Source organism: Bos javanicus, chromosome 21, assembly GCF_032452875.1.
Source record: "Bos javanicus breed banteng chromosome 21, ARS-OSU_banteng_1.0, whole genome shotgun sequence".
Classification (NCBI taxonomy): domain Eukaryota; kingdom Metazoa; phylum Chordata; class Mammalia; order Artiodactyla; family Bovidae; genus Bos; species Bos javanicus.
This window is the reverse complement of record NC_083888.1, coordinates 33,905,553-33,975,301: the sequence shown is the minus strand read 5'-3', so window position 1 is coordinate 33,975,301 and position 69,749 is coordinate 33,905,553. Positions and strand designations below refer to the sequence as shown.

The 69,749-nt window shown below is 52.0% G+C and overlaps 2 protein-coding genes across 17 annotated transcripts; one reads left to right on the top strand and one right to left on the bottom strand.

Annotated features, from left to right (window-relative positions):
* The first annotated feature begins 26,501 nt into the window (after positions 1-26,501).
* On the top strand, positions 26,502-29,660 carry ISLR (immunoglobulin superfamily containing leucine rich repeat). 2 transcript variants are annotated; one of them, XM_061394864.1, is made up of 2 exons: positions 26,502-26,816; positions 27,640-29,660. In XM_061394864.1, the coding sequence occupies exon 2, from the start codon at positions 27,641-27,643 to the stop codon at positions 28,925-28,927; it is 1,287 nt and encodes a 428-aa protein (XP_061250848.1). In that variant the 5' UTR covers positions 26,502-26,816; position 27,640; the 3' UTR covers positions 28,928-29,660. The 2 variants fall into 2 exon arrangements, with proteins under 2 accessions (XP_061250848.1, XP_061250849.1); XM_061394865.1 differs by lacking the exon at positions 26,502-26,816 and adding an exon at positions 27,332-27,437.
* A 1,963-nt stretch (positions 29,661-31,623) lies between these two features.
* On the bottom strand, positions 31,624-61,308 carry STRA6 (signaling receptor and transporter of retinol STRA6). 15 transcript variants are annotated; one of them, XM_061394855.1, is made up of 19 exons: positions 61,109-61,308; positions 54,471-54,603; positions 49,334-49,400; positions 48,945-49,030; positions 47,607-47,746; positions 46,986-47,009; positions 46,636-46,802; positions 45,161-45,283; positions 42,725-42,792; positions 42,470-42,546; positions 42,137-42,198; positions 41,054-41,216; positions 37,199-37,274; positions 35,856-35,989; positions 34,510-34,627; positions 34,320-34,421; positions 33,501-33,664; positions 33,129-33,278; positions 31,624-32,466 (listed from the first exon to the last, which is right to left on the bottom strand). In XM_061394855.1, the coding sequence occupies exons 2-19, from the start codon at positions 54,584-54,586 to the stop codon at positions 32,297-32,299; spliced, it is 2,007 nt and encodes a 668-aa protein (XP_061250839.1). In that variant the 5' UTR covers positions 54,587-54,603; positions 61,109-61,308; the 3' UTR covers positions 31,624-32,296. The 15 variants fall into 15 exon arrangements, with proteins under 15 accessions (XP_061250839.1, XP_061250840.1, XP_061250837.1 ...); XM_061394856.1 differs by lacking the exon at positions 61,109-61,308 and adding an exon at positions 57,789-57,870; XM_061394853.1 differs by lacking the exon at positions 61,109-61,308 and adding an exon at positions 55,455-55,559.
* Between the last annotated feature and the right edge of the window lie 8,441 nt (positions 61,309-69,749).

Below are 69,749 nucleotides of genomic sequence, written 5' to 3'. Positions count from 1 at the left end.
TATTTTCCCTTAGTATTTGGAAATTATTGGTCTATTTTGCAATACTGAATATATTCCTGATAGGATTCACCATTGGCATTGACCAAGCTTCAGTGAGAACTGAACTCTTTCCTTATAATTTTGTACATCTGATGATGGGAGAAATTTCCTACAGACTAGCTTTTGGTTCCATGCATCTCAAACCTTGTTTTTTCTCTTCTGCCCACCTAGGTAATTGCCAGATGCCATAGAATATATTATGATTCAATATTTGGCCTTGCACCTTCCAGTCAGAGTGCCAGGTAAGTCAGTGCCAGGTAAGTCAGTGGGTGATGGAAGTATTCCCAAACATGATTTTTCTTTATTAATTTTTATTGGAGTACAATTGTTTACAATATTGTGTTAGTTTCTGCTATACAGCAAAGTGAATCAGCTATATGTATACATATACCCACCTCTTTTTTGGATTTCCTTCCCATTTAGGTCACCACAGAGCACTGAGTAAAGTTCTCTGTGCTATACAGTAGATAATCTATTTTATGCATAGTGTCAATCATATATACATGTCAATAGCAATCTCCCAGTTCTTCCCACCCCCAAACACCATTTTTACAATTAGATGTGAGTAATCACAACTGCTTAAGAAAGTGACTTAAAACCACATAAAAATACATAGGTCACTGTGAAAGGTTGCTGCTATGAGCTGTGTGTTGCCAGGATTCGGGACCTCCAGAGGAGAGGATTTCGATTTGGGATTAGAGACAAGGCTTGACTACTTGGAGATTTTTGTGTAGCAAGGTTTTATTAATGTATAATAGACATAGGGAAAGCTTCTGACATAGACATCGGAAGGGGACAGAAAGAGTGCCCCCTTGCTAGTTTTTAGCGAGGTGTTTTATGTCTGTTAGAAAGCTATTAATCAGATAAGAGAGACACCTCAAGACTGAGGGAATTGCACCAGGTCCCTCTCCCACAATATGTACTTTTGAGATAGGATGACAAAAGGTGTGTCATTTCCCAGCCATAAAACAATTGACAGAAATCCTGGTATGTTGAGCCATTATCAGCCCAAGGTTTGGGAAAAGAAAAAACATTAATTTTAGGCAGAACCATGTTGAAGAATGGAGAAGGTGATGGCACCCCACTCCAGTACTCTTGCCTGGAAAATCCCATGGACAGAGGAGCCTGGTGGGCTGCAGTCCATGGGGTCGCTAAGAGTCGGACACGACTGAGTGACTTCCCTTTCACTTTTCACTTTCATGCATTGGAGAAGGAAATGGCAACCCACTCCAGTGTTCTTGCCTGGAGAATCCCAGGGATGGGGGAGCCTGGTGGGCTGCCGTCTATGGGGTTGCACGGAGTCGGACACGACTGACGCGACTTAGCAGCAGTAGCAGCATGTGGAAGAAAGGCAGATTCCGAAGCAAATACATAGTTTCAATAACACAGTTTAAGAAAAACATTTCCATAAGAAAAACGCATTGGTTAGCTCAAGGCAGAACCAAGTGTCCTCAACACAGAATTAAAGAAGCCTCTCTTAATTTTGTGTAGAGAAGGAATAAAATGCCTGCCACTTGCAGCTTGTTTCCTCAGCCTGCTTGGGGATCTCTGGCCTTCCTGACTGTTACCCTGTCAACTGAACCCAAATTAAACGTACCCCCAGCTCAATACACTCTTAATCTGATCCCAGATATCCCTGCAGTCACTGCTAACACCGGCCAGCAGCATGTGCTGGACTTGTGACCACTCTGATGGATAGAATGTGGCAGAAGTAGCTGTGGTTTCTGAGACTGAGTCTTCAAAAGCCTTGAAGCTCCCTCTTTGGCCCCCTTGGAACCACCCAATCATCACGTTGTGACGAAGCCCCAGCCAACCTCCTGCGGGATGAGAGGCCACATGGAAGAGAGCCCAGGAGCCCCGCCGAAGCCATTACCAACGACCACGCACGGACTGCGGACATCCGGGTTTCTTCAGCTTCAGTCAAGCTGTCCAATGACGTCAGCCACATCAGTGATCCCAGGCCAAGACAAGCAGAACTGCCCAGATGGCCAACCCACAAGGTGGTGAGAAACATTTTTGTCTTTAACCACTATGCTTTGGAGCAGTTTGTCATGGAGCAGTAGATAACCTAATACATGTTAATCACACAATCACATGTAACTAGGTTTTTAAAAAACCCAGTTTGAATCCCTTTCTTTTCATTGATAATTGCTCACAATTTATTGTACTTAGTGATATGTTCATGTATGAATGTGTGCTAAGTCACTTCAGTTGTGTCCGACTCTTTGTGACCCTATGGACTGTAGACCACCAGGCACCTCTGTCCATGGGATTCTCCATGCAAAAATAATGCAGTGGATTGCCATACCCTCCTCCAGGGGAGCTTCCTGACCCAGGGGTCAAATCTGCATCTCTTACGTCTCCTGCTTTGGCAGGCGGGCTCTTTACCACTAGGGCCACCTGGGAAGCTGATACTTCATATCTACTCCTAGCACCTTATTTTGAGTTTTCTCTCTACCACGCATTTTTTTTTTTTTTTTTGGCTTTTCCCCACTTCCCATGTCTTGCCTTTTGTTAATGTGGTCACGTTTTATTTATTGTATTTTTCTTCTCATGACTTAAAAGTTACAAATTCTATTTCCATTCTTCTGGCTTTTCTATCCATGAGACAGAAGAATATATGTGAACCTGTTTCTTCATTTTTCTTTGGCTAGCGGGTGTGCTTTGGGGGTAATTAGGTTGACTTTTACCCATTGGAAGGGAAGCTACTGTTTGTGATCTAGAAAAATATAAAACATAGAGTAAAGCAATCAAAATCACAACAGGATAGGAGCCCTATGAGCCTCTCTGTGTGTGGGTGTGCGAGTGGATGGTTATTGGAAAATGGCAGGAGTGAAGCTCGTCAGCTCTGGTCTTGCACTTATCAGCCACCCACCTGACACTTACTGAAAGTGTCTGCAGATGGACCAAGCATCCACATTGGCCCCTTGCTTATCCTCTGCTTTTCCTTGACTACACTTTAGGCAGGCTTCTCTTTGCACTCCAGCTCCTGATCTCTGTTTTCCCCCAAGCCTGCGCAAGCACAGAAACATTGGGATGTGCCCCCCTCCCCCATCTGCCTCTCCTGGGAATTGCCAGACCACAAAGGAACACTTTTCCTGCCAAACCTCACTGGTATTTCCCCTTGTGTTTCAGCTTTCCCTCCAAAGATTCTGCTTATCACGGCTCTCCTCTACCCTATAAACGAAAATCCCTTTTCTGTTTGATTTTAAGATGTTTGCAGATTTCTGAGATGACTGTTCTCCCTATTGCAATAGTTTTTCTAATTAGAGTCTCTATCTAAGTCTGTTATCTAAGTCTTGACAAGACATAATTATTTGCTGAACTAAAGACCTGGATAACATCAGAAACCTGGAAGGTAAACTCTTTACAGGGAGTGGGACTAGCCCCTTATTTTTCTTTCCATGAACTTAAACTGCTCTTGAAACATTATTGGCATTGAATAGGCGTTTCCTAAATGGAGGAATGAACAAATGAACAGTTGCTGAACTCAGGAGATGGAGGAAGAGACTGGGACACCTTGTGCCTAGTCCCTCTTTGCCTAGAAGTTAAGTTCTCCCTGTTCAAATCTATAGCTACTAGAGATTCTGGAAATACCTCTTCTACCTTGGAAATGTGTGTAGTCAGAGTGAGAAATTTGAAGCTACTTTAAAAAGCTACACTGTTTCGAAGCAGACCTCCTTACTCCTGCAGGAGGCCATGGCTGGGCGACAGTGGCGGAGTCACATGGTTGATGATGACAGTCTCACCCGAAGCTAAAACAATAGCTGGAGCTGCAGACATTTCTGCCACTCACTGAGTTCCCTGTGCCGTTTGCCTTGCTTTCTCCACTTTTACCTTCTCTAACTTCTTGCAGCTGGATGCATATGTTAGCAGCAGCAGCTCAGCCCTCCCTAGTGACCGAGGCAGGAAGTTGGTCTGTTAGTCTCAGCAGCTCTTGACAAAACCCAGTCGGCTAAAATCTGTCAACCCTTCCCCCAAAGCTGTTGCTAAAGCGAGTCCCCACCCCCTGGCGGCTTTGTCAGGCCTTGTTTATCTTTTCATCACTCTTGACCGGCTCTGGACTATTTCTGGATCCCATATCTGGGATTTCCCAGACAAATCCCACATCTCTGCCAGCTCCCTGGTGTCTGAGATTCTGAGAGGTGTGGAAAAACATTGTCTAACTGAACCAGCATTCTACTGTGGCAAAAAAAGTAGATTTGTCCGAAGCAATTTGGGCGCACGTGAATGTCCCTAGTCACCAAACATCCCCAATCACTGGTTTTCCCCATGGTGAGCTTTTGCCAACACTTACTCATCTCTATGCATTTTTATGCCCTGATATTAATTTCAATGGATTTTTCTCTCCCCTTTACTTAAAAAATCATTTAAATCCATTTTTAGTTGATTATTCCTTCTCTGAGCTGTTTCTAGAACAGCTGGAAACAACATAATTATTAATGGCAAGAGATATTCCCCCTCACCTGGTGTGGGGTCCCTGTGATTGCAGGCTGGGGCTTACCTTTCTCCTCTCATTGGCCTCATTGCAGCTAACCTATAGTCTGGTGGCCTAGCCTCTTTCCAACCAACTGACTTCTACCTGGTCCACCCAATCTGACAGAGCAGTGGGAGGATGGGAGAGGAGCAACTGAATGGGGCAGAGAGAGGCCTGCCCACGAGTAACTGATGACAAAGGTGCACTGGGGACTTCCTTGGTGGTCCCGTGGTTAAAACTCTGCATTTCCACTGCAGGGGTCATTGGTTTGCTCCCTAGTTGGGGAACTCAGATCCCACATGCTACACCGAGCGGCCAAAACATAAGTAAAGAAATAAATCTTTTTTTAAAAGGTGCAACTGATCTATGCAGCCAACATGCTCTCTCTTCCACAAATGTGGGCTGCGTCCCTGTAGCTGCATCTGCTCACTCTCCCTGCTCACCTCCCCAGTGCAGAGCATTGAGGATACTATGTTAGTGAAATCCTCCCCTCGCTTACATTGTATTGGTAGAACACTTCCCCCACGGCTCTCAATCAGGTGTAAGGCCCAGAAGCAGTTACACCACTTAGAGCATCACCTCCTACCTTTCCGGCTACACAGTTGACTAGCTGTGCATCAGTCTAGAAAAGTCATCCTGAAACCTCACTCTAGTGTGGGGAGGTGACACATTCTTGCTTTGTTCTAAGAGATGTTCTTCTGAGGTCTCTGTAATGGAGCGGAGTACCTCGCTGGCCAAGCACAGCAGCCTGGCTGGGGAAGGAAGGATCTGTTCACAAGTCTGGGATGCGACAGTTACTTCTAAATCAGTCAAGAGTTTTCATCTCCCCAAAGATACCAATGCTCAATTGAACATGCTGCTGCTAAGTCACTTCAGTCGTGTCCGACTCTGTGTGACCCCATAGACGGCAGCCCACTAGGCTCCCCCGTCCCTGGGATTCTCCAGGCAAAAACACTGGAGTGGGTTGCCATTTCCTTCTCCAATGCATGAAAGTGAAAAGTGAAAGTGAAGTCGCTCATTCGTGCCCGACTCTTAGCAACCCCATGGACTGCAGCCCACCAGGCCCCTCCATCCATGGGATTTTCCAGGCAAAAGTACTGGAGTGGGGTGCCAGAACATAGCAGCCGCTGAATTAGACTGGGTGCATCATTTATTATGGTGCTGTTTTCTCGATTGTCTTGTGAAACTAAGTTACATTTCCTGATTCAGAGGTCGAGACGAAAATGTTCTTTGGGGAAACCAAAGGGGGAAGTTTTGTTTAACAGATGTGTTGTCCCTTTGCGGGGCAGAGTGGATTCTGTGAGCTGTTCCAACATGCACACATTCAGTAACGCATCTAGCAATGTGCTGAGCATGGTAACCCAAACAGGTTCTCCCGAGGTCTGTGGTATTTTGAGTTGAAAGATGGAGTTTTAAATTTTTTCCTGATTTCTTTGAAGGCTTAGTGAAATCACAGATTATATGAAACAAAAGATTGTTATCTTATCTAAATGCTAACTTTGCTCGTCTTTTGGCATATTGGCAAACAGTGCAAAAGCAAATGTTGAAAAATTCCATTTCGTCTATGAACTTCTCACCAAAGAGAAATTTTTAAATCTTACCAGGTAAATGTCCTGTACACCTTTTATATAACACTGCTAAAAAGAGGTTTGATTTGCTTACCTAGCATATTGAGATTTTCATGATGAAAGTTTAGGTCACTTTTCCATTTCCTGAAAGCATGAAGAAGCACTCAATGAGATTTTTAATCTATAGAAGCAGAAGAACATAGCCTCCTTCTGCTGCTGCTAAGTCGCTTCAGTCGTGTCCGACTCTGTGCGACCCCATGGACGGCAGCCCACTAGGCTCCTCTGTCCCTGGGATTCTCCAGGCAAGAACACTGGAGTGGGTTGCCATTGCCTTCTCCAATGCATGAAAGTGAAAAGTGAAAGTGAAGTCGCTCAGTCGTGCCCGACTCTTAGCAACCCCATGGACTGCAGCCCACCAGGGTCCTCCGTCCATGGGATTTTCCAGGCAAGAGTACTGGAGTGGGGTGCCATTGCCTTCTCCCATAGCCTCCTTAGGCATACGCTTACAAGACGTCTTATGGAATAGACATTAAAATATTGCCTACTATAAAATAACACTTTCCAAGTGTGGGATCAGAAGAATGTCCTTCTCTAACTTAGAAATACACTGACAGGGAATTCCTGGTGGCTTAGTGGTTAGGATTCTAGACTTTCACTGCCGTGGCCCAGGCTCAATCCCTGGTTGGGGAACTGAGATCCTGAAAGCTGGGCGGCATGCCCTTGACCACCACACCTCCTCAAATATACTGAGGATAAGAGTGGAGAAAGGGGTTACTGTGACATGGAAATCTATATCCATTTCTTCACAACTATCTGATGATCTTTGAAGAAGTTGCAGAAAAGGATTAACGGAGTGCACCTGACTAGCTCCATTCAGGTGCAGGTTGGACGGAAGCTCATCTAATGAAAAAATGACTCATTTCTTGGAAGTAAAATGACTTGACTCAATGAAATGACTCATTTCTTGGAGACTGCTTCGGAATTCAAAAAATTATCATCAGTAAAGGACAGCCAAGCTGAACAGGACTTTCTGAATTCTTTTGCCCTCACTCATTTGAAATCCAAATTCAGTTTCACAAGTTCAAATGGCCTCTGTGCTTTAGAAACACTTTTCCTGAGAAAAGAGGTTTAACTTGTGATGACATTTGATATGCTTCAAGATGTTTTAAAATGATGGACATTTAAGGCTTCCTTGGTGATCCAGTGGTTAAGAATCCACCTTCCAATGCAGGGGACGTGGGTTCAATCCCTGGTCGGGGAACTAAGATCCTACATGCTGCGTGGTAACTAGAGAAAAGCCCACGTGCCACAACCAAAAATCCCTCATGCTGCATCTAAGACCAGACCCAGATAAACAAATCAGATTAGTAAGTATTTAAATAAAGTGATGGATGTTTTAGACATGGAGAACATATGGGATGAATTTATAGACACAAAGGACTGACAAGCAGCTGGTCTCCCAAAATGAGCTTGGAGGTACAAAGAGGAAGGGCATTTTTGGAGAGGTGGAAATTAATTTCTACAAGTTCAAATTTCTGCTGATGCAAATAAGTAAAATCCTAAGTATTCCAGGCTCACACACTTTTCTTGAGAGGCTACCCGACAAGGTGTTGTCGCACTGAGCCAACACTAGGACCCTGTATAATGAGGCTTGAGAAGAGCAGAACTGCAGGACAAAGTGCCTAACGTTTTAAACTCTATTTGTCTCTATTCCATTTCACCACTACATAAAGGAAAAGAAGGCTGTCATAAAGGCTGCAGGCAATTCAGAGCGGTGTCATTGGTAAAAGAAGCTGAAAGAGTAAAAATATGCTACCATATCATGGGACAGAAGGAAAAGCATCTTTGTTACTTTTTATTAAGTACAGGTAATATCTGTTTTGTTTAACTGATACTATTATATTTATAGAGTATTCCTTTCAGAAGTCTTACATGTATGTATCTTAATATATGATTAACTTATAAAATTTAAATATCCAATAGAGTTTAAAAAGATAAACTGCTATGTCAGAGGATATAAAGAGTACAAAAATATTTTTACAGTTTTTCTCACACTTACTCCATGCCTAGTTTAATGACCACCGTTGCTACTATTGTTTAAATGATAGCTTTTGTGTAACAGAAAGTAAGCTATATAGAATAATACATACTTTCAAATAAAAACCTATTTTTATACTTGTATAGTAAAATTTTTAAAGTAATAGCTTGTATGTATATACTTATTTATTACATATGATATTATTATACATTTATTTTTTGGTCTGGTATGGCATAGCTGTCTTAGACTTTCTGAAAAGTTGATCATCCTGTTTGTCATTCAGCATAATGGTTCTGAGATTCATCCATGTCGTGTGTATCAGTTATTCAATGTTTTTTGTTGCTAGGGAGTATTCCATAATATGGACATATGCCTGTTGTTTCTTTTAATTCATTCACTACCTGATGTTGTTTCAGTATTGGGTGATTATGAATAGTACTATTTTAAACATATGCATGCAGGTTTTTGTATGCACATGTATTTTTATTTTTACTGAGTACCTCTCTAAGAGTAGAATGGATAGGTTGTACACTAAACATAAAGGTAAGCTCTTGTATTATTTCCCAAAGTGGCTGTGCCATTTTGCATTCCCCTAGCCATGTACGAGCTGCTCCACATCCCAGCAAGCACCTGATTATTTTAGAGTTTTTTTTTTTTAAATATTCCTTTTCAGCCATTCTAATAGGTGAATAGTGCTATTTCACTGCTTTAACATTTCACAGCAGTCATTCTGATGGACGTGCACAACTGCCTTGAATGGAACTGAGACAAAAAGAAAACAGAAAGAAAAGAAGCCCCCCAGTGAAATTGGAGAATGGGACAGGTGTGGGAAGGGCCCTGGGGAATGCATGTGACTTTGGGTAAAAAATCAGCTTGCAGTTGGGGAGGAACAGGAAGCGGGATCAGCCAGACTCTCCGCTCCCCTAGAAGCTCACACCCGAAACCCTAAGAGTTCTCAAGAGGAAAGAAGGAATGGGGGAGAGGGGAAGAACTCTTGCTCAGAGAGTTCACTCTCAGGGACTTTCATAAACTCTATGAAGGCAGCCTGCTGTCCACCTCATCCCCTGCCCTCTGTCCCCAGAAACTGCCTCATCACAGGAGCCCAGGGAATGCTGTGGAGTGAATGAATGAGGGTCTCTGAGCCACTGAAGCTGCTCCCTCTCACCATCCCTTTGTGAACCTTGCTCAGAAGCAGTGACTGCTCTCTCTGCCAGCCCAGGGAAAGCCCCTTTGCTCACCCTGTCAGCAGAAACACACTGACTGAAGCCACCCACCCTGGCCAAGCACCATAGTAACCATTTGTGTGAGTTATTTTAAGACAGGAGGTCCTGGTAAGGAACATGGAACTAACAAGCCACCACCAACCGGAAGAGTTTGGGAAAGGTCAAAGGGAGACACCACGCATCCTACCACCTCCCAGAATCCTCGCTTGAAGCCATCTCGGCTGAGCAATGTGTGTGCCACCAGGAAAAATCCTGAGTCAGGATGACTGGCCAAAGACAACCCAGAAACTAATCCTACCATCATAAAACCCAAGACTGTGAGCCATGAGGCAGAGCAGTTCTCTGGGGTTCCCCTACCCTTCTGTTCTCTGCCCAGGCGCCCCTTCCCAATAAAGTCTCTTGCTTTGTCAGCACATGTGTCTCTTCAGACAATTCATTTCCGAGTGTTAGACAAGAACCCACTCTCGGGCCTTGGAAGGGGTCCCCCTTTCTGCAACAATCCCAAGCACAGGCCCAGCTTGTTCCCATCTGGTTACTTCCTCACTTCCTCTCACCCCTGCCCACTCCACTGCTCCCCTCTTCCTACTGCTTTTCCTCTGGGTGGTTGACACAACCTCCTGACAATTCTCCCTGCACCCCAGCCCTCTTCTCTCCCACCTTGCTAATCTATCTCCTCTGCACCAGATGCCAAATTCAGAAATCCCAGCTCTTGTCCTGTAGTTGTCACATCCAAGCATCTTCACCGGCTCCTAGGTGCCCACATGAGAAAAGTCAATGGACTGTTGGGGCCTGGCTCCCTTCCTCACTGGCCCTCTGGCGGCTGGTATTTTGGTCAAATTCTTTCACGTCTCTTATCCTCCTCTTTCCTGATGAAGCCACAATTGATCCAGAATGTCAGGCCCCTTGAGAACTGGACAGAGTTTGCATTCTGGTCCTTTTCTTTCCTAAGCAAGCGGACACTGACGAATTTCTTAACCTGAGCCTCAGTGTTCCCTTCTCTGTGTTTAGTCACTCAGTTGTGTCCAACTCTTCATGACCCCATGGACTGTAGCTTACCAGTCTCTTCTATTCATGGGGATTCTCCAGGCAAGAATACTGGAGTGGGTTGCCATGCCCTCCTCCAGGAGACCTTCCTATCCCAGGGATCAAACCCAGGTCTCCTGCATTGCCGGTGGATTCTTTACCATCTGAGCCACCAGGAAAGCCTAAGAATACCAGAGTGGGTAGTCTATCCCTTCTCCAGGGTATCTTCCTGACCCAGGAATCAAACCACGGTCTCCTGCATTGGAGGTGGATTCTTTACCAGCTGAGCTACCAGGGAAGACCTCCCTTCTCTAGAATGGGTAATAAAAATGCCTATGTTTTGTGTGGTTTTTAGGAGATAGTTTGTATGAAAGGTCTGGCACATGGTATTTAAAGAATGGTAATGATAGGATACTGAAAGAGGAACTCCTCAGGTCGGTAGGTGCCCAATATGCTACTGGAGATCAGTGGAGAAATAACTCCAGAAAGAATGAAGGGATGGAGCCAAAGCAAGAACAATACCCAGTTGTGGATGTGACTGGTGATAGAAGCAAGGTCCAATGCTGTAAAGAGCTATATTGCATAGGAACCTGGAATGTCAAGTCCATGAATCAAGGCAAATTGGAAGTGGTCAAACAGGAGATGGCAAGGGTGAATGTTGTCATTCTAGGAATCAGGGAACTAAAATGGACTGGAATGGGTGAATTTAACTCAGATGACTATTATATCTACTACTGCGGGCAGGAATCCCTTAGAAGAAATGGAGTAGCCATCATGGTCAACAAAAGAGTCCGAAATGCAGTACTTGGATGCAATATCAAAAATGACAGAATGATCTCTGTTCGTTTCCAAGGCAAACCATTCAATATCACAGTAATCCAAGTCTATGCCCCAACCAGTAACACTGAAGAAGCTGAAGTTGAACGGTTCTATGAAGACCTACAAGACCTTTTAGCACTAACACCCAAAAAAGATGTCCTTTTCATTATAGGGGACTGGAATGCAAAAGTAGGAAGTCAAGAAATACCTGGAGTAACAGGCAAATTTGGCCTTGGAATACGGAATGAAGCAGGGCAAAGACTAATAGAGTTTTGCCAAGAAAATGCACTGGTCATAGCAAACATCCTCTTCCAACAACACAAGAGAAGACTCTACACATGGACATCACCAGATGGTCAACACCAAAATCAGACTGATTATATTCTTTGCAGCCAAAGATCGAGAAGCTCTATACAGTCAGCAAAAACAAGACCAGGAGCTGACTGTGGCTCAGATCATGAACTCCTTATTGCCAAACTCAGACTGAAATTGAAGAAAGTAGGGAAAACCACTAGACCATTCAGGTATGACCTAAATCAAATCCCTTATGATTATACAGTGGAAGTGAGAAATAGATTTAAGGGACTAGATCTGATAGAGTGCCTGATGAACTATGGATGGAGGTTCATGACATTGTACAGGAGACAGGGATCAAGACCATCCCCAAGAAAAAGAAATGCAAAAAAGCAAAATGGCTGTCTGGGGAGGCCTTACAAATAGCTGTGAAAAGAAGAGAAGCGAAAAGCAAAGGAGAAAAGGAAAGATATAAGCATCTGAATGCAGAGTTCCAAAGAATAGCAAGAAGACATAAGAAAGCCTTCCTCAGTGATCAATGCAAAGAAGTAGAGGAAAACAACAGAATGGGAAAGACTAGAGATCTCTTTAAGAAAGTTAGAGACACCAAGGGAACATTTCATGCAAAGATGGGCTCGATAAAGGACAGAAATTGTATGGACCTAACAGAAGCAGAAGATATTAAGAAGAGGTGGCAGGAATACACAGAAGAACTATACAAAAAAGATCTTCATGACCAAGATAATCACAATGGTATAATCACTGACCTAGAGCCAGACATCCTGGAATGTGAAGTCAAGTGGGCCTTAGAAAGCATCACTACGAACAAAGCTAGTGGAGGTGATGGAATTCCAGTTGAGCTATTCCAAATCCTGAAAGATGATGCTGTGAAAGTGCTGCATTCAATATGCCAGCAAATTTGGAAAACTCAGCAGTGGCCACAGGACTGGAAAAGGTCAGTTTTCATTCCAAGCCCAAAGAAAGGCAATGCCAAAGAATGCTCAAACTACCACACAATTGCACTCATCTCACATGCTAGTAAAGTAATGCTCAAAATTCTCCAAGCCAGGCTTCAGCAATACGTGAACTGTGAACTTCCTGATGTTCAAGCTGGTTTTAGAAAAGGCAGAGGAACCAGAGATCAAGTTGCCAACATCCGCTGGATCATGGAAAAAGCAAGAGAGTTCCAGAAAAACATCTATTTCTGCTTTATTGACTATGCCAAAGTCTTTGACTGTGTGCATCACAATAAACTCTGAAAGAGATGGGAATACCAGACCACCTGACCTGCCTCTTGAGAAATCTGTATGCAGGTCAGGAAGCAACAGTTAGAACTGGACATGGAACAAGAGACTGGTTCCAAATAGGAAAAGGAGTACATCAAGGCTGTATATTGTCACCCTGCTTATTTAACTTCTATGCAGAGTACATCATGAGAAACGCTGGGCTGGAAGAAGCACAAGCTGGAATCAAGATTGCCGGGAGAAATATCAATAACCTCAGATATGCAGATGACACCACCCTATGGCAGAAAGTGAAGAGGAACTCAAAAGCCTCTTGATAAAAGTGAAAGAGGAGAGTGAAAAAGTTGGCTTAAAACTCAACATTCAGAAAATGAAGATCATGGCATCTGGTCCCATCACTTCATGGGAAATAGATGGGAAAACAGTGGAAACAGTGTTAGACTTTATTTTTCTGGGCTCCAAAATCACTGCAGATGGTGACTGCAGCCATGAAATTAAAAGACGGTTGCTCCTTGGAAGGAAAGTTATGACCAACCTAGATAGCATATTCAAAAGCAGAGACATTACTTTGCCAACAAAGGTCCGTCTAGTCAAGGCTATGGTTTTTCCAGTAGTCACGTATGGATGTGAGAGTTGGACTGTGAAGAAAGCTGAGCGCTGAAGAATTGATGCTTTTGAACTGTGGTATTGGAGAAGACTCTTGAGAGTCCCTTGGACTGCAAGGAGATCTAACCAGTCCATTCTGAAGGAGATCAGACCTGGGATTTCTTTGGAAGGAATGATGCTAAAGCTGAAACTCCAGTACTTTGGCCACCTCATGCGAAGAGTTGACTCACTGGAAAAGAGTCTGATGCTGGGAGGGATTGGGGGCAGGAGGAGAAGGGGACGACAGAGGATGAGGTGGCCGGATGGCATCACTGACTCGATGGACGTGAGTCTGAGTGAACTCTGGGAGTTGGTGATGAACAGGGAGGCCTGGCGTGCTGCAATTCACGGGGTCGCAAAGAGTCGGACACGACTGAGCGACTGAACTGAACTGAACTGAGGTACAATTTTTGGTAATTCCTGCCTCAAGTAAGAAGGAAAAAAAGGCTAAAAATGTAACAGGAGGGAAAAGGACAGGGCACAACTTTTGAAAGAATGACATAGCCCAAGACAACATAAACTGATTAGAATCAAATGGGGCCAAGATGGCAGACAAGACTAGACCTTGATCCTCAGTCAGCAAGCTAGATGACACACCCAGAGGCGCCATGACAGTTCCACAGCACTATCAAAAGAGCAAGGAGTGGGCAGTGGCCCAATTCCTGAAAACCTCCACCCATTCTCCAAAATAGATGGAATAATGCATATGAAATTACCTAGTCTATAAAAACTAACCACACCACATTTGGCCGCCACACTCTCTCTCTGCCATGGCCCACACTTTGTCTGTGCTCCTCTCTAAACCTGAATAAATCCACTTCTTATCTATCACTTTGTCTCTCAGTGAATTCTTTCTGCTATGAGACATCAAGAACCTGAACTTCATTAAGTCCTGAAACCAGGTACCATGGGTTTTGGCTGGGTTCGAGTCCCAATCTGAGGTAAACAGTTTCAAAAACAGGGGTATAATTAATTTTTTTCAAATCTCCTTTCAGCCCCAAACTGGAAGATTCTTCTCTAAAATTCATCAGAGGAACCGCCTGGAAGAGATAGGGTTTCAAGGGTGGGTGCTGCTTTTGATGCCGAGCAGGGCCCTGTGTGCTCCTGGGCATGGAGGCTTTTTTATTGTTGTTCTCCATTTCTTTTGGGTAAGACTCCAGCTCCCAAGACCTTCTCTCAGTTCCAAAGGTTAGAATATCTGCCAGTCAAAGGAGGAACAGCAAGCAAACCACCTGAGGTAAGATTAAAGGACCAGAGACTCATCAAGATTAGGAGACTGGCTGGACCACCTAAGATCCCAAACACACCCTCCCCTTGTCAACAACCCCATCCTTTTGAAACTTTATGAAAGACTGTTACTGCCTTGATTCTTACTGCCTATTCCTGCCTGAGTACATGCTGCTGCTGCTGCTAAGTTGCTTCAGTCATGTCTGACTCTGTGCGACCCCATAGCCGACAGCCCACCAGGCTCCCCGTCCTTGGGATTCTCCAGGCAAGAACACTGGAGTGGGTTGCCATTTCCTTCTCCAATGCATGAAAGTGAAAAGTAAAAGTGAAGTCGCTCAGTCGTGTCCGACTCTTAGGGACCCCCATGGACTGCAGCCTACCAGGCTCCTCCGTCCATGGGATTTTCCAGGCAAGAGTATTGGAGTGGGGTGCCATTGCCTTCTCTGGCCTGACTATATAACCTCTCTCTACTCACTGGGGTTAGGGGGTATAGTTCTTATGGCATTGGCCTGCTGTGTTACCCCTTTGCCTGGCAAAGTAAAAAAGCCACTCTTTCCTTCTCCTCCATAAGTCTGTCTCCTTATTTATGTTTGCCATTGGTTCACAAGGAGCCAAGATTTTGGCAACACTGCCTCTGAGTTCAATGGCCCCATCCTGGCCTTTGGGGTATCCCCTAATGGTTCATACAACCTAAAGAGGAGTGAGTCAATCGATGTGCCCTCCCAACCCCTCTCTGCCCTCTTCCCACCAGCAACCAGCCTTCCTTCTTGGGAGAGAGGTCTCAAGTGTCCAATAGGAAGCGGTAAGGAGAAGAGCCAGAGAAGATCTCTCATTCTCTGGGATGGGCAGTTGGGTTTTTCTTCATGTGTGAGCCTCATGTAGCGGCAAGATAAACCAACAGACTGGAAGCTTCCTGAAGGCAGTCACTGAACTGGGGCTAGGCACAGGGCTCCAGAAACCATTAATAATGTTTGGAATTCTTCTAAGAAGGATACCCTCAAAATTCTCCAAAGTGATGGGCCTCTTTGGAGTAAAAACTTCCCCAGAATTGATGGTGTTCTAGAGGGAACATTATGATTGAGTATCAGGGAGGAGCTTGAGGCTTCTAAAGGGGTCTTTTGATTAGATGCCCTCTCAATTCAGTTCAGTCGCTCAGTCGTGTCCGACTTTTGCGACCCCATGGACTGCAGTAGGCCAGGCTTCCCTGTCCATTACCAACTCCCGGAGCTTGCTCAAACTCATGTCCATCAAGTCAGTGGTGCCCTCTCAAGCCTGGCCTCATTCTGGGCTCTATAACTGAACAAGGCATCAGGGTTTCAAAGGGCTTCCAGCTGCTTGAAAAGCAAAAATAAATATAAGCTGCTCGTATATCAATAAAGCAAATCATTAAGGAAAGTAGGGGCTTTTAATATGAGGCAATGTCAGCACAAGGAGATGTATACAAAGCGGGGTCATTTTTAGAATATGGTGAAGGCACATTATTCTTTTGACAATAGGAATAAAGAAAGCAATTAGAAACTCCATGAAAATCAAACGCTGTACAAAAAAAGCCATCACCCAAATATAAAGCAAATGAAAATGTGGCAAGCCTTTGAGTACTTGATGGAGCCTAAGAAAACTGAATACATGTGACCTTGAGGCATTCTTAGCCACCCTTTAAATGGCCTGGGCATCATGACCTCAGATCAGAAGGGAAAGAAATCATCCTTGGGTACATATTCCTTCGCTCAGCAGTGAACTATACTCCTAGTAATATTGGCTTATTGATTTTTCTTAACTTTTAAAGTCAATCTAAAGACAAAATGCACCTGTCATAATTATGACTTCAACACAGCATTTGAATATCATCATTCTTTTCAATGTCACACTGTTACAGACAGGTTGAGGGGTAGATGAGTGTGGGGGAGGGGAAGAGGGGAGAAAGGAGTGGTAAATTTCTCATTTTGTTTAGTGGGAAGGCATTAGATGGTGTCTCCTTCCCTGGTGGCTCAGATGGTAAAGAATCTGCCTGCAATGCAGGAGACCTAGTGTCAGTCCCTGGGTTGGGAAGATCCCCTGGAGGAGGGCATGGCAAACCACTCTAGTATTCTTGCCTGGAGACTCCCCGTGGACAGAGGTGCCTAGCGGGCTCCAGTCCATCGGGTAGCAAAGAGTCGGACATGACTGAGTGACAAAGCAAGCACACAGCACCACTCCATGGAGTAGGAAGGAAGGGGTACTATTTAGAGAACAAATGCAACCAGCAGAAGAACCAGGACTATTTTAACTAGCCCTGCACTTTAGAAGGCTCTGCTCTGACTCTAGCCTAGAGTTGCCATGTTTAGTAGAATTTCAGATAACAAATATGGTTGTTGTTGTTGTTGTTGTTTTCAGTATTAGTATGTTCCCATTTACTATTGGAGCCATACTTACACTAAAAAATTATTGCTGTTCAATGGACATCCTGTATTTTATCTAGCAATCCCATCTTGCTCATGCCTCTCAAGGGGACTTTTCTACCTAGAGCCTGCACCCACTTCTAGACCTGGGAATTCTCTGCCCAAATGAACAGCCTGAAACCTACTTCCAGGGCCTCTGTAAGTCTTCTCACCCTAACCACTCCTCCTGAGGGAGAGCTACACCAGGATGTATGTCCCCTGAGGCCTGAGTCAGTTTGAGGGAGGCAGGGGATGTGGACAGAGCTTGGGTGGAGGGACTGGGGCATTCACTTTTCTTTGCATAGGGCTCCTCGTGGTACAGGATGGAGCCTGGGATGGGAAGAGAAACAGGACAGCTGTCAGCTGGGGGCTGTGGGAGACAGTGGGTGGGCCCTGCCTGCCTGTCTAGTTCTAGGACTCCAAAGAGTACAAGAATTCTAAATTTGAACTTGGCCTTCAAGTGGTTATGAAAGTACATTTTTCAAGGTAGGAAAATATAACACTTTATGTAGCTTGCAGGATTTACAACTTCTAAATATTTAGACACATGCTATGTGTACCCCCAATGTGCCCTTGTCCCAGGCCCTGCAAACGTTCTGGGCAGGCCTGATGTGTGTAACCACAGCAGAACTAAAAACAGAAACCATCCCAACTTGTCGCCTCTGGGGAGGACGGGGGAGGAAAGAATGGGAGGCAGAGAACTGTAATATTTTACATTAAGCCTCTGTCCATTTGATTTGCTGTTGAACGATTTGCATTCTTTGTTATGAAAAACCATTCAGGTTCCAAGCTCCTCCCTCAAATCTTCCTGACCCCCAGCTCACACCCCCTCCTCCCAACCCCTACACCCCTACGTGGTGCAGCATTCTGTCCTGCCTGGTTCTCTCCCAGAGTTCTCTGCAGCTGAGGCCACCTCGCCAGCTTGGCCAGCCGCCTGTCTCCTCTTCTTGTCTTCCCCTGAGAGGCGGCCTTAGGCTGAGGTCAGCACAGCCCTGTGGCCCTGCTTCCCCATGGTCAGCGGCCTCAGCAAGAACTCCTGTCCTCTCTCCATCTCCAGGTGCTGCTCCCACTGGTACCCCCAGGAAGCCTCTCAAGGTTGGGAGAAGCCTGCTGCCCTGCCTGCAACCTCTTTCTGCAGGTTTGTGTGGAGCAGGATTCCATGGAAACGGTGCTGCAGCCTGGCCGGTTAATGGGAAGCATTAACCTGGAGGGCTTTCCGCTGCTGGCAGGATGCTCCACGCGCCTCCTGGCTGTCACCACCTTTCCCACCCTGCTCTCTCATGGCTCCGGTGCTGCCTGCTCTCTCCTCTCTTCTTTCTCTCTCTGCCCTTGTCTCCCTGTTTCTCCTTTGGTCTGTTTACATTAGTCTGTAGTCTTCTGCCTACTGCCAAGGATTTCGCCTTCCAGTAAGGCACAGGAACCATTGCTACTCTCCCATTCTGGATCCCAGACCCTGCTTCAGACCTGGTTTTAAAATACTCCTGTCCCACCCTCTAAACCTGCACCTTCATCCAAACCTAGCCTTTCAAGCTGATCCCTAACAAACAGCCTCTGGCCTGTTTCAGTACCCTAGAGCTACTTAGGGACAGGTATCCTGACCTATAACTCTGGTCCCAGTCTGGAACATTAATTCAAAGCCTCATTCATTCACAGCAATCTCCAATCCCACCTCTAGCCTTGGAGAAGGGCTGGAGCTGAAAACTGGACATCTGCTATGTGCTCTGGGTGTGTGGCCAAGGTCTGAATTTCTGGAAATTGTGGGATTGACCTGCAGAAGAACAAAAATAATTCCAATGAAATATGTCCCAGTTGGCGCTGCTGCTGAAAATGGTCCCTGTGAACTAAGGGAAAGGTCAGGAGAGGGCAGTGAGGATGGTGCTAGGAGGTGGGGACCAGAAAGGCCAGCTAGAGAGTGTCCAGTGACAGAGAGGGCAGTGCCACACACAAGGGAGGGGCTGGTGAGACCCTGGGCAGACAGAGGAGGGCTGCGGGCAGAGGCTTCCTGCTAGGAGCCTAGAGGTCTTTCTTCACTAATTCATTCAACACTATTTATTGAGCACCTACTAAGTGGCCCTTGGCAGTGGGGGTACTGGAGTGAACAGAACCAAGTACCCCTTCCTGTGGAGCTCATATTCGGACTGGCGAGATGGAGAAGGATTAGACTCAGGTACATCAAAGGCGTTAGGAAGAGGGACAGAGAATTCCCTTGTGGTCCAGTGGCCCGGGTTCAATCTGTGGTCAGGGAGCTAAAATCCGGTAAATCCCACAGCCATGCAGAAAAAAAAAAAGAGGGACAAATAAGGCAAGGTGAGGGGACAGATTCAGAAATTGAAGAAAGTAGGGAAAACCACTAGACCATTCAGGTATGACCTAAATCAAATCCCTTACGATTATACAGTGGAAGTGAGAAATAGATTTAAGGGACGAAATCTCTTAGATTTCTTCAAGACAGAGTGCTTGAAGAACTATGGAGGAGATTCGTGACAATATGCAGGAGACAGGGATCAAGACCATCCCCAAGAAAAAGAAATGCAAAAAACCAAAATGGCTGTCTGAGGAGGCCTTACAAACAGCTGTGAAAGGAAGAGAAGCAAAAAGCAAGGAGAAAAGGAAAGATATAAGCATCTGAATGCAGAGTTCCAAAGAATAGCAAGAAGACATAAGAAATCCTTCCTCAGTGATCAGTGCAAAGAAATAAGGAAAACAATAGAATGGGAAAGACTAGAGATCTCTTCAAGAAAATTAGAGATACCAAGGCAACATTTCATGCAAAGATGGGCTCAATAAAGGACAGAAATGGTATGGACCTAACAGAAGCAGAAGATATTAAGAAAAGGTAGCAAGAATACACAGAAGAACTGTACAAAAACAATCTTCACGACCAAGATAATCACAATGGTATAATCACTGACCTAGAGCCAGAGATCCTGGAATGTGAAGTCAAGCAGGCCTTAGAAAGCATCACTACGAACAAAGCTAGTGGAGGTGATGGAATTCCAGTTGAGCTATTTCAAATCCTGAAAGATGATGCTGTGAAAGGGCTGTACTCAATATGCCAGCAAATTTGGAAAACTCAGCAGTGGCCACAGGACTGGAAAAGGTCAGTTTTCATTTCAAACCCAAAGAAAGACAATGCCAAAGAATGCTCAAACTAACACACAATTGCACTCATCTCACACGCTAGTAAAGTAATGCTTAAAATTCTCCAAGCCAGGCTTTAGCAATATGTGAACTTCCTGATGTTCAAGCTGGTTTTAGAAAAGGCAGAGGGACCAGAGATCAAATTGCCAAAATCCGCTGGATCGTCAAAAAAGCAAGAGAGTTCCAGAAAAACATCTATTTCTCTTTTATTGACTATGCCAAAGCCTTCGACTGTGTGGATCACCATGAACTGTGAAAATTCTTCAAGAGATGGGAATAGCAGACCACCTGACTTGCCTCTTGAGAAATCTGTGTGCAGGTCAGGAAGCAACAGTTAGAACTGGACATGGAACAATAGACCTGTTCCAAATCAGGAAAGGAATACATCAAGGCTGTATATTGTCACCCTGCTTATTTAACTTACATGCAGAGTACATCATGAGAAACACTGGGCTGGAGGAAGCACAAGCTGGAATCAAGATTGCCAGGAGAAATGTCAATAACCTCAGATATGCAGATGACACCACCCTTATGGCAGAAAGTGAAGAAAAACTAAAGAGCCTCTTGATGAAAGTGAAAGAGGAGAGTGAAAAAGTTGGCTTAAAGCTCAACATTCAGAAAACTAAGATCGTGGCATCCGGTCCCATCATTTCATGGCAAATAGGTGGGGAAACAGTGTCAGACTTTATTTTTTGGGGCTCCAAAATCACTGCAGATGGTAACTGTAGCCATAAAATTAAAAGACGGTTGCTCCTTGGAAGGAAAGTTATGACCAACCTAGACAGCATATTCAAAAGCAGAGACATTACTTTGCCAACAAACGTCCATCTAGCCAAGGCTACGGTTTTTCCAGTGGTCATGTATGGATGTGAGAGTTGGACTATAAAGAAAGCTGAGCGCTGAAGAATTGATGCTTTTGAACTGTGGTGTTGGAGAAGACTCTTGAGAGTCCCTTGGACCGCAAGGAGATCCAACCAGTCCATCCTAAAGATCAGTCATGGGTGTTCATTGTAGGGACAATTGTTGCAGCTCAAACTAAAATACTTTGGCCACCTGATGCAAAGAGCCGACTCATTTGAAAAGACCCTGATGCTGGGAAAGATTGAGGGCAGGAGGAGAAGGGGACGACGTAGGATGAGATGGTTGGATGGCATCATCGACTCGATGGACATGGGTTTGGGTGGACTCTGGGAGCTGGTGATGGACAGGGAGGCCTGGCGTGCTGCAATTCATGGGGTTGCAAAGAGTTGGACACGACTGAGTGACTGAACTGACTGAACTGAACTGAGGGGACAGAGTGACAATATGGTGACTGGGGAAGATCTGGGGAGTTGGTATCTGAAAGTCTCCAGAGATAGAAGAAGTGAGCCCTATAGAGTCCAGTTTGAGAAAAGAGCAATAGCAGGGCCCCAAGGTGGGAGCAGGTGATATGAGAACTGAACACAGGGAACAGGGTGGAGGGTGGGGCAGATAAGGGAGACACTTTCTGGTTTTCAGGGTCTGAGGAAGTGAAACCAAAGAAGAGAAGGAAGAGACTCTCAGGCTAGATGGACGTTTGTTGGCAAAGTAATGTCTCTGCTTTTGAATATGCTGTCTAGGTTGGTCATAACTTTCCTTCCAAGGAGCAACCGTCTTTTAATTTTATGGCTACAGTTACCATCTGCAGTGATTTTGGAGCCCCCAAAAATAAAGTCTGACACTGTTTCCCCACCTATTTGCCATGAAATGATGGGACCGGATGCCATGATCTTAGTTTTCTGAATGTTGAGCTTTAAGCCAACTTTTTCACTCTCCTCTTTCACTTTCATCAAGAGGCTCTTTAGTTTTTCTTCACTTTCTGCCATAAGGGTGGTGTCATCTGCATATCTGAGGTTATTGACATTTCTCCTGGCAATCTTGATTCCAGCTTGTGCTTCCTCCAGCCCAGTGTTTCTCATGATGTACTCTGCATGTAAGTTAAATAAGCAGGGTGACAATATACTCCTTTCCTTATTTGGAACCAGTCTGTTGTTCCATGTCCAGTTCTAACTGTTGCTTCCTGACCTGCACACAGATTTCTCAAGAGGCAGGTCAAGTGGTCTGTTATTCCCATCTCTTGAAGAATTTTCACAGTTCATGGTGATCCACACAGTCAAAGGCTTTGGCATAGTCAATAAAAGAGAAATAGATGTTTTTCTGGAACTCTCTTGCTTTTTTGACGATCCAGCGGATTTTGGCAATTTGATCTCTGGTCCCTCTGCCTTTTCTAAAACCAGCTTGAACATCAGGAAGTTCACATATTGCTAAAGCCTGGCTTGGAGAATTTTGAGCATTACTTTACTAGCGTGTGAGATGAGTGCAATTGTGCAGTAGTTTGAGCATTCTTTGGCATTGCCTTTCTTTGGGATTGGAATGAAAACTGACCTTTTCCAGTCCTGTGGCCACTGCTGAGTTTTCCAAATTTGCTGGCATATTGAGTACAGCCCTTTCACAGCATCATCTTTCAGGATTTGAAATAGCTCAACTTGAATTCCATCACCTCCACTAGCTTTGTTTGTAGTGATGCTTTCTAAGGCCTGCTTGACTTCACATTCCAGGATCTCTGGCTCTAGGTGCGAGACCCTCACACCTGAGCAATGGAGAGGGGTGTGTGGAGAGGAAGGTGGAGTGTGGGAAAGGAAACAGGAGTAGAGTCAGCCGGGGGCCAGGCATGCTCTGTCTGGGCGGGGGCCTCTGGGTGGAGGCGAGAAGATGGGGCCTGGCCTATGCCCCCAGTTACAGCCTCGGGAGCCCCCACAAGGAGCTGACACTCAAGCTTTCTACCCCTCATACCCGCAGTGTGTACGTACCAACAAGCACACATGGAAAACCAGCACAGTGCGTGTAAATAGAAATGATTGTGCATGAACACACATGTGCACGCAAACTGCTCATGCGAAGGTAGACGTTCATTAGAAATTCTAGAACATCAGGGCTGAAGGACATCAGACAGTCTCATCTGACTCCCACATGAAAAAGAGAAACTATTCTCAATGGCCCAGGACAGACTCTCCTTCGGGGGAGACCCACAGGCTTACCCAGGTCCCTCCAGGAGCAGTTGAGCTCCCTCCCAGTTATTCCCACAAGCTGTGTGGAGAGAGAGTGAGGTTGGGATCAAGACCCACCCGCCCTCTTGGCATGATGGCAAAGCCCTACCACAACGGCTGCCCTCGCATCTGAGTGCCTGCTGTCTCCTTCCTCTCAAAGCTGATTTCCGGGCCCACCAGACCTACTCTCTCCATCTCCTTTGCTGTGTCTTCCTTTCTCTACCTTCATTCTAACTCTGGTTCTTGGTGATTCTGCGTTTTCTTTCACCCCTCCCCATCTCTCTGTCTTTCTTTCCTTGTTCTCTCAGCTTCCCTCCGTTTCCCTCTCTGCTGGGCTCTATCCCTCTCACTCTATTTTCTTTCTCTCTCTCTCCAGGATCTTTCTTTGCCTTCCAGGAAAAGCTGACGTGGCTCTGGTCACTCAGCAGGAGTGAGGCCTCTTTGGGGTGGGGGCTTCAGGAGGGCTAAGCCGCTGCAGCTGGGGAGGGATTGGCTGCCCAGCGGGAAGGAGAAGCTGGAGGGATGGGAGGAGAAAGGGCTGGGCTTCCAAGGAGGGCTGGAGAAGGGGGAGCCGGAAGAAAAACTCTGGGAAGAGACGAGCACCACCTCCCCTGTTAGGGCGATCAGCTGTTCCAGCTGGCCTGGGACTGTCTGGACTTTAACACCGAAAGCCCCATATCCCAGGACTGCTGGGCACTCTACCCTGAGGCCTGCAGGAGCCAGGATGGGGCAGGCAGGAAGGGCTTCCAGACCTGACTCCTTCCCTCCCACTCCTCACCTCCCAATTCTCCCTTCCACTGTTGAAGGGCTGCCAGGTATCCAGAGATGGTGCAGAGGTTTGGGGTCTGAGAGATGCTCTCTAGTCCTGGGCCTTTATGCCCGCATCTGTGATCTAGGGACAGTCAGGGTGTCCACACACTCACCAAGGACCCCCATCTCCAGGCCCCCAGGGAGCTCCTGGCCTGGGAAGAGAAAGGGGAGCTGACTCCCAGCTGTGTCCTTACCTGCTCACATCATCTCCTGTGGGAAGGGCTTTGCAGGAATAACTTGATAAGATGATGGCATCCGGAGAGCCGAGGGGCTGCCTAGGAGGTGATAAGCCCCACCCTTGGAGGCGTGCCACCGCTTCTCAGGCTCTGTGGTGGGTGGCCCCACGTGGCCCACTGTGAAGTGCCTTGGAGGACACGAGATGCTTCTTAGTAGAGGCCCACTGCGTCCCGGTGGCCCTTGTCTTATTGTCCTTCCTGGGAGAGGAGGGTCATGCTGACCACTTTTTACCCTCAGGAGGTGATGGGATCTGGGCAGATGCGGGAGGGTTGTCAGTGACTAATGGGTGCAGACTCAGTGGGCAGGTTACTCTTGCTTCTCCTGCCATAGCCCCCGTTCCCCCCACACCCCCACCCCCAGCTGTTCTGCACGGGATTCTGAGGGTGGCCTAGCGCTGGGTTACCATCAAGGTCTTTGACAATGTGGAATGAGGTGCAAGGACCCCCAGGAAGGCCAGTAACATGCTCGCACACTCAACAGAGTGCGGATCCCCCACGCACGCTCATGCTCACGCTAAGTCGCTCAGTCATGCCCAACTCTGTGCGACCCCATGGACTGTAGCCTGCCAGGCTCCTCCGTCCCTGGGATTCTCCAGGCAAGGGTACAGGAGTGGGTGGTCATTCCCTCCCAACCCGGGGATTGAACCCATATATCTTATGTCTCCTGCATTGGCAGGCAGGTTCTTTACCACTAGTGCCGCCTGGGAAGTGGGTCCCCTACATTGTGTGAGATAGCCTTGAAATGTCCTAAGGAACCCGGTCTGGACCCAGAGTCCCTATCTGTACAAGAGGGTGTGGAGAAGGGAACCTCCAAAGTGCTTTCACTTCTGGCATCTGATGCTCACCCAACTCACCCACTCGTTGAGTCAAGAGCTATTTATCGAGCATCTTCTCTTGTGCCAGGGATTAACAACAACTGGGAGAACAAGTAGTCTGCCTCCAACAGGCTTCCTCTCTAGTACAGGGATCTCCCTTTAAACACGTGAGAGTACATTTATGTTGAGTGAATGAACTGAGAATACCTCTAAAAGGAAAGACAATTCTAAACAAGTAAAACTAACAGTGGGGGGGAGAAAAGCAACTTGAAGAAATAGACAATGCAGATAGAAGGACACTTTTTTTTAAAGGCTATTATTAGCTTCAGAGAAATAAAAAATATATATACATGAAACAAGAACTGGGTGTAAGTCTCCTCCCCCGCAAGGCAGTTAGAGTTGGGACAGTGGACTTCAGAGAGCGATGCTGCCTCTCCAGACAAGCAGCGCCAACGGTGGGGTTTCAGGTCCTTTGGGAGGCCCCAGAGAGAATATTACAGGAGAAGCAAGGTCCTCAACCTCACCTGGCTGCCAGGTGGACAGTCCTGGGTGATAGAACCATCTCTGTGCCTGAGTGCCTCAGAGTCCCCATCAGAAAGCTGAAGCCCAGCCGATTCCTGTCCGGAGCTTCCTGTTACCCGACTGGAGTGCAGTCACACCCCTGCCTGCCTCCACCCTGCTCTCCCAGCTTGGCTCATCCGGAGACCTCCCGGGACTTCAAGTGTTTAGGGCAGCCCAGCCTTGGAGCCAGCAGGCAGGCGTGACTTGGGGTGGCGGGCTGGTGAGGAGGATGTGTTTTCTTACAAAAACAGGTCTGAAGTTTTGGCTTCTCCCTGAGACTCTGCATCACGGTGGGTGTTTTATACGCTTTGGCCTCAGCTTTTCACTGGAACACACCCACCACCCACACAGACACATGATCACAGAGATGCACATTCATTTCTACACATAAACACACACACACATGCCCAAATATACGAATTAGACTCACGCACATCCACACAAACACATGAAGACTTAACCTCACAAGCTGCACGAATACACACACTCAAACATTCCCAAACACACAAATTCACACATACATGATCTCACACCCACATCCACACACACACACACACATACAAACTCATCCACACACAGAGATGTCACAGCCACACTCAGACATGCACACAGTCCCTCACATGGTCCCAACTTGGAGAATGCCCTCTCCTTTTTCTCCTGTTCAAAGTGAGGTTAAAAGTCCCCCACCTTCCATGGGATTCAATTTCTCACCCCTCCCTCCCATAAAGTCCTTCTGGCCCCATCTTTTCTTGGGTCCTGTCCAGCTAGTGCTGTGTCTTTAAGGAAGTTGAAGCTGCTAAAAGTGAGTGAGAGAGAGAGAGAAGAAAAAAACAAAAAATTTGGCATCTTTTCCCCCTCAAGTTTCTGGTGTCACTTATGAAACACGGGTCCTTGTTGCTGCAGAGAGGCAGTTTTGCTGGAAGGAGGGAGTAAACGGACTGCCTGGGTTCTCTTCCTGCAGCCTTGTCTCAACAGATGGTCTCAGGCACCCTGTCTGGATAAGGGCAGGCCCAGGTGTGCAGACTGAAGGTGGGACAGGGACCAGGCTGTCCCTTCCTCCAGCATCGTCATCTTCCCTTGGCCCTGCAGACTGTCCAGGACTAACTCTTTCTTTGTTGCTCATTGGTTCCATCTTAGAAGAAGCTCTGCTTGACTAAGAAAGAGTAGTTTGAAGGTAAGTCAGCGGCAAAAGGGCTCTAAGGTCCAGTGGGAGGAGAAAGCAGTCTACTGGGCACGGGGGCTGGGCACTTTCCTGTTGGTTTGGGGTGCTCAGACAATCCCTTGCTTGGATCTGTTCAGGGGCCATGGATCCCTCTAACAACCACAGCTCTGGAAACCCCAGCAGTATTTGGGTTGAGCCACTGGCCTCCTCCAAGCCAGCTGAGAGGTCCTGGCAGGGGTTTACTTAGGCAGCTGCCTGGTGTAGTTTGGATCGAAAAGGCCAAGGGTGTGAGTCTGTAGAAAGGGTCTGGTGTGTGCTGTGGTCACGGCTGGTAGGAGCGGGAGAGCAGTGGGTGGGGCTCATGGGGGTGGTGTGCGCTGCACAAGGGGCCTTGTCTAGGCCAGGGGGCAGAGCATACCTTTGGGGGGCTCCAGGGGGAGGGGCTGTGGCCAGGATGTGGGAGGGCAGGAGGGAGGCTCTGCCAAATGCTGGGGGAGGAGGCGGCTGGAAAACAGATTTCAAGTCACAAAGTCAGCTAGGAGCCAGCCGAGGCAGGGAGAGCTCTCGGCTCAGAGAAGGAGCTGGGGTCCTCTTCCGTCCTATCTTCGCCCCCTCCTGACTGCGTGACCTCGGGCAAGTCCTGGACCTTCTGTGGGCCTCAGTTTCCCCTTCTGTAGAATGGGGGTGGTAGGCTAGGTGGTGTGGGGGTGTCTTATCTGGATTATGTGGGCAGGGCCTTCTGATGGGGAAGAGCTCTGTGTCAGGGTGCTGAGAGGGACAAGTGCCTTCTGTGGGTCTTTGGGGGGTCACCTTGTAGGCATGTCCTTCTCTGCAGGATGCAGGAGCTGCGTCTGCTGTGCCTGGTGGTCCTCATGGGCCTGGCACAGGCCTGTCCAGAGCCCTGTGAATGCGGGGAGAAGTACGGCTTCCACATTGCTGACTGTGCCTACCGTGACCTGCAGGCAGTACCATCCGGCTTCCCGGCCAACGTGACCACACTGAGCCTATCGGCCAACCAGCTGCCAAGCCTGCCGGGGGGCGCCTTTAGGGAGGTGCCCCGGCTGCAGTCGCTGTGGCTGGCCCACAACGAGATCCGCAGTGTGGCCGCGGGTTCCCTGGCCTCTCTGAGCCAACTCAAGAGCCTGGATCTCAGCCACAATCTCATCTCCGACTTTGCCTGGAGTGACCTGCACAGCCTCAGCGCCCTTCAGTTGCTCAAGATGGACAGCAACGAACTGACCTTCATCCCCCGCGATGCCTTCCGCAGCCTTCGTGCCCTGCGCTCGCTGCAGCTCAACCATAACCGCCTGCACACGCTGGCCGAGGGCACCTTTGCCCCGCTCACTGCACTGTCTCACCTGCAGATCAACGACAACCCCTTTGACTGTACCTGTGGCATCGTGTGGTTCAAGACGTGGGCCCTGACCACGGCCGTGTCCATCCCAGAGCAGGACAACATCACCTGCACTTCGCCCCACGTGCTCAAGGGCACGCGGCTGAACCGCCTGCTGCCGCTGCCCTGCTCCGCACCCTCGGTGCAGCTTACCTACCAGCCCAGCCAGGATGGGGCCGAGCTGCGTCCGGGCTTCGTGTTGGCACTGCACTGTGACGTGGATGGGCAGCCGGCCCCTCAGCTCCACTGGCACATCCAGACGCCCGGTGGCACCGTGGAGATCGCTAGCCCCAACGTGGGTGCCGATGGGCGTGCCCTGCCTGGTGTCCTGGCAGCCAGCAGCCGCCCGCGCTTCCAAGCCTTTGCCAATGGCAGCCTGCTCATCCCTGACTTTGGCAAGCTGGAGGAGGGTACCTACAGCTGCCTGGCCACCAACGAGCTGGGCAGCGCGGAGAGCTCGGTAAATGTGGCCCTGGCCACACCAGGTGAGGGTGGTGAGGACGCGCTGGGGCGCAGGTTCCAGGGCAAAGCGGCCGAGGGGAAGGTCTGCTACACGGTCGACAACGAGGTGCAGCCGTCGGGTCCAGAGGACAACGTGGTCATCATCTACCTCAGCCGCGCCAGGGGCCCCGAGGCTGCAGCAACAGCAGAAGGGGTCCCTGGGAAGCAGCCCCCTGGGCTGCTTCTGCTGGGCCAGAGCCTCCTCTTCCTCTTCCTCGCTTCCTTCTAGCCCCACCCCTACCTGGGGGCTTGTTGACTCCTGCCCTGACCGATGGCTGTCCCTCACAAGTGGTGCGGGGGCCTGGGGGTAGCAATTCTTGGAGCCTGCATCAGGGACTTCCCACCTTCCTACCTCCCCTTCTCATCCCTTCTGGGACACTCAGCAACCCCACTTCTAGACTTGCTCAAAGCTAGTGACTAGGATGGAATTGAATCCCCTAACTCACCGTCTACGGTGCTAATTGCTGCTAACCACACTGCACATGCTCCTCTGTCTTGGGGGTAGCATGCCGACCAGGCAATGCCCTAACCACCCAGGGGGAGCCCCACTGATGGACTTCCAGGCACTGGGACTGACAAGCTCTCAAAGGCTATGGTCAGGGCCTGGGGCTTGGGGCTGGGCAGGGAAGTAGCCTGAAGCAGACTGGCACTGGAGATGTAGAATTAGGCACAGAACAAGTGGCTGGCGTGGCTTGGAGGCTCTCTGAACTGCTTGAGCTCCTGCTGACCTTCCGTGTTCTCTAACAACTTGAGGGCTGGGGAGTCTCTGCCCTCAGACAGGACTAGAAGGCCCAGGATGGTGCTCATCTCCAACTCTTCCTCCCTTGGTGTGCCCCTCCATCCTGGATTCCTGCCCTGCCTTCCTCTCCAGGTACACATCTATCGCCTGCCTTCCCCCACAACCTTGGGAGAGACTAGCCAGCCTGGGGGCGGCAGAGAAATAAATAGCATTTCTGATGCTCCCCTGCGTCTGCCTCGAGTTTTGTCTGGATCTAGGTGCCCTGCTGCCTCCAACCCTGCCCCTTTCCAGATTAAAGGGTGCTATGCTTAGGGACAAGAGCCTGTGAGAGCTCTGAAGCCCCTGACCAGAGCCCCCAGAACTGCTGAGACCAGCAAAGTGGAGACAGGGAGGCCCAGGAACGTAGGGTAGCAGCTGTGAGACTTGGAGTCTGGCCAGCCCCCTTCCCCCTCCTTCTACACACAGTATCTCCCCATCCCCCGTCAGCTTGCAGCTCCCGCTGAGCTGCTGTCACCAGAGCACAGGTCGAGGATGACTGCACCTCTGATGGAAAACAGGTCGAGGATGACTGCACCTCTGATGGAAAACAGCAGGATGGAGCCAAGTCCCTCGTGCTGTGTTACCCTGGGCGAGTCACTGCCCATCTCTGGACTTTGGTTTCCTCAGAAAACAAAGGATGGGGTAGGACATGGTAATGTCAAGAGTTTCGTTGACTCTGAGTATCTAAGGCCTTATAATCCTAACCCAACGTGGACCCCTTGACATCTCTGGCTCTGTTCACCGCTGAGCAGGCTTGGCTTCTTGTAGGATGTGGGCCTAAGATCTGAGTCGGGGGCAGCTGGGGAACATTTGTACCCTGACTGAACTAGCTACTCGCTTGTTTTAAAGTCACCTGGGGCCCCTGTACCCTCAGGGTGAAGCCGGAGTCTCTGGTCAGACATTCCTGGCCCCTCTGACTGGCTCTCTGAAGTCACCCATCCCCACCCCTATGGGAACAGCTAATTGTTCCTTGAACGCTCTGAGATGTGTAATCCTCTGTATATTTACTTACGCTGCTCCATCTCTCTGGACACCCTCCTGCTTGTCACTTGACTAAGTCAGCTTTTGAGACTCAGCTTAGGTACCACCTCCTCCAGAAAGCTTACCTGGATGCTTTTCCCTCACCCCACAAACTGGACTAGGCCCCCTCCTCTGGCTCACATAGCCCTGAGTGTCCAGTGTCCCAGCCTGATCACACTCTCATGACTCTGCTTCCATATTAAGGACAGATGCTGTCCACCACAGACACAGGGCTAGGAATACATTTTTCAGTGGGCTTCGGTGGGACCATCTCTACCTCCCTTGCCCTCTTCCTGGGCACCCTTGAATGTGGGTTGGAGCTCCCTGGCCCCGCCTGGCTTCCTGCCAGTTTGAGGCTGTAGTTTGGATTTGGGAATGTGGTGGGGGGTGGTCTTCACTAGCTGTACAGACATTTCTTGAGGCCCCACAGATCCGGGTGTGTGGGTGGCCACATTTGCCCCACTCTTGGTAGCCCCAGCCCCACAGTAGTCCCCACCTCAGCCAACCCCCAGCAAGAGAGGGGGACCCCCTCAGCAGCGGGGGACCCCCTCAGTGGCCCTTCCCTTTCCAGGCCAGTCTCCTCCTACCTCCGTGTGTGTGTGTGTGTGTGTGTGAGTCACTCATTCTTGTCCAACTCTTTGCCACCCCATGGACTGTAGCCCACCAGCCTCCTCTGTCCACGGAATTAGAGTGGGTTGCCATTTTCTTCTCCAGGGGATCTTCCTGACCCAGGGGTTGCACCCCAGTCTTCTGCATTGTAGGCAGATTCTTTACCCTCTGAGCCACTAGGGAAGCCCCCCACCCCAACCTCCATACTCTTATTCACATTACTTTCTCCTGAAATCTCTCCTCCTCCTCAAATCCTGCCCATTCTAGAAGACCCAGAATCAGTCCTACTTCCAAAGCCCACACTCGCACAGCTCAGGGGTGGCACCCTGGGTCCCCAGTGTCTCCTCCACCCAAAGGGATGTGGCCACGGGTTCCCCTCTGCCCTCTCCACCCAGCCCAGCATGTGACCAGAATACCCCAACCCCACCCAAGCCCCACAAACACAGTTGATTCACTGAGAGTCCGGGTGGTTTTCCCCATATATCCCCCACCCCCACCCCCCACCTCAGGAGGACTGCTTCTCAAGCACAAGTTTATTACAGAGAGCACACTAACCTCTTTCATAATCTCTAAGGGCATACCAACTACAAAAATATCAGGTTCTCAAGTGTGGCCAGCTCGGTGTGGGGTCTGGTTGAGCCATGACTTTGTTGTGGGGTAGGAGCCCATAGCTTCCTCCTGGGCTGCCTTGCAAGCCATGAGGGCCCCCAGATGGAGACGGGCAAAGCTGCAAGAGACAGGAGGCACTGCATCTCGTCATGGTGGTGAGGTCCATCTGAAGCTGAGGGGGCCAAGCTGGAAAGCTAGGCTGTCCTGGCCTGAATCGCCAACCCAGGTCAGGAGAAGACTTCAGGGAAGCCTGGAGGCTGGTGGCAGGGCTGGGCATCAGGAGGGGCCTGGACCTGCTTCCTGGGCCAAGAGGCAAAACCACCACTCGCCTTCTCCAGAGCCCTCACTGGCTTCCCAAGGTCAAGAGGGGCAGACCAGAGCCTTCCCGAGGCTCGAGGCTCATAGTGCTGACAGACTTCGATCCAACCAGAGCAACCCCCGGCTGGTCCCGCTAAATCCCTGGGACCTGCAGGCAGAGCTGGGGCCAAGCAGAGGGCTGCCATGGCCATGGTGATGATGCTGGGAGAGCCGGGAGGGACAGGCTGGGAGGCAAGGACACAGCAGTGTGGCCTTCCCCCAGCCTCAGGGCTGGGCACCGTTGGGCCGGGCACCTGGCAGGGCTGTCTTCCGGAAGGCCTGCAGAGCTGGGTTGTGCAGCAGCGTGTACGCCAGACCCCAGCGAGCCCTGCCTTGGCGGGCCCTGGGCCCCGCTCCCTTGGCCACCAGGTCCTTGGTCTGTAGCAGCTGAATCCCTGAGAAGAGGCCTTCTGTGGGTCACTCAACAAACACCCAGCCAAACCCCGCCCTCCCTCCGCCACCCCAGCACCAAGATGGGGGCAGAATCTGAAAATCGCACATGTAGAGTGGGGGAGGTTGACGAGACAGGGGCTCCGGGTGCTATTCACAGGGTGGGAAGCCGGGAGAAGTGTGGGGCTGCAGAAGGGGTTTGTTCAAGGTCAGATGCTCATCCTCTGGATGGCCGATAGGAGAGGGAGAGGAGGAGCTCTGTGGAGGCAGGGCTGGGACAAGGGACTGGAGCCAGCTCAGTGCTCCCCTCCCTACTACACCCAGGCTGCAGGGCAGGGGAAGACAGACTGCTTAGGAGAGCAGGGGTGGCCTGGGTGGTAGGGGTGACAGAGCCCCTTGGCAAGACAGTGGTCTCATTCCCCAAGTGAGAACTAAGTGTGTGCACACACGTGACAGACGGTGTGTATATGTTAGTATCAAGGAAAAAGTTACCCTGAGACGGACCAGGAAAATTCTCACTTCTTCTCTCCCACAGGCAGCCCAGAGAGGAAGTGAGCATTTTCCTGGCTCTCTCTCCCTTGCCTGCGTTGGAGAGGGGGGGCGTGCCTTTCTCCTGGGAGAAGCCAGGTGGGTTCCACTTCCCCCCATCCCCAGTGGAAGGGCGCACCTTCCTCTTCCTCCCCCAGTCTGAGGCCATCCTGGGGGGTCGCACGGGGCTTGGGCCTCTGAGTCCGCAGAAGCAGGGCACAGAAGGCCGTAGCAGCTGGGTGTGACTGGCTGGCCTCCATCCTCAAGAAGTTGCAGTATGTGTGGTAGCCTGTGTGGGGGTGCAGCGCTAGTCGGGGAGGGCCCAGACGGCCCGTAATACAGACCTGGGGAGTGTCCTGCACACCCTGCATGCGAGCACGTGGCCCCCTGCACATACCCACGGGTCAGGGTTACGGACATCCTCCAAGGAGACTAGGTCAGGGCAGAGCCTCCCTCCCTGCTTGGCCAGCCTGAGCGTCCCCCACCTTCAGCTCCTGCCCAGTGACCTTACCGGGGTCAAGAGTGGCAGCTCTAAGCGGCAGCAGGCTGAGGTCCATCCGGCCAAGGTGGACGGCATTGTAGAGGGCGGAGAGGAGCACTCTCCAGGCGGCCACCATGGTGCCCACCAGCATGTTGACGGGGAAGAGAAGGAAGGTGGCTGCATAGAGTGCTCTTCTGTGGGCCAGGAGAGGAGGGCTGAGGCAGGTCCCCACACAGAGGCCCTTCCTCGGGTCAGTGTCAGACTGAGATGACCACAGCTGCCGTGTATTTACTGAGCACACCTCTGTGCACCCGCCCTGTGCCTTATGTCTGCTCTCTTAACCCAGCTCACCCATTCCCCCAGTCTGGGAGGCCCAGACAGATGGGGTGACTTAGCTAAGGCTGTCTAGCTGGTCAGTGGAAGATTTGGGGCTTCACTCCAGGTCCACCTGGATCTTTCTATGATCCTGGTGTCTCCCACCTCCCTCCTCTGGGTCCCTTGTCCACAACTCTAAGCCTCTCCTGGGGCCAGGTTCTCCCACAGCCTAGCAGAGAAATGACATGGCTATTAACCTCCTTCCTGCAAAGGGCAGAGCAGGGCTGATCCCCAAGACAGGGAAACTCGAGGGGGTATTTCTGGCCCTGTGACAGGTAAACAGAGGCATTTTTGAACTAAGCTGGGCCACGGCTGCCTCTCTCTGTGGATAAGGCGAGCTCTTTCTACCATCCACTGGGGTTCCCTGTTAGAGAAAGGGGAAAGACGGCAGTGGAGGGAGAAGGGGACAGAAAGGAAGACAGGGAAGAGGCGGCCGAGGGCCTGAGGGAGCCACAACCCCAGAAGCCAGCTCACCGGTTGGTCAGCCCCGGGCGTCCATGGTGAGTGTCCAGGAAGGCCCAGTGGGCCGCTGCGTTCTGCAGGGTCACAGCCAGGGCCAAGGTCAGCCAGAAGGGCCTGTGGGAGGTGAGGGGATGGGGAGGGTGTCACTGTTAGTGGCCCTTGGGGAAGGGGTCTCAGAACCCTCAGCCCCTTCCTCACTCACCACGAGGACTTCAGGTAATGGAGGAGCAGGAGGTTCCTGCCGTGAAGCACGGGCATGAACACCAGGAAGGCCAGGGTCAAGGTCCCCAGGAAGAAGAGGATCTGCTGTACCAGGAGTCCTGCCAGCAGCGGGAGGAGGGGCGCAGGCATCAGGCCACCCCCTCCATTCCCAGGCACTCAAAGCTTTGGCATCGAGTAGACCCGGTTTCAGATCCCTGCTCTGCTGCTGTTTAGCTGTGCCACCTTGAGCAAGTTACTTAACCTCTCTGAGCCCTGGTTTCTTCCTCTGTAAAAAGGGGAGAGCGGCCCCTACCCAGGAGGGCCGTGCTGAGGCAGCAGTGAGACAAAATCTGTGGCTACTCTTGGAAAACCAGAAAGTGCTTTGCAAGTGTTATTCTCCCCCCAATTGCTCCTGCATCCTTGAGGACAAGACAGTATTTGAAATTAATGTTTACATTCCTACTGGCCAGAGCCTGGCCCATGGTAGGCACCTGAAAGCTGTCTATTGAAATGATGGGCTAATTGTTGACCTAGGATGTGTACAAAAGGGCTTCAGAGGCTTAAAGTTTACCAATTCAAGGAATTATGACTTTTAGTGCTAATAGTCCCTCTACCCCTTTATCATCTTTTCCCACCTTACCCAGAGAGGTGAGAACTGAAAGAAGCAGCAGGAAGGGAAATCAGGTCCTTGCTGGCTTCAGCCCGCTCACATTTGAGAGGACTTTGCTCACTGCAGTGCCCAAGGGAAGAATCAGAAACTTGGAGCATGGAAGGGTCCTTGAAGTCCATCTAGTCCAGTTCTCTCAGAGTAGGACCCCCTTTGCAGCCCCCAATAATGGCCACATAACCATGCTAGTGGAGGATGGGGAAGCCTGGCATGATACAGTCCACGGGGTTGCAGAGAGTCAGATGTGACTTAGCGACTGGACAATATCAGTCATGCTTGAATACTCCCAGTGACAGGGATCTCATTACCTACTGAGAGCCCATCATGACATAACCCTCCCTTACAAAAGCAGGAATGTGCCTCCTTCAACTTTCCAGCCCTGGGTCACCCTCTGTGCTAACACCTGGAAGCACCCAGGAGCCAACCTAGTGATGGATATTCTTTTACCAAGGGCTCCCGCACCTATCCCCTCCCTCTCATCCCACCTGCGTGGACTCCCTGAGGGCAGGGGAAGCAAGGTGGCTCCTTCCTTTTGCTTTTACCCCAGAGCCAGCCCCAGCACAGGCAGACCCGCAGGGGCAGCCAAGACCTGCCGCGCACTCCCTCCCCTACCCGGCCAGCGTCTGGGGTTGGATGGAGGTCAGTGCTGAGGTCAGGTGGATCGGGCAAGGGGGGCTCACCAAGGCAGGTAAAAGCAGTCTGGTAGGCGGTGAAGCTCATCCAGCAGAATATGGCCTGGCGGGAGGGGCGGGGGCTCTGGGTCAGGGGGCCTATGTCCAGGGCGCCCCCTCGGTGCAGAGCTCGCAGGTTGGTCCTAGGGTGGGAAAGAGGAAGGCAGGGACCTCAGGGAGTGCACATGCTTCCTTATTCCCAGCTCTGGGCTGGCCTCTGGAAGCCCAGGGCTGTGGGAGCCCAGTGGAGCCTACTAATCCATCCTGGGAGGTCAGGGAGGGCTTCCCAGAGGAGGTGATGCCTGAGTTGAGTCTTAAAGGATGAATAGAGTAAGCTGGTAGGGGGTGGGGCAGGGAACAAGGGAGACAAATTAAAACAGAAGACTCAACCTGAGCCAAGTCAGGAAAATGAGACACAACAGTAGGGATGGAAAATGACTTGCAGCTCAGCCACCAGGGCAGGAGGCCAGGTTCCAGGTAGGCAGAGGCTTGAGAGCCTTAGCCACCTGACAGGAAGAACCAACTCATTAGAAAAGACTCTGATGCTGGGAAAGATTGAAGGCAGGAGGAGAAGGAGGTGACAGAGGACGAGATGGTTGGAAGGCATCATTGACTCAACGGGTATGAGTTTGAGGAAACTCTGGGAGTTGATGAAGGACAGGAAAGCCTTGCGTGCTGCAGTCCCCGGGGTTGCAAAGAGTTAGACACGACTTATTAACTGAACAACAACAACAAGTAGCACCAACCCAGTAAGAAAAGATCCTGGAGCAGGAACCCTGAGGCCTGTTCAATGCAAAGCACGGGGACCAGCTCCCTGCTAAGTCCCTGGCCCTCCCCTTCCCACCCACCCTACTCCCAACCAGAACCTTCTCTCCTTCTCTGCTCACACTTCTTCAGTGCTCCTTACCATTCACCATGAAAGGGCGAGGTAGGCGGCATGGCATTCAATATCCACAAGAATCTCTCCAGTGCCCCAGGCGCCAGCCGGCCCACCCCCTCACCCACACTCACACTTGCTCTTGCTCACGCAGCTCCTCCCGCCCATGGCACCCTGCCTCCCTCGTCTCCCCGTAGGATGCCAGCTCTCCCAGGTAACCCCTCCTCAGAGGACAAACTCCACACTTCAGCCCTTCATCAGCCGTGCCCTGCGTTACTCAGGGACATTTCTCCACCCAGACAGGGACACCCCACCTTCTCCGCCCCCCGAAGGGCAGCTGGCCTCAGGGACAGCTCGGTCCTGCAGGCATTCTCCTCCTTCTAGTCCCAAGATTTTCCCCTCCTGGGTCAGGGGTCCTGCAGGCCCGACCTCGCCCCCACATCTGTATCAGGGGGCGTCAGAGCCTGCCACTGACCTGTGTGTCACCAGCGAGTGGACCAGCATGAGGAAGGTCAGCAAGCAAGACAGCACCAAGGCCGAGATGTAGCAAACTGGAAGGCCGGAAAGAGCAAAGTGGGAGGTCAGGGCCTGGGCTGGGTCTCCTGGGAATCTCCGAAGGGCTGTCGAGGGACGGCTGGGTGGGAGTTACCCCCACCCCACAGCCACACTGAGCGGAGGCTTCTTGTCTCTTTTCCTGTTCTCAGATCCAGTGTAAGTCGACAATTTCTGTTGGCCCATACAGCCAGGTGACATCTGATGGCCAGGATGGGAGAGGCCAGCTCTGAGGTTGCAGACCTGGCCCTCACCCTGGTCTTGCTGCTTCCACTGCTGCGTGGTGCCCAGTGAGGGACTCCATGGGGGTCTGCCTGGTGTCTGCCTCCAGCTCCATGACCTCCTAGCTGTGAGGCATCAGGAGACCATTCCATCACCCAGCCTCAGCTTGTCCATACCAGGCACATCGCTGGGCTGCCCATCTCCCAGCATATTGTGAACCCTAAAATCCCATCAAGGCCTGCCTTGGTGGCCTTGGTTCAGAGCACAGAAGATACGAGCACCCATCAGTGTGACCTGAGTCCATCAGAATGAGGGACATAACCACCGCTACCCATCTCCTCAACTCCCCATCCACCCTGGCCAGGAGTTCCTTGTATCAGCAGCAACTGGGAGAAAATGCATGGTGTGTTGTGAACAAGCCTGGTCTTTAAGCACAGCAGGGCTGCAACCCTTCCACCCTATATCCACAGCCAGTCTCACTCAGTACCCTCAGAACCACCCCACGGGAGAGGCCCAGGGAGACGTGGGACGCACAAAGAAGCTGAGACTCAGAGCTGGTGGGCTTGACCCACCGGCCACACTGCTTGGAAGTTATGGAGCAGGTTGTACAATCTTTTGATCTAGGATAAGCCTGGGAGGTCTGCACCCTGATCTCAGTAGTCATCTGAGGGAAGTGTTCCTGGTTCCCATCAGAGACTCAGGAGGGGAGTAAACACACGCGGGAGAGGCAAGCACTGGGTCCTTGCAGCCACAGGCACTGTGGGTCTTATCACTGACAGCATATTAGGATCACCTAGAGCTTTTCAGTTCCCATGGCCCAGGGACTTCCAGTGGCCCAGTGGTTGAGAATCTGCCTTGCAATGCAGGAGACACGGGTTTGATTCCTGGTTGGGGAACTAGGATCCCACATGCTGCAGGGCAACTAAGCCCATGTACCACAAGGAAGGATCCTGAATACTGCAACTAAGACCCCACGCAGCTAAAAAAATAAAAAAATTTTTAAAATTCCCATAGCCCAAGCTGCACCCCAGAGCAATTAAGTCAGAATTTCTGGGCATAGGAATCCAGACCTTAGCCTTTGGGAAAGCAACCCCAGTAATTCCAACGTGTACTCAGGGTTGAGAACCACTGAACTGGGTTTGTTTTTTTTCCCAAAGTCAGAGCCTTAATGATTTCTTTGAATCAACAGTTGATTGAAATCCATCAGGCCAACCAGCATGCGTACAGCGACTGCTACAAGTGGTTCTCAAACTCAGTCTTGTATTTGAATCATGGAGAAGGCTTGTCCAATCACAGAGGCTGGACCCTGCCCTCTAGGTTTCCGAAGTCTGACTAGAGCCTTGGGATTTCTTAAAAGTTACCAGGTGATTCTCAGGCACAGACAAGAGTGAGGATGACCACTACAGAAACCTGGGGCCACTGTGCCTGCCCCTGGTTCAGTCGTGCAAGGAGGCAGAGGGGGGCCCTTTACTGAACATAAGGCTAGAAGAAAGCCCTGGGCATGCACAGCTCTGCTCCGCTCCGTCTAGAGCCCTGCCCTCCTAGAGCCAACACGGTGCCGGCAAAGATACACTCTGGACTGTCTCTGCCAGGAGGCAAGGAGTTTGCCTGCGGAGCCTGCCAAGGTGAGCGAATAGCTTAACTAAGGGGAAGAGTTATCTGACCCTGACCCCCAGCCTGGCCTTTGGTCTCCAGGTGTCCATCTCTTGCTCCTCTCTCCCTCACTTGGTTCCCTCCTAATCTTGGTACTCATAAAATCTTCCTGCTCTTCGCTTCCTCTGGAACTCTGCACCTTCCCCCTTCCGGGCCCAGGTTTTGTGGGTCAGTCTGTCTCCCACACCCGATCAGGAGTCTCGAGGACAAAGATGCCCTTAGAGCTTCAACACCCATCTTACAGGTAGGGAGATTGAGATCCAAAGGCATAAACGGCTTGCCCAGGGCACACAGCTGGTAAGTGATGGAGCACAAATTCTAATCTAGCTGGCCTGACTCAGAGTGCGAGCTTTCTGTGAAAGATGCCAGGCTTACGGTCCAGGTGTTGGGTGGGTAGCCCTAAAACAGGCTCTCAAAGCTCAGAAGACATTAGCTTCTTAGGCTGAGAACAGACTGAAGGGCCTCAGATCTTATCTCAGTTCCACCCCTGGCTTGCCTTGTGCTTAGGGCATATCCCTAAACCTCTTGGGCCTCAGTTTGCCTTGTCTGTGAGCTGGGAAGGTAAACACTGATCTACTTAACCCCCGCTTCCAGGGAGATTCAGAGTGGGAGCATTTGGGCTTGGAAACTGCAGCACTTGATTATAAGTGTCAAGTGTGTTGAGTAGAAACCAAATCCCCTGTCCTAGACATGTCTGCCTCTTGATTTCCTGCTCTGTGAGAGGAGATCAATGATGCTGACCCAACAGGGCTGCTGTGAGCAAGGTCTGAGCTTGGATATCGACTGATAAGGGTCATGTCTGCTCCTGCCTGTGGCTCAGATTGCAACCAACTTGGAAAATCTTGGAGATGTCATTTTCAGCCCCTCCAGAGCTTGTCACCTGTGGGCTTCAGCCACAGTTCCAGGACAGATTCTGGTAGGGGAGCAGATTCACTCAGGAAAGTGGTGGTCAGGGAAGGAAGCAGTCACTGCACACACCTCTGCCCACCCCTACTCCCTCCCTGATGGTCTTGGTAAGGAAGAGCGGCAGAGAAGTCATACCTCCACCTGCAATAATGGCAGCCTAAGCTCCAACCATCACATGTTACTCCTCAAGAGCCAGGGTGCCTGTGCCAGCCAGGGACTCCCTAGCCAGAAGAGAGTGTGGGCCACATGACCTCTGACCACCAGGCCCTGTCTTAAGGTGGTGGATAGTCCCAGCCTGGGTGTTAGGAGACTTTGCTCTTCTCTTGGCTCTATTTTGGCCTGGCTGTATAACCTCAGACTAGTTCTTCCCCTTGTGTTAAGTGAGGATGTGTCTCCGTCTCCAGCATAGGGCTGTGGAGATGAGGCAGGTGGGTAACAGGGCTAAGGGCTAGAGGAGGCATCAGACCACAGAATTGGGTGGGGGGCAGCTGGTATAGTTTCGGAGCCCAGGAGCTCATTGTCAAGGGAATGAAGGAGAAAGGAGGTACCTTGAGGACAGGGATTGGGAAGAGAGAGCATTCGCCCTTCCTGACCCCACCCACCTGCCATAGGATTAGCTCAGAATCCTGGCCCGCCATCCCGCCACACTGCCCCTTTTCCTGCTTCCCTCAGAGCCCACGGCTGTCCCCTCAGCTCACACACACCATGCCCTCCTCCACCTCCACCCCTGTGGAGCAGGGCAGAGTTGCTGGGGGGAGGGGTGCTGGTGGGGGTGAGAGATCCCACACAAGCTGACAGGGGGTCAGTGAGATGACCCCTTCAGGTCTCAGAGACTCGGAACTGGAAGCTCCAGCCTCCCAATTTGTGGATGAGGCAGCTGAGACTCACAGAGGGGACGCCCAAGGCACCCCACGTGTCTGTGGCTCTTGGGACAGAGCTCAGGCATCCCAGCTTGGGTCCCCACTGCAGCGCCTTGTGGGGTCCTGGGAGGCCTCACCTTCTAGAGCCCACAGGTGGTGCTTCACCAGCTCCACCACCTCCTGCCTGTCCTCTGAGAGCACGATCCCAAAGCCGGCCAGCAGGTAGGAGACGTCCGTGGTGATCCCCGCCCTCACCTTCTGGATGGTGGGTACCACACCCACTAGCAGCAGCAGGGCCACCTGGAAGAACCCCAAAATCAGGGCGGCAGGGCCTGGCTGTGCTCACACCAGGCACTCCCATCCCAGGAGAAGTGTTTTCTGAGACTTCAGGAGATAAACTCCAGCAGCCCATGGGCTGCAGCCAGTGCCCATCACTCATCACAGTGTTCTTATCCATCTCTTAGAGCAGCATCCTCAAGCCTCTAATCAGCATGTTACAGATACTTTAGCCTCATCGACCCCAGGCACGCTTTCAAGCAACACAAGCGCACAAGATTCAGACAATCTCTGAATCGTCTATCTAAATTTAGTATGAAATTTCCAATTTTTCCACGTTGGAGAAAGCAAAGTGTCCCATAAATGAGCACAGGCATTGAAGCTAGCCAGACCTGGATTCGATTTGGCTACCCTGAGATATTGGCTGTAGGAACATGGCCAAGTCAAATTCATCTCTCGGCCCCAATTTTCTCCATCTGTGAAAGGGAGAAGACTCATACCTACCTCCCAGGATTTTCCATTTTTTTGTCTCTTTTAGGGGGAGGGTTGGTGGTGGTGGTGGGGATTTATCAAACATACATTATTTCACTAAATCTTCCCGACTGAAAGGAAGTATTTCTATTTCTTCCATTTCACAGCCGAACTAGTGGGTTCAGGGATGTTGAGTAACTTGTCCAACATAACTTGAGGTAAATAAAGGAGCGAGGATTTAAATCTTTGTTTACATGACTCCAAAACTCATGCTCTGACCCTATGTGAGCCCAACAAGGGTCAGCATCCCCTCCCTTCTGGGTAGGCCAGCATTCCCAAGATGGCCAGAAGCAAGAGGATAGGATTGTGGGTGGGGCTCTTGGAGACTTGAGCGGGGGAGCCTAAGTCATCTCAGGGCTGGAGGTTGGGAGCAGAGGTCCAGAGGCAAATCGCATGACAGAGGCAGGACATACCTGGTAGATGGCCGTCCCTGTCAGGGTGACTGAGAGCACCAGCTTCAGGGGGAGTCGGAATCCTGCAGTCCCCAAAAGGATGGGCATGGTGAACCCCAGCACCACCCAAGCCCCGGAGCCCCCTCCCACCCAAAGGACCCAGGAACAGGACCAGGGCTCACAGGATCCTGGACCACCAAGACCAGTCAGGGGCTTCCCCTTGTCCCAAGCTGGGGTTGTTGCTCCTGATGACAATGATACTAAAGGTAGGAGCTGGCTTTCTACAGCAGCTGCTCTGTGCGAAGGAAGGGTGAGGTCACCTGTCACTCCTGACCTCAGCTCCCCACCCCATACCTCGTTGTGGAATGTAGACGGAGTGTCTGAAGTACATCCAGGCCTGGGATGCGAAGCCACGCTTGCAGGTGTGGGAGCTGAGGAAAGACCCAGGCAGGGGGCAGCTCTCAGGAGAGGCTCCTGCCCTGAGCTTGGGCCCCAGGGTCCGGTTGATTCTTCAACTCTGCCCCACCATGGGGCCCAGTGCCAACCTCCCAAACAAACCTGCCTGCCCAGGCCTGTCCCCCAGCCCAAAGGATGTGCCTGGCACCTCACCTGCTTTTCAGCTTCTTCTGGCAAAGGAGGGTCCTCAGATATTCTTCAGAGTAGCTGCTCTGCAGCCCCTGTGGGGACAGAAGGACAAGAAGATGGGACCTGTCTTGAGCCATCCCTGGGGCCCTCGCTCAGGGTACCACGGTGGGCACCCAGTAGGTGCTCCATACAAACCTCTTGGCTGTGGTAGAGTACAAAGAAAGGGCACCTTGTGGGGATAAGCGCCCCCCATAGCTGCCCTCCCCTCCTCCTTAAATGAAAGACTAATCCGTCTCCTAGCTAAGAACTCTCAGTGCTGGCAAGTTTTTCCTAAGGGCTATTTCCAACCCTCCCCGGCTTTACCCAGTCTCTCCACATCACTGCTTTCCTCCTGGCTCTCTGGCCTTTGCTAGCTGAGACGGGGGTAAAGGGAGACTATGTCCCAGGAGTTTATCCCTGACCAGGAGACAGGCTGGGCCGTTTTGGGTCAGATGCCCCAGGCCTCTGCTACTCCAGGGAGATCACAAGGGTGACCTGATTTGTCTAAGCCACATTCCAGGCCTTAAGCTGCCTGCCAAGTGGCAGAGGCCCACAGTAAGATGCGGTGAGCCCCTGGCCCCTGACCATTTGGAAAATATAGGCCAAGTCACTCATTGCCATGGGAACCCTGGGATCCAGGGCAGGTGTGGATCAGCTCAAAGAATGACTGTGTCCTTTGAGGATTAAAACTCTTTGACTAAGGGCCAAAGAGGATTTTATTTCTCCTAAGACTTCCCCAAGAGGAAAGGCGTGCAATGGAAGGAGAGGCTGAGAAGATCCCCAGGCGAGGAGGGAAGGGCCTGAGCAAGGCAGAGACGTGCCTGGTGTATCCTGGGGAGCCGCTCCCCTCCTCTGAGCGTCTGGAGGGCAGTAGTGACAAGTACTGAGGACCCTACTGCTAGCCTGTGAGCATGAAACCTGCAGTCAAGTGGGCCAGTGGGGATCTGGGGCCGCCCTGGAGACGCTGAGCCCACCTGCCTCTTCTCCCCTCCGTGGGGACCTCACTCCTTCTCTGGTTTCAGTCCCAGCCCCTTTTGAGCTCCAGGCCCAGGGTCCAGCTGCCCACCAGACCCCTCGGCACCACACATGCACAGCTGTACATCGTCCCCCGCACACCTGCTCTCATCTAGGGCTCTGTATGTCGCCAGGAACTGGCACCACCACCCACCCGCTGTCTGTCCTGGATGCCACCCTTCAAGCCTTTCCTTCAACCTCCCCATCTGCAGAGCAACCAGCCTTTTGCATCTCTGTGGGGTACTTTCCCTCCTCCCCTTCTCTCACCAGGAAAAAACTTGACCCTTCCTCCACCCATGCTCTGGGATTGCAATTCTCACACTGCACTGTAAGTATATCTCTATATCCATTGCCCCCAGCACGCTGGGAGCCCTGGAAGTCCAACACAGGTCACCCAGCTGAGTCTACAGTCCCAGCCCAGGGCCTGGCATAGTATGGGTGCTTGGAGAATGAATATGATTGCCGTATCTTGTAAGAATTCTCCCTTGCCATGACACATTCATCCACACACCCACCTACCCAAAACTTCAGAAGTATTTGCTGAGTGTCTACCATCTCTACCATCTCTACCATGATGCTGGGAAAGTTTGAAGGCAGGAGGAGAAGGAGGTGACAGAGGATGGGACGGTTGGATGGCATCACTGTGTCAATGGACACGAGTTTGAGCAAACTCTGGGAAATGGTGAAGGACAGGGAAGCCTGGCGAACTGCAGCCCGTGGGGTCATAAAGAGTCAGACACGACTGAATGACTGAACAGTAACTCATGTGCTAAGACCTGCCCGATGCTGCAAATCATGCAAGAATGAAACAGATGCACCCCATCTCTGCAACTCATACTCTTTGGTATGCCTGCAATGCCTTTCTTTTTCTTTCCCTACTCCAAATCTTCCCTGTCCTTCAGCCCCTGCAATATCTACTTCCTCCAGGAAGCCCTCCAAGCATGACTTAGTTCTTCCAGCCCCGCCTTTATCCAAAGTTATCCAACCTAGGGTTGATTCATAATGCAATTGTGCCCTGCGTGCTCCCTGAATCATGTCAGCATCTGCAGAACTTCTATTAGGCCCAAGGCCCTGGCCTGTCTCATTTCTCCAGCTGGATCCTCCATGTTCCAAAAATAGAGCTACAAGTTCCCTGTCTTCCAGCCCACTTCTCCTTTGATGAGTCCCCACTCCGCAAACAGCTCAGTGTCCCAGGCATCCTGGGTGCCAGCCGAGGGCCTGGCTTGGCCTTTGCTTGGGGAAGGAGGACTCACAAGTTCCTCAGCGACTCAGCAAATGTTTTCTGAGCACCTGTTATGTTCTAGGCCCTACACCAAGCGTGACCACATGTAGGAGACCAAAAGACCTGGGTGAGTCCAAGGTGTCTTGAGTGCTGCGTACAAGCCCACCCCAGCCCTGCGCTTTTACCTTGGAACCCGTGGCTGCCCCGTGACCGAAGCTTCTCACCAGCTGCACTGGGTACCAAAGGCTCAGGAATCCGAGGCCCAGAAGGAGAGGCAGCGAGGCCAACAGGGAGTAGTACTTGTAAATCTGGAGGGACGGGCAAACACCAAGACACATCTACCTTCTGCCTCATTTCCCCAATCAAATCATTTCCCCTCCCAGCTCACAGGGGCCCCTGACGGTGATCAAGGGTGCGTGGGAAGGCTTCTGCTTCTATCACTATCCTACAGCCTAGGCCACTTGGCACCGACTGCTACTTCTCCTTCTCTGGCCCCACAGAGGTGCTTGCCCCTCCCCAGGCCCCTAGACGCCCCGGGCCCTTTCAGGAGCCAAAGGGAGGATGTTTTGTGAGCCCCTCCTACCCATCCCAGGGGACTGCCATGGGACCTGAAACAGGAGACAGCCACCTTCTACGTCCCTATGTTCCTGGGGCTTTGACACTGGCCTGTTTTTGTTTCTTTCTATTACAGTTTGCAAGCTGAGCGACTGCGAAGAACATACCCTGCCTCCCGGGGCTGAGGCCCTCCTGGGGTTGAACATGGATTCATTTATTTGTTAATGCCATATGTTTTTACTGAGAGCTTAGTATGTGCCAGGTCCTGGCTGGTGAAAAAAGACCAACCAAGTCCTTACTCTCACGGGAACCACCTAAGCTTCAACTCTACCCTGAGGGATTCGTGTTATTAGCTCCATTGTGGGAGCGGGGTGGGGTGGGTGGGGGAACCTGAACGTCAGAAAGGTGATAAGGTGTTCTCAAAGAACCTGGCACCACTTGGCATCATCGCATATATTTGCTTGTCTGACTGTGTGTCCCCTTCCGGAAAAGGCAGCTCTTGGGATGCCAGGGACTTCATCGGTCTTATTCACAGCTCTACTCGGGGCCTAGAAATGCCCCTGGGACAGAGAATATACTCAAATGTGTTTGCAGAATGAACTAAGGAAGGAAGGGATAAAGCTGGATTCAAACCCGGGTTGTCTGTCTGTGTAGGCTACACCCGCACCCTTTGGGCTCTGGACCAGGCAGCTTCACACCCTAACCAAGCCCAGTGAACCAGGGTCTGAGGTTCTGGAATTCTCTTTTTAGCCTCTGAGACCATCCCCCAACTCAGTGCTTGCATTCTGCAGCTGTCTTCACTCCCTCTCCAGCCTGGCCAAGGGAAGTCTTGGCAATTAATAATGGGGAGATTTCAGGGTTCCTCTCCCTCCTTCTCTGCCCCTTCCCTCCCTTCCCACTCCCAGACAGGAAGCTCCTGAGGGCAGGCCCGGCTGTCTCTCCCACAGAAGGGCCAAGCTTGGAATGAGCACGTGGCTAAAGGCATGAATCCCGTGCCCAGTAGAAGGCAGCAGGGAAGCATGTAGACAGAGACGAAAGGAGCCTCGCCGGCTGACGCGGCTCCCCCATGCCTCACTGTCCCAGGCTGTCCTGAGTCCGTGGTTACCTTGGGTGACTCAGGACACTCTGCCCTTTGCCAGACCTGGACCCCCAGATGAGCCCAGGACAGCAGGCTGCCGAGCAGGTGGGCGGCTCCATGCCTGATGGTGGCACAGGCAGCCAGCGGATAGTAGAGGGCAGGGTAATACAGCAGAGCCAGTATCTTCCAAGGCCCTGGAAGGCAAGACAGGCAGAGAGATACATGATGGAGGAGCGGAGGTGGGGCCTGGGTCCCGCCCATCCCCACTTCTCTCCTGTCTCTATCTTCCCAGCCCCTCAGCTGATTCAACAGGCAAGAGCCCTGCATTCGTGCCAGGCTCTTAACTAGTATCACCTCCATGATCTTGGGCAAGTTACCTCTTGAAGTCTCAGCTTCCCCATCTGTAAAATGGAAATAAGAGAGCACATTAGCAAAGATCAAAGGAGAAGGTATATGTAGGGTGCATAGCACCATGCCTGAGCTAGTACTAAATAAATTCAGCTACGATTTTATTAGTGTTTCCATCTCTGACCCTTGGCCTCCACCACTGTAGAATGGAGCTAATATCTGCACTTTGGGGAGTCGTTGTGAGGATCAGATGACCTAAAGAGGCCACATTGGAGGGCGGTGGCTCCTCTGGATGGTGGCTGTGCTTTCTACCACCACGTCCTTAAGCCCAGATCAACTCTCCAGGACCCCTCCCTGTTCCCCTCCGGATGCTCCTTCATGTTCACGCGGGACTAGGCTGTCTGGGGTCTGGGGGACTCAGCCTTTGACCCCTCACCCAGGGGAGCAGAGTTTGTACAGGAGCCGAGACGGCAGCATTGACCCAAGGACAGAGCGACAAGATTCCAGGCACTGTGGTGGGACGGTTGGCGAGGGTGATGGGACAGTGTCTTCTGGCCAATGGCTCATGACTGGATCAGGAGCCCCAGTGCTCTGGATTCCTACCCGCCCCCTGCCGTCCATCCATCCCGGGGCATGAGCCATCTGGGTACCTCGGCCGGGTGGTGAGGCGAGGCTCAGGAAAGGCAGCGGGTCCTCGGTGGGGAGCAGCAGGCACAGGGAGCTGAAGAGGACCATGAAGACAGCGGCAGGCACGGTCCGGGGCCTGTCCCCAGTCAAGAAATCCACAGGGCTGGTATAGAGCAGGGACAGGACAAGAGGGAGTCACTCAGGCCCTGTACCTCCGTTACCACCCTGTGTTCCAAACACGGGGGAGGTGGAATCCTTCCCCTTTCCAGATGGGGAAACTGAGGCCCCTTCATGTATTCATTCCACAAATATCTGTGGAGTGCCTCCTACGGATTCAGACCCAGGCCCTATGGCAAGTGACTCAGGAACACGCCCCCCTCCCCCCTACACACAGACGCAGAAGGAACAAGTCTAAGCGCTGCTCCCCATCCCCCGCCCCGCCCACTCTGGAAGCTTCAGGAAACGGCCGCCTCCACACTAATCGGTCTGTCTGGGCTGGCAGACCTTCAGAGAGCTGGAGAGTCACAACATCCTTATGCAACGGCCGCCGCCCTGGCCTGGGAGTGGCCCCAGGGCAGAGGGCAGACAGCGGGCACGGTTATCCCAGGCATTGCCCCTCTGAGCTCAGAGCAAGCCTCTGAGACCCTCTGCTTTGGTGCTCCAGCTTGCCTCCATGCTCAGAGGGCTCTATCCTGCTTCATTCTCCCCCGGGCCCTCCCCTAGGCAGGGCACGCTCTTTTTCCTGGCCAGCCAGTACAGCAGAAACCCCTGGCTCATTCCCATCAAAACCAGCATGGCAGGCCCCACCTCAGCGTGCAGTTCTGAGTGCAAGGCTGTCTACACTGGGGCTCCTCCTACCACCTCCCCGGATTCTTCAGTCTCTCCCACACATGCCTGCCCAGTCCCAACTCCTCAGGGTCATCCCCACCCCAGGCTCTGGGGTTGCAAGGCTGAAGGAGGCAGGGGGAGAAATTTCAGCCAGAGGGGCTGGAGGTCAGTCCCTCATAAACCTGTGTCAGTAGGAAACACCCTCAGGGAAGAGGGTGAAGATGGCGTGGAGTGATCATGGCCTGTCCAGACCATGGGTTGCCTGAGGGGGTGTGTCCTGGAGCTGGGCCCTCTTGGGCTTGGTCTCCCTGAGGTCTGGAACAGGAGTAGGTGCCCCTGAGCCGGTCCCTCCCCTTCTCTCTGGGGGTCCCAAGCAAACCTGGAGATCTTGGTGGGAGGCAGATGGGAGAGCCTCCAGACTGAGAGGGTTCTGGGTGTCACTGAGGCCCAGCTACCTAACAACTCACCACCCTTCCAGAGTGGCCCTGTCAGCTGGGCCCCCCAGAGAGGGGAGCCTGGGCCAAGGCACCAACCTGGGCAGCCCGGGCCTGCCATGCCCACAGCGGGGCCAGAGCTGGCGGCGCCTCACCAGCATGGCCAGCAGAAACAACACGAGGATCTGAAAGAAGAGCACAGAGGCGGGGCTAGGGTGCCTAGGCCTTCCCCAGGGGCTGAGTCAGAGCCCTTGGCCCTGGGAGCCCCCTAACCCCCATGCACACTTGGGCGGCATGCTGGGGACTGGCAACTAGGTGACAGAAGTTTGAGAGGTTAGACTCTGTCTGCGTCCTGGTTTGGGTCCCTGCCCTGGGAGAACTCCCAGTACCACCCTGCCCCCCACCCACGTTGAGGCTCCAACGTCTCTCTTCACCACCTCAGCCTACATCCTTCTATTCAGGCTGGCAGAAGGTCAGTTGGGACTCACCGACAGCACGGCCAGGCAGGTGTGGTAGAGGCTGGGTGGCACGTTGGGCTGGCAGGAGGGGACCAGCCTGCAGAGCAAGTGAAGGCTGGTCAGGCCGAGGTAGGGAAACCCCAGGTGTACGGCCAGGTCTGGGGTTCCAGGCTCCCTATGCTGGGGCTCTACTCATCACCTCCCTTGACCCCTCTGATCGCGCAAACACAGTTCCATCTTCTCAGAGCTGTTCTGGGCCCCATCACCCTACAGGATGCGGGTCCCATACCAAGGCTTCAGGTTACAGGGCTGAAGGAGACAGAGGACTCCCGGGGGAAGACATGGGAGAAACAGAATGGGTCAACTCAGCCTTTCTCTCCATCCAGGCTCACTTCATTCCTCCCTCCTCCAGGAAGCCCCCTGGACTGCTCCAGGTGTCAAAGGCCTCTTCTCCAAACTGCGGCTGAGCATACCACCTGGATCCAGCAATCAAGCACTTGGTTCTGTGATCTGCCTTTCACTCACTGGTATCTGAGTTTGGTCTGTCTGTGACTGGAATGATCGACCTTGGTCTTCCAGGATTTATGTCTCTACTTGTTTTACTTTTGCTAAGGGCTGAGTCATGTGTCAGAGAAAGGGATCAGGTGGAAGCCCTGAGCTCAGGATTGGACCTGAACCTAGAAGAGCAGATAGGATTGGGTTCCTGGGGGAGGGCTAGACCTCTGGGTTTGCCCAGCCAGAGCCTGGGGGCGACAGTAGGAGGTCACCAGTGTGGACGGGGGCACCAAGTTCTGGCGGACGAGGCATCAGAGGAAGCTCCTGCTGCAGCTGGGCCTGCCCAGGGATAGGGGTAGAGGGCTCACCCACCCTGCTGGGCTTCTTCCCCTGTGTGGACAAGATGAATCTCAGGGGTGAACCTGAGGACTCTGCTTCCTGACCCAGGCTTCCTGAGCTTGGAAATCCCGGAGAGTGAGCAGCAGGAAAGACCCCAGTTGCATGGGCTTGTCTTTCGGGTGGCAGGGTACAGAACAAGCCTTTTTTGTGCAACTTCTTGGCCCAGGCAGCTCCAGCCTCTTTCCAAAGCAGAATAGTGCTCGTGGTAGAGTAGGTGCCACAGGGGATCAGGTTCCTTCTATCTGCGCTCAGGCCTCACACACCCCACTTACAACTCTGAGGCACCTTACTGGAGTATGTGGGGTGGGGTTTGGGTGAGGCAGGCCCCCTGACCAGCCCCAAGAGTCCAGAGCTACCACTCCTGGCCATCTCTGCTGGCATCTCATCACTTGACAAAGTGACTCAATCATGCCCCCACCCCCCGGCCCAGCCAGAGCAGGGGCTCAGCAAACTGCGCCTGGGCAGCCTGATCCTTTCCCATTCATCCTAGACCAGAAGGCACCCAGGACCCCTCCAGGGCCCTGTCTGGGGGAATCACCGGCCTTTCTGTACCACCTGGCACCTGCCTCCATCTACCCTTTATTTAGCTCCATTTGGCTGAGACTCATGGACCCTCAAATGTTTGAGGTCTGGGCAACAGAAATTTGGCTGAGCAAGCGTTTGGCTGATGGCTTGTGGACCCATGTTTCGTGCTGCGGGGCAGACAAGATGGCACAGGCACAAAGAACACCACGGGGGCGCGGGTGGGAGCCTGGTCCTTGAGGGAGCACAAGCAGATGAGGATGAAGAGGGGGAGACATTTGGGGCAAGGCTCAGGGCGGGCGGTATTTGAGTTTGGGAGATGGTTAGCATCTCTTCAGGCAAACCAGGGCCAAGGGAGCTCCATGTGGAGGACAGAACGGGAGAAAGTGCAGTGGCGGGCAGCAGCGAGTGGAGCTGGGGCCGCACAAGGCTTTCAGCTTGATTGGAGCCCAGAGGGCAGGCTGAGGGCCGGTTACAGCAGGCCTGGGAGGCACTGAGAGTGTTTAAGCAGGACAGTGTTCCAGATTCTAGGAGATTTCTGTGGCTAGATTTGAAGGACTTCCCCGGTGGTTCAGTGGTTAGGAATCCACCTCCCAACACAGGGGACGTGGGTTCAACCCCTGGTCAGAGAACTAAGATTCCACACGCTGTGTGGGGCAACCAAGCCCACACACTGCAACAGCTGAGCCCGAGTGCTCTGGGGCCTGTGTGCAGCGGCTAAGACCCAAATAAATGCAGCCAAATAAATAAACATTAAAAACAAAATATCAGCCTAGTACTTACTAAGCATTGAGTACTGCTTGTTCCACGTGCTAACTCAGTTATTACCTAGGAGGTGGATGCTATTAGGATCCTCCTCGTGTAAACGAGGAAAACAAGGCTCAGAGAGGCTAGGGGTCTTGCCCAAATCACACAGCTAGTAAAGCACCAGAGCCAGGATTCAAGCTGAGGTAGTGTGACTCCAGTAGCCGCAAGTGAACAGGATGTGAAAGATAAGGAGTATGTGGAAGCTACTAAGTTGAACCATATGAAACTGCCATTTCTTTACATCAAAGACAGCTGAGTATCAGCATTTTCAAATGGTTCAGCGTAAACAGTCTCAGAGGTATTTAGGAGGAAGAATTGGCATGACTTAATGTGGAGGAGCGGAGGGAAGGGGCGTTTCTGGGATGGCTGAAGGGTCCTGGGCCTTATTCCAAGATAAAGAGTGAGGACCAGAGTCAAATGGAGTCCAAGGAAGCAGAGGCCTGGTACTGGGCAATTCAGAGGTGGTGATAGGCACTTGGGGACAGAGGCCAGGCTGCCATGTGGTGAGGACAGTGGGACAAAGGAGAAGCCAGAAAACTGTTTCTAGAGTTTGGGTCTGAGTGAGAAGCTGCAGAGGGCCCCACCAAGAGCAGAGGGTAGAGCACAGCTCTGGGGGTGAGAGAGGCTGACTGTCTGGGGCGGGGGTCTGCAGGCCTGGGGTCCAGGTGGAGTCCTGCTCCCTGACCCTGTCCCCCTCCCACAGCAGAGTGACCTGCACATCACCCTGGCATTGGCCTCGCTTGGTAGGAGGGCAGGCCATGGAGGAAGCCTCCCAGTTCCGCCTTCCAGGCAGCCCTTTGAAGTGGTGGGGAGGTGACTGACATCCTGGACAGCTGCCACAGATGTATTTGTGTCCCCAGGCTCTGGCTGGGGAGCTCAATATTGATGATGGGTGGATGACACATGAGCACAGGCAAGTAGCGCCCATAACCTGGCCGGAGGAGCCTTTGGGGGGAGGAAGGAGCCAGCCTGGCTTCTATAGATCAGTCCTATGTCCAGAGAAGAACCCAGCCAGGGCATCCGATCCCCATCAGACGCACCCACACCCCCTTACCTCTCCAGCCAGGCCCTGGTGCCAAGGGGGCACGTGGGTCAGTGTGACCAGGAGGTTGAGTCCGTCCCGAACACTGTCACCAGTGCCCACGGCCCTGACTCCAGCCCAGTGAGGCACAGGGGGAAACCCTGTCCAGAGCACAAGGGGAAACCCTGTCCAGAGCGCCTCCAAGTTTTGGGGCACCACCTCACCGGGGTGTCTGACTCACACGGGAAGAAGTGAGTCCAAATTCGCCTCCTTGGGATTCCCCTGGGCTCCCAGCTTCCTACTCCCCACCTCCAGCAATAAGCTCAACTTGGTTGGGCCAAGTACATAGAGTCAAACAAAGTTCTTCATTCTCACCTGCAGTGGGAGAAGGGAGCTACAAATACGAGATGTCACCTACCTCAGAGGTAGTGCTGCTCGTTATCCAGTCCCTGCCACGCTTCCAATTTTATTCTAAGGCCACGTCTAAATACCAGAGCCATGGAGCTGGCTGCAGGCACCTGGCCCCAGCCAATGCCTGGGCCCTGAGGTGGCTAAGGACACAGCTTCCAACTAACGCCTTAACGGGTGAAAGTCTGTGTCCTCCTGGGGCTCCTGGGCCTCTCTCCATTCTTCTGCTTCTCTCAGCTCACACACACAAACACACATACACACACACACACACACACACACACAGAGCAGGAACCTGGGGAGCCCTAGGCTTTCAGGCAAGGGAGACAGGTACCTTGTGCTGACCGCAGGACTGCTTCCCAGGTGGTCAGAACCCCAAGTCCTCCAAACAACACTCCTTCCCCCAGGCTGGGGTGGAGCCTCCCTCCCTGCCGGGTGACCCAGGCCTAGTCAGGCCGCAGCCCGGCCCCTGGGAAGGCACTAGAGCATTTTCCCTTCTCCAGTTTTGGTTGCTGATGGAGAACAGATGTGCACACATCTGGCTGACACCACCCACCCCCTACCCCCGGCCTACCTCACCTTTTCAGTTCCCCAAACCCTCAGACAGAGCAGGGAGGTGGGGGATGGGGCCGAGGCCAGGAACAACAATGGGAGAACTGGGCTCCGGGGCCCACGCAGGCCGGACGTCCTTGGCAGCATGGGGGCACAGGGAGGCCCAGCTCCTCTGCCAGAGTGCCCAGACTAAACAAAGATAGAGGGATCTGGGCAGAGGCCGCTCCCTCCCCTGACCTGGCCCGAGCACTCCTGCTGAAGAGAACTGGATCTCCTATCTTCACGGAGCCTCAGACCAGCCTGCTCCAACAGGGCAGCCTGTTCCCCCAGGCCTCCCCCTGACCCGGGCCTGCTCGGAGAAACTGATGCTCATTAACAGCGCCCCAGGATGGTCACCTCAGAGACCAGTAACCCCTTAAAGGCAGGCCCGACTTCCCCCAGCCACTCACCCAGCACTCTCCGTCTTGGCTATAAGCCAGAGTCACCCAGCCGGGTTGGATCTGAGTTTGCAAGAGGGGCCCCAGGAGTCTGTTTTTGAAACACACCGCAGGGAGTTCCCTGGTGGTCCAGTGGTTAGGACTCAGTGCTTTCATTGCCAGAGCCCGGATTCAGTCCCTAGCCAGGGAACTAATATCCCGCCAGCCATGTAGCATGGCACCACCATCCCCTCCCAAATAACAGTCAAAAAATAAACACACCACACAGGTGATAGTTAGGCGCCTAGCCTGGCCAAGGTCCCCCACCTCAAGTATCTTAACACCAGCGTGAGGGCTGTTCTCGCAGAACAGGGGAGGAACTGAAACCCAGAGAGGCTGTGACTTGCCGAGGGTCCACACAGCGAATGAGCAACAGAGTCCCTCTTAGCAATCCTTGCTCAGGGTCTCCTCACCCGCCCCCCAATATCAGTAACCTCTGCCACACCCCACATGCTGGCCAAGAAGAGCCAGATAGAGTCCAACTCACCCCTCGGGCTGGAGCTCCTGGCCACCCTGGGGCTCGTCGATGTACCAGCTGTCATAGGAATCCTCGCTGTCAGTGGCCCCGGAGGAGGTCTGGTTCCCTGCCGCCTGGGTGGACATCCTCAAGCCCTTCTCCTCTGACCCCAAAGAAGAGGGAAAAAGCCACTACAGATGTGAAAAGAGGCTTAGCGGGGGGAAAAAAAAAGAAGAAAGAAAAGAAAACCCAAACAAAGAAACGTTTCTCTTTAATCCTAAAGGTTACTTTCTTGCTTTTAGCTCTCTGGGAAAAGCCCGTTTGGGAGTGAGGGCTGCAAGAGGAGGGAAGGGCTTCTCCTGTCCCCTCCTGTCCCTTCCCGCCCAGTCTCGTGTGGTCCTGCAAGAGACTATTATCCTGCGGGGTCGGTGCCCCCCGGGGGTCCCTGGGCTCTTGCTAGAGCACCTGTCTGTCTCTTTGTGACTGGCCACGGGTAGGCTTTGCCTCAAAGCACCATTTTCAAGGAAGTTTTATCCAATCCAAGCTGCCCAGAGAGACCTCCCCCCTTCCTTCCCCTCCTCCCACCCACCCAGATGGACCCACAGACACACACTCAAGGAAGGACCAGGGAGGAAGAAGCTGCAGAGATGAAAGGGTGGGCGGGCAGCGGGCGGGCTCAGCACACCCGGCTGGACTCTCCCAGCTGGGCTCCTGTCCCCTCCCGCTCTCAGGGGTCCTGCCCAATCCCCTCCCCTTTGTTCAGGTTCCCTGGAGACCATCCCCCAGCCTCAGCCTGCCCCTCGCTGGACCCTGTGGGCGCCAGTGATGGGAACATACCCAGGGTCCTCGCAAGCCCCCCTCCCAGAGGTGGAGGCCCAGCTCCACTGGCGGTCCGAGCCGGAGAAGAGCGTGGCCTGGAGGGCCGGCACCTGACTGCACCCACATACCTGCCTTCCGCGCCTGCCCCAAATCGCTCACACCTTTGCCCAGCACATCTACTGGGCCCCTACTTACAAGTCAGGCATTCCGGCAACCCAGGGAGACTGCTGGGGCTGGGCCAGGGGTGGAGGCAGGGGAGGGAGCCCGTCCGTTCCTTCTCCTGGAGGAACATGTGTCCCTCGCGGGTAAAACTTTTTGTTTCTCCAACTTGATTTCACAAGGAGATAACTCACCCCCACAAGGCATTTAAATTAGTCCTTTAAACTCGAACCAGACCTGTGGGTAGGCAAGAGCCCTGCCTGCCTCCTGTTCCTCCCAGAGTGTGGGGTGTGGGTGAGGAAGGCAGGAATGGGGGCTCCTCTCCCCTTCCTGGTCCCCAACTGTGGGTGGGAGTACAGCAAGATACAGAAGAGGCAGAGAGCGGTTCTCAGGACCCTACTCCTGGGTGGGAGTCAGACCCCCTCCCTGAACTTTTGAGGGTCCCTGTCCTTTCAATACCCCACAGGTGCCTGAGTCACTGCCTTACCCAGCTAAGGCATTCATTCAACAAGCTTCGGAAAAGGACATTTATCTATTTATTGTTTTAACACAAATTCACTGAACATCTACTAAGTGCCAGCACTGTTTGGGGCCCTGTGACAGGAGAGTCTACAGTTTAGGAGGATGAAGCAGTTTAGGAGGAGGCGGTAAATAAGCTAGAATCTGAAGGTTACAAAGGGAACACAGATTGCCCTGATGTACACCACAAGAAACTGAATTTGGTCTGAAAGGACGGGTTGGGTGGGCTGGAGGGAAGCGTGTTCCTGATAGACGGAACAGCCTGAGTGATGCTCAGAAGGGTCAGAGCTTGAGATCCTAAAAGCTGTCCTTCCAAATTCTGTAGCCAGGCCCACCAAGCCTTCCAGAATTAGGACATGATTTTGCTCTGTTGGCCTTGGCTCCTCCCTCTCCTTCCCAATGGCCCCTCTTCCAGGAAGAGGGCTCCGGCCACCCCTCCCCTCCCCAACAGAGACGTCAGTATCTTGCTGACTCAGAGCTGAACCTGAACTTTGATGCAACACAGGAGCCCACACTGCCCATCTGATTCCAGGCATTTGGGGGTGAATCCTGCCTCCCAGGCCCCGCTACAATCTCCTAAGGACAGAGCTGGGTCTCTGCTCCTCTGCCCTCCTTCCCCCGATGCACAGTAGCCTGGGGCCACACAGACTATCTAAACTGGGTTTGGCTCGCTGCCTGCTCTGGTGACCATGACTCCTCCATGGGCCTGTCTCGTGCAGGCTGCTGTTTCTCCAGGCAGGTTTCCACAGCCCTCTGCTCCAGCACCCACACCCACCTTCCCTTCACTGCTCAGGAGTCTTAGACCCGTAGCTTGCATGCATGCTCGCTAGGTTGCTTCAGTAGTGTCCGACTCTTTGCGACCCTATGGACTGTAGCCCACTGTCTATGGGATTCTCCAGGTAAGAATACTGGACTGGGTTGCCATGCCCTCCTCCAGGGGATCTTTTAGGGAACAGCTAACTCTCTGATGTTAAATCCCCCTCCTGATTCCTCCAACAACTGGAATCCAGTCTGTGCTGGGGAGCTCACTTGCTCTACCAGGTAGAGAAGTTCGGAGCTGGATAAATGCCCATTAGAAACTGCTTCCTACCCTGCGGGGAGCCTGAATCTGCCTTCCCAGTCTGGTTTGTTCATCCCCTCCTTCATTCAACAGCTCTAACTGCAGGCCGATTATGTGCCAGGCAAGGTTCTCCACACTGAGAATAGAGCAGCGAGCAAGACAGAGAAAGTTCTGCACCCCAGGGACCTTCATGTGTAGTAGGGGCGGGGAGAAAGAACATGTGTCACGTGTGCTGAAAGGGAAAATAAAATGAGAGGAGGGAGGAGAGACAGATAGACAGAAGCAGGTTATTTTCGGCAGGATGCTGAGGACAGGCCAGGTGAGAAGGTGATGTTTGAGCAGACACCTGAATGAAGGTGGGCACCCAGATAGGCGCTGAGGAAAGGCATTCACGCTGCCTGGAGGGGCCTCCATCAGCCTCAGGGGCTGCAGCCAGACCAGCAGGGAGGGGCCCAAGCTACAAGGTCCAGGCTTAGCCCCTTCCCCATAGCACCCTTTCCTGACCCAAAGCCTGCTCTGCTTCCAAAGAGACCTCAAGTGGAGACTGTGCCTCCTCCCAGGACTAGCCCGGTGCCCATGCAGAAAATGCAGAGACCACTTTCAGGAAGGCCCTAAGCAGAGGTGAGGAAATGATGAGCTTCGCCTCTCTCCCCAGGTCCAGGCACAGTGGAGAGAGGGCAGCAGTTCCCCTAGTCAGGGCCAGACTGAAAGTGGTAGGAAGCAGGTCCAGAAGAAAAGAGCTGGGTTTCCATATGGCAGGGAGAAGTGCCCTGGTTGGGCAGGCAACCTACCTGGATTTGAGCCCTAGGACGGGCTGTGTGACCGTGAGTGATTCCCTTGGCTTCTCTGAGTCTCAGCCCTGCCTCTCTTGCAGGATGGGGTAGGTTATCCAGCCAGGAGATTCTTTGATTGTGGGCTCTCTCCTCTCTCCAAGGCCCCCACTCCCTCCCCTCAATGACTTCATGGCCCAGGAATGTGGAGCCAGCACACCAGGCGCTGGTTGTAGTAAGAAGGTCAAAGCCACAGAAAGAAGCGATTGCCCAGGGTCCCCCATTGTCTTTCACCCACCCACCCTCTTGGCCCCCCAGTAGAGTGGCCTCCACTCTGGTGGGGGCAGGGAAACAGGCTGGGTTGAAGATCCATGGCTACTGGGTGGTTGTGGAGCTCAGGCTAGGAAGGGGACCCCACTTCTTGAGCCCAAAGCACCACCCCAGCTTGAAGGTAGGAGAGCTCACATCTGTGAAATGGAAGGTTACCACTGAGGTGTTAGGAAGGATGCAGCCCAGTCAGATTGGGAGCTGGTGAGGAAAAGTCGTGAGAAAAGAAAGATGGTGATGACATGCTCCTGAATTCCTCCAAAGGCCTGGAGGCAGAGGACAGGGCAGGCCCTCTGGGGTTGGCTGTATGGGGGACTCTATCCAGAAGAGTCAGAGACTGGCACCTGCCCTCAGGAGAGGAGGGGATGTCGAGTGGAGGTACTTGAAAGACAGTGAAATCTTGGAGAAGGGAGAAGAGGGGAGGAGGAATAAAGAGATGATTTGAGCAGTCTTGGAGGCTTCCTGGAGGAGGGGGCCTGGAGCGAGGCCCAGAGGCACAGAGGCTCAGACTATAAAGAATCAGCCTGCAATGCAGGACACCTGGGTTTGACCCCTGGGTTGGGAAGATCCCCTGGAGTGGGAAATGGCAACCCACTCCAGTATTCTTGCCTGGAGAATCCCATGGACAAAGAAGCCTAGCAGGCTGCAGTCCACAGGGTCACAAAGAGTTGGACACGACTGAGCGACTAACACTTGAGCAGTCTTGGAGACTTCCTGGAGGAGGGGGCCTGGAGGGAGGCCTTGAGGTCAGACAGAGTCAGCAATGGCAGCAAAGATGAGGTGTGTCATAGGAGAGTTGAGAAGGGGAATTTGAGAGGCAAGGAGAGTGCAGAGCAGGGGTCAGAGATGCCTGGCACACTCAGATGAGGCCAATGCCAATACCCAAGGAATAGCCCAGGCCAACAGGGCTCCCAGCTGAATACAGATCTGAGGGTGTTCATGCTGACAGGGGGTCACTAAAAGCTTCTGGACTTGAGCAGACAAAAGTCATCTGCCATCTGGGTTTGGCACTGAGCTGCCCGGCCCTGCCCCTTGGGCTGGAGTTGGCCCATGCAGGCCTCAGGACAGGGCTTCCTTCCTCTCCGTGTTTTTGTTCAAGTTGATTAAATCTGAGGAATTTCTGCGTCCAGGAACAGAGGCCCACGTGTGTGCCTTCAGCAGCCCATGGTTATCAAAATCCTTAAAGGGCAAAGTGCTAAGCTTAAAAGGAGCTGACAGCGGGCGGGAAGGCATGAGGAAGAACCTCAGACACACCCCCAAGGACCCCCAGTTCCTCCAGAGCCCCCCACTTAGCATCTTAGCAATATCTCCAGAACTTTAGTAACACCACAAGAACTCCCAGAACCCAGTGTCAACCCTTTATGAGCCCCCAGAACTTCAGTAACAGACCAGAACATCTACAACACCCGAGAACCCCAGCCACCTTCCGAGGACCCTCAAACTCTGGCAGATCAGGCATGGGTGGGGCAAGATGGTCAAAATCATAGTGGGTAGGTTCAAAAGGCCCAGAGACCCCTCACTGCTCACCACACTCCCACCCCAGCTTTTGCCTTAGAAGTCCAACTGCACCCCCTAAATTACTACAGCACCCAAACCTCAGTAACATCCCAGAGCCTCAGCAACACTCCAGTCTCCGGCAGGGAGACTGAAATCTCCCACAGCAGACAATGGCCAAGGAGTGCTTCAGTCCAGGAGTAGGGGGACAGCCCACGCCCCTGCCTGCGCAGCCCAGCCCCCCACGAGCCTGTAGATAAGCAGCCAAGGCGGGTTCAACCCCATGTGGACCTATGAGCTCTGGGTATGTCCCCATCTACACAGTGCACTCACACACACACACACACACACACACATATTGAACTGCCCCCTGCACACACAGGTACCTAATCCTAGCTCTAGACCCAGCCTGACCCCATTCAGTGGTTGGAAGGCAGCGTTACTGGCTGCTCAGCTTATGAGGGAAAAGTGTGGGATAGCTCTCTACTCCTACCTCCCTTGCCACATGGGAGCATCAGTAGCATCATCTGATATGCCCTTCTTGGAATTCTCCTGCCCCCTCACCAATAGCATCACCACAGCAAGAGAGATTGAAGCCAGAGTGCTCTGGCATGAGTGTGGGCACTGGTGGGAAGGAGGGCAGCCAGCTCTTTCAGGGGAGCGGTTGTTCTTCCCTTCCCAGAGTGCTAGGCTAGAACTGGTTCAGAGGAGGGAAGGCAGGGAGGCAGATTTCAGCTCAAGACAAAGGTAGGTTTCTTAATCTCACAGAGTAGTGAGCCCACCACAAGAGGCAGCAATCAAGAATCAGCTAGTAACATCAAGATGCTACAGAGAGTTTCCTGCCTTCAGAGGAGGACTGGTCAAAAGGCCATGAGGACTCCCCCAGCTTTAGAGGCCTGGATTCTCACTTCCTAACACCTCCTCCCTAGGATGGTACCACCGTGGTCTGGTCTTGAGATGTGGGCTTTGTGCTACCCTCCTTCCTCACTGAGGACACCGACTACTGGGCAGATCCCGAGTTCTCCTTCCTCGTTGCCTGCTGACTACAGGACAGGGCTCTCCATCAATCTCTTGCCCACTTTCAAATCCTATGTGCTCAGTCGCTTTAGTTGTGTCCAACTCTTTGTGATCCTACGGACTATAGCTCACCAGGCTTCTCTGTCCACGAGATTCTCCAGGCATGAATACTAGAGTAGGTTGCCATGCCCTCCTCCAGGGATCCCAACCCAAGGATGGAACCTGCGTCTCTGGTGTTTCCTGCATTACAGGCAGATTCCACTGAGCTACCTGGGAAGCCAACAAAGACCTTATGCAGACACAACTGTTCTGATGTCCCCCTGTCTTTTGGAGCTTGCACTAGCTCCCAGGATACCCCAAGTCCAGCCATCTCCAGGCCTCCAACCTCATACCCCAGAATTGCTCAACCCTACCATTCCTGCCTCCTTCCTGCCCCACGCCTTCATTTGTGCTCTGCCCCCCACCATACCTTTTCCTTGCTCCCCAACCTGTCGCAATCCTACCTGGCCCGCAGACTTGGCTCCAGCCCCACTGCCACAGCGTCCTCTTGACCTCTCCCTTCTGTATCTCTTCCTTCTCTTTAGTGATCACCCTCAGGAGTCCTGTGCCTCCGGGCAGACAGAGTGCTCCCCACTACCTGGGACCTCCTCCTCTGAGCACCAGCCCCAGCTCTGGCTCGGATCCCAGAGGGATGACTGGCTGTACCGCCGTCTCAGCACTTGGCCCTGAGCAGAGTCCCCAGCACCTGCTTTAAAAGGTGTTTGATCTCCTCCCTCCCTCCAAGAAAGGCAGCTTCCTCCTTCCCACCAGTCCTGGCCCTGCCCCTCCTCCCGCCCCCCAGGCCTCCCCCGCCCCCCAGGCCTCCCCCACCCCCCAGGCCTCCTGCCTGTGATTCCGGGGATCAGAGAAGCCCAACCCACCCCCATCTCTCCAGCTCAGCCCCACAGCCCTGCTGGGGCCCCACACAACACACAGGGCGGCTTGTTTTTGGCAGAGACTCTCCAACCCCCAAACCATTTGCCCGAAACTTGATCTCCTTGGCCCTCAGTCACCTCAGTGGAGAAGCCTGCACGGGGCTTTCTTTGATGGCTGAGTTTCTCCAGCTGTGGCCCTGGGTGGGTTCAGGAACCCCCCACCTACCTCTGTTTGTCACCATCCATCACTCCCGGGGGCCATTGCCTGATGAATTGCACCAGGCCGGAGGGGAACCACCAGCTAATCTTTTAATAACCCGATCAGCATCCTGCTGCTGCCCAGCTGGGCTGAGGGCCCTGACCCTGGGAAGAGGGGAATCTGTCACACTTTCATGGGGCCCTGGGGCTCAAAATTCAGGTAGGATCCATTCCGGGGGAGAGCCTAAAGCATCTCTTGAAGAGCTTTCTTTCTATTCTAGAAGGCTGGGGTTTTGGGGGCTGCTATTCACCCCAAGCACAACCCCCAAGGCTGCAGGAACAGTCGCCCCATCCCTGTCCCTGAGTTGGGAAGGAGGGATGTTTGGATCAGATTTTCCCATCCTCTCCCCTCCCCCCTCCCCCTAGGAGGGGTGACCTGGAAGGGTGTGAACCAGATAGGGAAGGAAAACAGGGCTCAGAAGATGCAAACATATGGTGCTATGGTAGTCAGGGAGGGAAGGAATGAAGGTGGGGACCAGAAGCAGGGCCCTCAATTCCCAAGAGAAGGATACCAGGGAGGTGTCTTCTGCCTCCTCAACCTGGGAAGGGGATCCAGTCAATGAAAGGGTAGGGCAGCCTAGGCACCAATTAGAATGTGAAATTGGCTTCTGGTGATGGCACAGACCCCAGAACAGGACTTCCGTGGCGGTCCAGTTGTTAAGAATCCACCTGCCAATGCAGGGAATGTGAGTTTGAACCCTGGGTGAGGGAAGATCCCACTTGCCATGAAGCAACTAAGCCTGTCCCCACAACTACTGAAGCCCACGTGCTGAGCCCATGCTCTGCAACAAGAGAGTAGCCCCCACTCACCCAACTAGAGAAAGGCCGCGCACAGCGACAAAGACCCAGCACGGCCAGATAAATACATTAAAAAAAAAAAAGACCCCAGAACAGCGGGCACAGAGACGAGGATGTTGCCAGAGCTGTGCCTGCCAAACGGGAGGGAGGGCAGGAGGACAGGAGGGAGATGGAGCCGTCCAAGCCAGGATGGAAGGGGTCTCTGACCTGACTGTTATCTTCCCCATGGAGGATTTTCACAGAAAGGGTTAAACCCCCAACACGAGGAGAGAATTCAACTTTGGCTCATTTTTAGAAATCTGTCCTCAAGGACCACTTGTATATATATGCAGAGAAGATGCCCAAGACTGTCAGTAATGTACTAATTTGTCAACAAGCCCAATATCCATCAATAAACTTTGATAAGTCTGTATGGTAAGGTACTGTTCAACCATCACAGAGTGAGGTACCTCCTCGTGAACCAACAAGGTAGAGCTCCAAGGCAGAACGCCATGCAATAACCAAAAAGGCAAGTTGCAGAACGCTATATGCATATGCTCCTTTAAACTAGGTACATATTGTATGTGTGTGTGTTGTATGTATCTCTGTAAACACACAAAATGAAATGGACAGACACACATCAAACTGTCCACAGTGATCACACTCAGGGGAAGGATGAGTTTGGGGAAATGAAGGGCGATTTTCACTAATAAAAACTATTATCTGTCTTTAGTAAACAAAGGAAAACATTGTAAGGCTGCGTGGACGCTGCTGTGAGTAGCTGTGACACCATCACTGAACTGTGTGAAATGGATTCTGTCCCCAGCCTAGTACGGCACATTTAACAGTATTCCTTGAAGTTAGATGCAACCCTGTGTTCTATGTATTAGCCAATAAGATGGAAAAAGAAATGCTGAGCATGACTTCCCAAGAGCTGTTCTTTTAAAGAGGGGTGGTTTCTTTAGCCCTTCCTTCTTCCAATCGGTTGAAATGTGCTTGTGATGGCTGGCCCACAGGCAGCCATCTTGGACTATAAGGTAAAGGTAATGAGTTAAGTAGGAAAGAGCAGTAAGTTAGCGGCAAAAACAGAGTCTGAGTTAAGACCACATCCTAGGGCTGGAGGAGACCTCAGAGACCCCTGCCTGAACCCACATCCAGAGGAAACAGAACCAGAGGGGGCACGGGATGTGTCAGGGGCAGCGACTGAGCTAGCAGAAGCATTGCCAGAGGTCCCCCACCCCATCCCACCCACACATACACACAGAGCTCACGGTTCTTTCCCCAGAAACCTCCCTCCCCAGAGCTTTAATGCTGCTCCGTTCTGTGACTAGGAGACTCCCTCTGGGGCCCAGTCTTAGGGTTGAGTGAAGACCCCCACAGTTGCTTAAGTGACGGGCCTGGGACATACCTCTCAGGACTCTGACTCTGGTGAGGACATAGCAGAACCTCTGCCCACCGGTGGGCCTGTCTGTCAGTTTCTCCTACTTGCTTTCTCTCTCTCTCTCTCTGTCCTGCCTTCTTGTCTGTCCCCATCCATTAGCGCCTCTTTTCGTCCCGGTTATTGTCTCTCTAGCCCACCCGCTCTCTGTCCACCTCAGTCTGCTCGTCTGCTCTCTGCCCTGCCTGTCTCTGCCTCGTTCTCTCTTGTCGATCTCTGTCTCTCTCTGGTCTTCCTGGCTTTCCCTTTCTGTTTCGCTCCTGCTCCCATATTGTCTCTCTTTCCGTCTCCCTCTCTGAGCCTGACTGTGAAGCACACCTCTCTCCTCAACACTTCGGGCAGTACCTTTCGTTCGGTCACGCTGTGTGCTGACTCGATGCCGCCCCTGCCAGCTCCTGCCTCCTCTCTCCCCCTCTATCTGCTCTGTCTGCCTTTGGCCCCCAGGCAGGCTGGACGCCTTCTCGGGGGGTTGAGTCCTTGAAGCCAGTGGGGCAGCTGGGCAACTGGGCACACAGAAAGCAAAGCTCAGTGCTGCGGATGCTGGTGGAGAGGCTAGCAACTGCTGCCTCCTGTGACCCCAGAACTTTATCCCTTCTGACCAAGGCTGTCAGAGTGGGCTGTTGGGGTGAGCCCAGGGACCATGGGTATGACTCTAGCTCAGGCTTGGCTGAAGGCCAGAGCCAGAGGGCTTCAGGAATGACCCAAGACCTCCTGTGTTCCATGCTGGCACCTGGAGCAAAAAGCTACCAGGGGAAGGGTATGTACACTGATGGGTTCGGAGGCTTGGGGACTGGATCAGTCACCACTCGGACAGGAGAGTTTCAAGGTAGCCATGTTCCAATCCTGACCACCACAATCAAAGGAGGGAAGAAACCAGGCTTCTAATTTTGCCTTTATCACTCACTAGCTGAGTGACGACAAATAAGGTCCTTTCCAGCCCTGGGCCTCAGTTTTCCCATCTGTGCAATGGATAGAAACAGGCTGCTGTTTCACTTTGTTGGTCTGGATGAGTCTATCACCCCATGAATCTCTGGCACTGTGGATTTGAAGGGAGTAGGGTATGGGGCTCAGATGGTTTCGCTGTTGGGGAGGGGAGGCTAACTGGAGAGGGGCTTGGGGCTGAAATCCCAGTGTGAAGCAGTGATGATCATATGATCCCACTGGCCTGGGAATCAGGAAGTCTGAGGTCCGGATCTGTCCCTTCACTCATCCACCTGGGCTCTCTGTGTCTCCATTTTCCCTTCTGTAGAAGGGGATAGTAGTCCAAGCCCCCAGGCCTCAGGAGGACCCAGTGAACTCCTCCTGGTCCCTGCCAGGAGGACTCAGCTCAGAGTGCAGAGGTGAGGGGTGAGGAAGTGGGGAGTTGGAGGTGGGCCTTGGGAGGTGGGGGTCTTCGGGCTCACAGGAGCCATGGGGGCTGTCAGCAGGGGAGCTATTGTGGGAAGCAGGAAGGGGGCTGTCTGGAGTGGGCTAATCACAGACTGTGGCTCTTCCAGACAAAGCCAGCAGCCTCTGAATGGCCACTCTTCTGGAGAAGAAAGAACACTTGGCCCCATTAAGGCCTTGCATGCTGGAATTGTGGAAAGCAGCCTGGAAGTTAGCCCCGTTGCCTCCTCTCCTCACCCCACACCCCCTGCCCCTTCTTGGCTCCTTCTGTGGGAGTCAGGCTTCTTCCTAGAGTTTAAACCTTTTGAAAAACCACAGGAGGCTGAATCAGGGAGGCAGCTGGGAACAGAGAAAATACTAAGAAGGGAGTCAAGACCTGGTCCTGCTCTACTATCCTGGGCTCAGTTTTTTCATCAGTAAAATGGGGGTACTATCCTGTCCTGACCTGATAAAATTCATGAGATGCCCAGACTTTCTTGGTGGAACAGAGGCTGGGCTCAGAGAAGCCTGAGAATTAGGAACAGGCCTGCTGCCCTGCCACTTGCTCCCCTCGCTCCTGGCACCAGCCTGTCCCCTGAGATACCAGGATGCATCTCTGAGTCCAAGTGGGGGTCAAAAGCCCAAAATGGTCTTCATTATCACAGATGGGTTCCAGATGAAATGGCCAAAAGAACTATTTCCTGTTCTTTCATGCGCCCACGGGCTTCCCAGGTGGCTCAGTGGTAAAGAATCCCCTTGCCAATGTAGGAGACAATGTAGGATTTGATCCCTGTGTTGGGAAGATTCCCTGGAATAGGAAATGACAACCCAATCCAGTCTTCTTGCCTGGCAAATTCCATGGACAGAGAAGCCTGGCAGGCTACAGTCCATGGCATCGTAAAGAGCCGCACACGACTGAGCACGCTCACATGCTTAAACGCACAAGCCAAAGCTGGGTTGGGTCTGTCCTTCAATTCTTCCTTCTTTCCCTCCCTCCCTCCCTTTCCTCCTCCCACTCTCCCTTCCTACCTTTCTTTCTACAAGGCTTTAAGTTCTCCCAGTCACCTATCCTTTGCCCAGCCCTGTCCTGGGCACACAGACATGATTCCTGAAAAACCTTCAGTGGAGCATGGGCAAGACATCATTTGAATATGCAGTGTGTGGCAACCGGGTGGAGTCAACAACCTGATTCCAGAGGAGGAGGCTGTTAGCCAGACTGGAGGGTGAGTAGGGTGACATCAGGGGAGCCTGGGCAATCTGGCAGAGAAAACAGCCCCAGCAAAGACGGGAAGGGGAGACAGGGCAGGCCTGGCCTGGGGCAAGAGTGAGCCCTCCCCAGGACACTAAGTGGAATGAAATAAGTCGGCCACCAAAGGACAAGTACCATGTGATTCCACTTACCTGAGGTGCCTAGAGTAATCTCATTCATAGAGACAGAAAGTAGCCTGGTGCTTGCCAGAGGCTAGGGGAAGGGAAGTGGAAAGATGTTGTGTAATGGTGTAGAGTTTCAATTTTACAAGATGAAGAAAGCTCTGGAGCTTGGTTGCACAACAAAGTAAATATCCTTAACACTACTGAACTTGCACACTTAAAAATGGTCAAGATGGTCAGTTTTATCTTATGTATGTGTGCATGTGTGCGTGCTAAGTCACTTCAGTCATGTCCGACTCTTTGCGACCCTATGGACTGTAGCCAACCAGGCTCCTCTGTCCATGGGATTCCCCAGGCAAGAATACTGTAGTGGGTTGCCCTGCCCTCCTGCAGGGAATATTTCCAACCCAGGGATTATCCCAGGTCTCCTGCATTACAGGCAGATTCTTTACTGTCTGAGCCACCAGGAAAGCCCTGATATTACATATTATTTTATCACAAGTTAAAACCAAAAACAAAAAACAGTCACATATACACACCAAAACATGAGTTTTACCCAGAGACTAAGGAGGGGAGGGGAGGCTAGAAACGGGAGGGGTGGGGTGTCAGATGCAGAGGGCCCTCAAACTACACTATCGCTGACATAGTCATCTCAGATCCTCTGTGGAAAGCTGGAGGGAGGGAAAGAAGAGAGGAAGGGGAAAGAGGGAAGCGTTGAGGAAGGGACTCAGGACAGTCCAAAGGACAGTGGTGTTCACGGGGCCGGCCTGCAGGAACAAGGGTCTGGGTGCAGTGCAGAGGTTTGTCCAAGGGCAGAAGAGACTGGTTCCCATCTTGTAACATCTCTAACGGTCACTTCAAACATGCAAGAGAAGAGGATCACTGAACCTCCAAAACTTCAGACCTAGAAGAAGCATACTATGGCTTATGGACTCAGGCTGGTTGGTCAGGCCCAGTTGTGGAGCCAAAGGTTTCTCAGTAACCTCTGCCAGCCAAAACGGCCAGACTGTGGCCTTTCCCAATATGACTTACAGAGTTTTAGACCACCAGAATTCATCTGGGAAGACTTATCCATCTGACTCCTACCCATAATACAGATTGGTCCCCTGATATCCAGAGAGGGAAAGGAATCTGCCCATGATGACCTGCAAGTTAGGTGACTACATCTCTGGTCTTAGGAACCCTCTCTGTCTCAGTTTCTCCTTGGAGGAGCTGAAGAAACTGAATTTTAATCATTGCAGAGGAAGCCTACCACATACACCACGGCCCTTAGCTGGACTGGCCAAACCATCTTTAGACTGTATGTGTCAGTCATGTTTGACTCTTTGTGACCCTCCATGGACTGTGGTCCACCAGGCTTCTCTGTCCATGGAATTCTTCAGGCAAGAATACTGGAGTGGGTTGCCAGTCCCTTCTCCAGGGGATCTTCCTAACCAGGGATCAAACCCAGGTCTCCTGCATTGCAGGCAGATTCCTTACCATCTGAGCCACCAGGGAAGCCCACCTGTAGACTGGTTCCCTTATTTTTTGAGAATGATGCCTTCCAGTCAAGATGACTTCAAATGAATGCTTTTGGGTGAAATCTATGCTGTCCATAAATCCACTCTTTAGTCTCAGAACTTTACTTCTAGAGTCTTAAGGTACAGAAGTCCTGAATAGTATGATTGATTCCATGAGCCAGTCCCAGGACATGTTTAGTAGGGGGAAATGTAGATAGATTTAGAATCTCTAGGTTCAGATCTCAACTCTGCTTCTTACTAGCCACATTATCTAAGATTCTCTCAGCCTCAGATTCTTCATATGTAAGATGAGGACAATTATATCTATCTCACAGAGCCATACAATGTCTGTACCTGTAGCTGCTCAATGAAGAACCACATAGTGTCTGGTACCCAGTAGCTGCTCAATGAAGCGCATGAGAAATGATGGTGAGGATACTGGCTAAGGAGGAGAATGATGATAGTGGTGCTGATGAAGGTTGTACTGGTGGGGATGGTAGAGATGGCTCTTACTGAGGAGTGTTCAGAATCCCCCCTCTCCCACTGGTTTCAGCAAGACCCAGGGTGAGGAAGGATGGGTTCCAGCTTGACAATTCTTTGGTCAAGAATTGTGGCAAGCTCTGGGCTCTCTGTAAAGAGAAACTGTGCCCCATATTCTGTTTTGATTCAGAAGGTTAACAAACTGGTTCTAGAAACAGGTATTAAGGGTATGTTCCCAGGGAACAGACATTTCCCTAACTCAAGATCTCCAAGGAATGAATAGGCATGTGGAAACAGGCTTTCGTGGAAATGGGAAGTCCTGATTACCCCATAGCCACATGCTCCCCACACAGGGATAAGTACTCCTTAACCCTGACCCTGCTCGAATTTTTCCATAGAACTTATCATCATCTAGCAGACATCACTGTTCACTTATTTTCTATATTTAGTGTTTACTTGGATCTGCCCCACCTCCCTCGCTCACTAGAAGATAAGCTTCAGGAGGGCAAGAATCTTTGGCTCACTGCTACGCTCTTGATGCTGAAAATAGTGCCTGGCACGTAAGACATGCTCAATAAATATTTGTTGAATGAACAAACAGGAGGAATAATGAATGAATAAACGGGAGAAATCTACTGTTGCCTTTATTCCCTGGGATAGGCCCAGCTTCCTAACTTGTTACCTGGGTTCTCCACAAACAAACAGAAAGGTGGGGTGTGGCCCTGAGTGCTCAGCATGTAGGTTTTTAGACTGGGCCCAGGTAGGAACTGTGGGTGGAAGGGGGCTGTGTTGAGCCCAGGGGTCAGTCCCCAACACAGGCAAGGCCTTCAGGGAGCCTGAACCCCAGGTCCCTACATCCCTGCTGATGAGTGAGGAAAAGACACTGGACCTGGAGTTCAAAGTCTTAAATGTGGGGTTTAATGAGGAGGGCAGGTATGACCTCTGGCTGTCAACTGAGAACCCCCTGCAGGCCTGCTCTGGGGCTGGGGTGCAGCTGCAGGTGATTGATGGGGACCCCCTCCCCACCTACTCTGCTGTCACT

What these genes read in the sequence shown, in the direction of transcription:
- ISLR (XM_061394864.1), top strand. Translation starts at nt 27,641, where the DNA reads ATGCAGGAGCTGCGTCTGCTGTGCCTGGTGGTCCTCATGGGCCTGGCA.
- STRA6 (XM_061394847.1), bottom strand. Translation starts at nt 53,654, where the DNA reads ATGCTGCCAAGGACGTCCGGCCTGCGTGGGCCCCGGAGCCCAGTTCTC. An exon ending in GGCAGGCCCGGGCTGCCCAG is followed by an intron (nt 47,747 to 48,944) that starts GTTGGTGCCTTG and finishes GCTCTATACCAG; the next exon opens with CCCTGTGGATTTCTTGACTG. An exon ending in CGTCTACATTCCACAACGAG is followed by an intron (nt 42,199 to 42,469) that starts GTATGGGGTGGG and finishes TGGGGACTGCAG; the next exon opens with GATTCCGACTCCCCCTGAAG.